The 72,089-nt window shown below is 40.1% G+C and overlaps 1 protein-coding gene across 1 annotated transcript; it reads right to left on the bottom strand.

The window, feature by feature from the left end:
• Positions 1-2,197: 2,197 nt before the first annotated feature.
• Positions 2,198-29,055, bottom strand: LOC104034244 (uncharacterized). Its single transcript, XM_009487186.2, has 8 exons — positions 28,542-29,055; positions 24,870-25,140; positions 21,875-22,022; positions 20,504-20,690; positions 5,148-5,720; positions 3,997-4,267; positions 3,231-3,378; positions 2,198-2,392 (listed from the first exon to the last, which is right to left on the bottom strand). Exons 1-8 carry the CDS (start codon positions 29,053-29,055, stop codon positions 2,198-2,200), a joined length of 2,307 nt encoding a protein of 768 aa, XP_009485461.2.
• Between the last annotated feature and the right edge of the window lie 43,034 nt (positions 29,056-72,089).

Below are 72,089 nucleotides of genomic sequence, written 5' to 3' on the forward strand. Positions count from 1 at the left end.
GTACAAGACTAGTTTTTTTCCTGTTCTCTCCACATCCTCCCCTTCCAGAGAGATTTGGGACAATCCCTCTTCCCACTCCAGGTCCTCCCTGCCACAGCTCAGACCAACCTTCTGGTCTGGAGTGTGAAGTTCCTCAAGTGGAGGACAACTGTGGTGATGTCCCACATCCTGGTAGGTACCTCCCAAGCCCATCCAGCATTCAAAGGTGCCCTGTTTGATACTTTTTCCAGGAGCAGTCACTCCTCACACTCTAGCATGAATACTCCTAGTGCAGCTCTTCTCCTCCAGTTCCTTGCCTCCACTCTCAAAAGCAAAGGCCTGGGAGGTAAATGGGGCAGGAAGTTGCTCCATGTGTTATTTCCAGAAGCCTCTGCTCTGTCCCTTTAGCAACAGGCCAAGAACCTGTTTTTCTGCCACCCCACTCTGATAAAAATCTCACTATCCTACCTTCTAATCAGTATTGGTGCACTGATTTATCAGGGTGGGATCTCACTGGAGCTGCTCTCAACTCTTGTTGAGTTCGTACAGCCACCTCAGAGCAGGCTGCCTCACACCACTGCAAGTTATCAAGTCATCAACTCTGTAAAAGCCGCTGCTTCACACAGAGGTGTGGTATCTCCCAATCCACTGAGTGATAGTATCTTGCCTGAGCAGAAGCAATAGCTCAGGGCTTCCACTGAGTTCTTGCTGCTTGGAGCAAAGGGACTCATACAAGGCAGCAGTCTCCAAGCCCCTCTGAGTCGGAAGCCTAGCCTGCCCATACACCATACCCATGCTACAAGCACTGATGGGTCTCAATAAAGCACCTCTGTGCAGGGTGGACCAAGTCTGGGAGAACAGGTCAGAGGACCAGAGAAATGTCAGCAGTAGGGAGCTTGTTTGTTGATTTGGGGCTTGCATTGCCTTTGCAGTGCTCACAGCACGTTGCCAGGACCACTGTAAGAAATGAGCAATCTACATTCAGCAGCATCATCTTTCCAGAGACAGGGACTAAACTCCACTTGCAAAAAACTTATCCAGGGTTTATATGCAATGGCAGGAGTCAAAGCAGTGCAGTGGGAGAGCCGCTGTCAAAGCAGGAGTCAGTCTCTCCTTGAGGCAGCAGCTGCACGATAAAGGGTTTGTTACAGACTTCAGTAAGGCTGAGCACTGGGCTCCAGTGCTCCACTGCAGTAAGAGTGGGTGATCTGCAGACCCACAATAGCAAGAGAGTGTTTATGTATTTCTTGAAAACAGGTTTTACCCAAGTAGGTACATAAGGAGAGAATGCAAAGAATCACCATCTCCATATGAGAAGAGTTGGACTCATTTAACACCCTTTAAAACATATTTTACAGACATCCTGCTATGTTAATAAGAGTGACTGAAAGTTTTTGTTGATTTTAAAGGATTTATAACAGGATAGGAAGAGACTGGAGACACTGAGAGTCAGTCCTTAAGTGATGGATTTAAATGACAGTGTTTATTTTATTCATCAGCCATAGCAATAATTTATAGATGACATTGTAGCAGGACAATTCTTTGACAGTTTATGCCTAGTGTCACTGTCTCTCAAAGTTTTTTGCTGACCCTGTGGACCGCAAAAAGACACTTACAGTAAGTGCTACAGCAGAATAAGTCTATTGTCTCAGGGATTTTCTCTTTTTTGTCAATATTTTTCTAAGACGTCCTAGGCAAAGAGTTGGAACATGTGAGAAAGAACAGATTGGTTGAGGGTAAACAACAATGACGTAGGCAGCAAAGAGCTCTGTAAGGAAGAAAGGACTCCGTAGGGACTGGCTCAAGTGAACACAGATCATCAGCAAGTCCCGGAGGAGACGTAATTGAATTGCAGGGGACTTGTTACCTGTTGGGATAAAGCTTTTGGTGGGTAACACAGAACCGAAAGCAGTCTGGGCAAAACCACTCAGCAGAGAGAACACACTTGTAAAAATAACAGCAGACTTTACAAAAAACAGTCTTCCAAGGAAAATTTGGAAAATGTGTTAATAACTTGAATTACTCAACTGGGGAAAATGTTACATTTTAAAACTGTCAGTTGCTTGTGGTTTTTTTACAGTTTTTTGCTTATTAGTTTGATAAGGAAATTCCTCATTTACTTCTGAATATCCCTCAATCAGATAGTAGTTAGTAGCACTAACTAGCCCACATGTGCAAATACTATAGCCATTATAACTCATGCCCAATAACTCAGCAATTACTTCTTAGTAGGATGAACAATTTTCCCCATGAAAAGTGTGGTGCCAGTTGCTTTGTCAGAAATCAATATAATGAAGGGTCTGTTGAATTTGATGGTAACAGAAGGGCGGAGAAGTCTGTTAAGGACTATGGCTGTGGCTCCCGAAGCCTCAGTTCCAGCCTCATGAACTTCCAGCAGGGCCTTGTGAATTGCCTGCAGGGAAAAGGAGCAAACACTGTGGTTTATATATGGGACAGCAAGCAGGGGGTGAAGATACATGCTCTTATGGAATATTTAGGAGAAGAAAGGAGTGATAAAACCCAGTGGACCAAATTTTCATGTATGGTAAATCTCCAACAGCCTGCAACAAGAGTGTTTTCCATGTCAGGACTGAACGGGGAGGGCCAAAAATAAAAGCGGACACACTGTAGATACAACCTAACCAGTGCTTAGTAGAGGGGGATAATAACAATCCATGCACTAGGTGGTTTATTTTCTTAGATGGTTTGGACTTCCATTAGCAACACTTTCTCTGTTATTCCAAGGTTAATGGAAGACTGCTATTTAAATGCTAATATATAAATACAGGGGCCACATTTGGCATCTTTACCACATTAAATCGTGACTTAAACTGACATGGTAAAATTCTGCTACTGCAAACTGGAAGGTTCCTGGAAATTTTGAGAATATTAAAAAATCAGGTACTAATCAAAACAAGTATCATAATATATGCCTAATTTATAATTTACTTAACACAATCACATGTAAACAATCATATTCCAGTGCCAAGAAATCATCTAAAATCTCATCCAACTTTTCCATGTACTTAATATCCAGCCCTTTAATAGCAATATTAAAATAGTACAAAGGTGGGACAGCAGACTCTCTCTGTAGAAAAGCACAATTACTAAGCAAGCCCCTACATGTCATTGTGAGTTTTACTTATAACTTCAGTAGGACTAGGAGGGAAAGCAAGTCTTTAAAAAACCCATATATAATTGACCAGAGCAACCAACCACCACCCTGTCACCAGCTCTGTCTGTTCACTTACTTGTGAAACCTGAAGATTACGGCTGCCACTAATTCCGGACAGATCAGCATTACCAGAGAAGACTTCAGTAATGCCCATTTCCTTGAACAGGTTTTTCACATCGTAAGACCCACTAATAGAAATCTTTGGTAACTGCAGATTTAATGTCCTGTTGAACAGAGAAAATGCAACAGCAGTGAAGCATTGCAACCTCATTTCAGCCAGCAGGCTGGATAGTATGCAATTCAGTGACACCTGAAAGCATTATTTTTATTGCTAATTTGTTTGATGGTATCATTTATATTCCCTGAGCAATTTTGGCATCCAGAGAGATGCTCCATCTTGTACCTACATTCTCTCTTTGATTTTGAAAAAAAGGACTAATTTCTTCATTGCCACTCTTTCATCCTCGTGCCTCATACACAGCTAGCAGAGTTTTGTGGCTAGAGGGCTACAGAGAGTAAGCAGACCAACTGTGGAAAGGTTAAAAGAAGGGAACAGGAGGATAAAATCTAAGACACAGTGAAGAAAATTAATTATGCTAGCCAAAAGGTAGCCAAGCAAGTCTTGAGGCAGTTGTTACAATGCTGTGTCTCCTTCTGTCAGGTCAGAGACTCTGCAGTTTCTTATCAATTATGCTCTGCTCTGACTCAGCTTAGGAATCACTTAAAACCCCACTTTTTGAAATCAGCACATTATATCCAGCAGGAGGCAATCTGAAATTAATGCTTTCTCTTAAAAATAATGATGTGTCCTCAAATATAGCAATGCATCTACCTAGAGTTACCTGGTCTCAAGTTTGTTATCCCATTTACAAACAGTTTCCTTGGAGAGAGCAGCTTCCACTTGCTTCATCTTTCCATCATCAGGCAGAATGAGCAATGCTCGTGCAGTGCCCTGGTAAGGCAGCTCTACAACCTCACAAGAGAGGTCCCGGTCATAGTAACTGTTATAGCTACTATCACGCTGCATCATGTTGACTCTAACAGATGCATTTGTGTTCACAAAAAAATCATCCTCATATGTACGCAAAGGATCAAAAGACTTTTCCCAGGCAGCTAATAGGGGAAAAGAGAAGATGTTGCACTCAAACATGTGAAGATCATAAAAAATGGCTGATATACATCAGAGCAACTTCAATGTTAGGACACTGGAGGGCTCTTTATGGGAGAAGAGGATCACTAAATCACTTCAAACTCCTGCATAACACACAATAAAGCATTTTAGCTGTGCAGTAAGTTCAGCGTAGTTAGTGTAAGTCCTGTCTTGCCGAAAAACAACCAAAGGTTGATGAGGACCAATTGAGAAAGTCCTGCTTCTATTGTAGCTATATGTTCCCATCACTTGTGCCTTTTAAGTCATTTAAATTCAACCACTTAAACATTCAGCCACAGGATCTTGTTATGCCTTTCCTGTTAGGCCATTTCTGATGCAAGCTGACTGCACTCAGCCTGCTGAGGAATTCATCAGCAGAATAAAGGATCCTGGCATTGAAGTGGGGCTCCAGAAACACAGGCCCTCAAAATGCTACATCCCAAGTTTTCATGCAGTGTACCTAGTAGATTTATGATAATACTGGGGACCCTGGAAGTGCAAGGATGTCAGTCCACTAAGTTTGACTGGCATATACAGTCAGCATGGAGATCTGGGAAACATCTTTAGTCATTATGTCCTCAGACCAGCGAGACAGCTGTCGATGAGGCAGTCCACCAGAGTGGGACATCTCTGTCCACAGCTTTCAGGCAAACTGGGCCAAAATCAAGCAATCAAAATTTTTCAACAACTGGATACCTTGCTTTTGGCCAAATCTACTTTGAAGGTCCTGCACAGTTTAGCTCTTTCCTAAATAGTCACTCTTCTAATAAATCATCAAGAGTTCCCTAGAATTTTTGTTTTGCAGCAAAATCATCTATTGGAATTTTATGTTAAATATCTTACCTTTAAAATAAATGTAGTTAACAAGAACCAATACACTACTTGCATCAAGATGACCAATTAATTCAGGAATTTTCCCCTTCGTTTTCTCCTTTACATATTTATTGATTTGCTTCTTAGCTTCTTCTGGTTTATGGAAACTGCTAGAATAAAATTCTGCATCATAAAATTGTTTGGTATTTTGTAAAAATGTCTCCTGTGGTTCATACCCAGTAGCTGTAAAAAGGGCATTCCCTATATTTAATGTGATGCTATCAGTACAGTTCAGTACTGCTAAAACTTCATGAAAACTTTCATGTATATCATGTATGCGAGTCTCAGTCAGACCATCAAAGCCCAGTCCTTGAAAAATCTGAGACAGGGTTCTTGACTTAGCACCAACAGCCAGCATGGCAAAGGCAGTGGAGATGCTCATGGGAGAAAAGAAAACATTTTTATCAGCTTCTTTTAATATAGCCTGCTTGTAAAATCTAAATACAAAATCTGCATAGTTAGAGCCTTGCTTGCCACACTTATATGCTAATAAATTTTCTGTTCCGTCGTGCAGATTAGTATTACTGACTTCATGGCACATGTCTTCATGGTGGCAATGGGTTATGGCACAAAGAACAGCAAGGAGTAAACACAGGCACAGGAGATACTTCATCTTCATTTCAAATTATTCTGTCACAAAATAAATAGTCATTAGATGAGCAGATGGTAATGATGAGCTTGGTAGTAAGAAATAATGAATAGTTTGTTAGCATAAATATTATATAGTGCAACTGTAAAGATCTAATGTACATAGGATAAAGTCTCCATGGACACAATGTCAAATGTGATTAATAAACTCAACCAAATTATAAATTAAAATGTCAGGGATAATAAAACCATAATATTCCATTGTAACTGCTCTGAAAAGACAATTCTCTTCTTCATTGGCAATGAAAGTATAGAGCCAAAGTTCATAATAGTCTCTATTAACAGTGGCATTATCTTCCCTGGATCATTGTCTCCTATAGGGTATACCTAAACAAGCAAGTTACCGTGAGGTAAGACATGGTGTGGATTTCAAAGACATTGAATACTCCACAGTACCTGCTCAAATGCAGTTTGGTAAATGAGAGGCAGCTCAATTCTTACTGGAAGTGGGATAAATTCCCTCACTTTCATCAGGGCAGCAGCACACAGACAGATGGCTATCACTGACTCTCCAGTGCTTTTTAAATTCACACCCCTGTTTACTTCATGGTTGCTTACTCATATGTCCAGTCATTTGCCACAGTGCTGGATGAAATTCATCTACAAAAACTTCAAGGCAAAATTCAAGGCAAGAGCCTGGAGCTTACTGTGCCATGGCAGCAGGGCACTCAGAGATGGGCATAGAGACACGTGGGAAGCAGCAGGTTTGCACCAGATAACGAGGTGCATGTTTGGAAAGAAGGGACCCCTCCTTTCGGGTGGCTGCAACTACTGTTTGTAACTTGTTAAATAGTCATTTGCCCCTCACTGTGGGTTAACCTGCGTGGAATGTGTGGCTCCCTCTAGGGACACAGGAAGGACCTGGGTCCAAGAGGAAAAGAGGAGCACAGATCCCATTTAGAAATCAAAGGACACTCAGATTAATCCCCTTGGAGATGACAAGTTTCTTCGTTATGCTTGTTCTCCTAATGCTGACATGATATACTTCACATGACCTCCCGCCCTCCACAGGAGCTGGAACAGTTTACTAAATTCAGTTCCCTGCTATTCTGGGGAGGCATCTCATATAAACCCTCTTCAGAAACGTAACAACCTATCTATGAAAATAAGCATTTTGCCCTCGCAGCTTCTACGTGAAAACATTTCTAGAACTTTTCTACTGTTATGGCTCTCTTATTCTAATTTCCAGCCAACACAGCCTGTTTGTAACCTTCTCTTCCAGGAATGCATTTTCCTATGTCCTGCCAAGGTGAAGTTCTCTTGGTCCTGTATTCATTCCCGAATCTGAAAGATGACTGTATCGACTATCTAAACAAGATTTAGATAGAGTTTCTGAGAGCCGCCCAAGTTCCAGGATTATTGGTGATTAACCAGTTGCTTTATTTTTTTATTGGTATGGTGGTCTCTCTTGTTTTTATAGCAAACGTATACACTAGCTGTGTGTTCTCACATTTGCTAGGATCTGAATACGCTGAGTATGTTTGAAAGCAGACAATGACGACTGCAGTGACCTGCAGTAAGAAGTGGTAATGCTAAATTTTAATTTCTTTAAACCAAAAAATGGAGTATGGCCCTAGATGGGAATATGATTCAACTATTTGCATCTCTTTCAAGCAGAACTCTCCCTCTTCCTCCCAAAAAAACCAAAACAGCCAAAAAACCCCCCTTATGTACTGCAGACAAATGAAGCAGTTGTGTGGTACAGAGGGTGTTTCAAAAGTACTTGTTGTTTAACATTTCATAGACTGTTTTTCTCTAGTTATTTGAGATGTTGCACACTTAAGTGAAAAACAGAATAATTTTTTCTGTCCATGACCACTTCCTGTGTCCAAACAGAGCTTAACCTAAATTTCAAAGAATTTCTGAAGCAAAGAATATGTTTTTTCTGCAGCAAGCATGTATTAGGCATGGCTCTGTTTTTAACCTGTACTATAACAGATCAGTTAAAAATACTTCTCTTAGTATCACAGCTCTCTGCAGAAATATTAAAGAACTACTTCTACCAGAAGCTGGAAAACACTGAATATTGTCATCAAGTTTCCCCCACATACTTCTCCCTTTAGGGATATTAAACACATTAATTTCAACATTTCGAAATTAGAAAATTTCAGCCACAAAAATTTTTTTGTTACCATTTCAAAGCTGAAGAAAGTGGAAAGGCTTTATTAAATCTGGGCTGTATTTTTTATATGCAAATTGGAAATCCAGAAAATAATTCCCTGACAAACCACAGAGTAGTTTGTCTATGGGAAAAAAAGGGGTAATTAAATTTAAATTGTGGCCTTCCACCCACCCCATACACTGACCCTAGTCCTAATTAGAGAGCCTGGCCTTAGCAGTTCAATGGTTGTTTTATACATTAAGTCACCAGAAGAGTTTATAAATTGGACCTGGTTGTTCAGTTACTAGTAGGCTTTATGCTAATTTCACATCACTGTGAAGGCTGTTTCCAACCTAAAGGTGCTTTCATCAGTATTCTGCTTTAACAACTACTCAATAAGTCTCCATGACTTTAAAAGTTATTTTATTCTAATTTCAGGCTAAGCACATTCCCCCAGAACAGCAGGTCCCACTGGTCCCTTGCCTGTTTGCTTGATTAATATTTCATGGCAACATCTGCACATAACCAAGTCACAAGCACACAAATGAAATTAACCTAACATGAAAATTCCACCAACCACAGAAAGCATCATTTGCAAGTCTCTAAGAAAAATGCACATGCAGTACTTACAAAATCAGAAGCCCTGTTGCATTCAGCTGACCATGCTGTTCTCCATGCTATTACTTATACTGCTACATCATCTTCTGCTTAAATGACACTGTTAAACATTAAACAGACCTGATAAAAATTAGAGCCAACCAAAAAAAAGGAGGAAACAGAGCAAATATTGATGAAATAGGGTTTCCAAGGATCATCTCTGCAATTCAGCCAATGGAGCTGACAATCTTCAGCCATTTGAATAGTAGCTGTGACTTTCTGCCTGTTGCCTCTGACCATGTGGAGAAACTTAGGGCAAACATTGTGTAATTAGGACCCTACTGGAAACCAGGAGGTTGTGCCTGGAACCACTGGAAATAGATGCTAACTCTTGGTGCCAGAAGTCAGTCTTTCTGTGCTGTGTTGAAGCACACATAGAGCTGACAGCTACACACCACAGCAGCTCGGCGCTCTTCCAAAGTCCGACCAGAGCCAAAACTTCTTCCTGATCCTCAGCCTGAATATGGACTTTGAACCTTCTCAATCTGACTGTAATTGCATGCCATTGAGAGGATATGTGATAGACATGTTTCCCTGATGGGTTTCCTACTCTGACTGATGTGATCTCTTCATATATCTCAGTTCTGTGTGCATCTGAGTTACTGCCTCAGGCAGGTGGTGGGAATACAAGTAGCAAGCTGTTTTCTCTACTCCCACACATGCACATGCTGCACGTGCGCACCCACTTCTCCTTCTTCTTGTCCCTCTTGCACAAATTTAAATCGTTGGAATGAAAAAAAGTACTGCTTGTTGCTATTAACTTTTCCCAATAGGAATAAAATGCTATTAGATCAAGTTGACTGAATTTTTCCAGTTAGCAACAAAGACTATGATTGAGTGGTGACATGAAATGTTTCACCATTTGTAATGACTCTTTTTCCTTTGTACTTGTTTACTCACATGTGTAATTTTGTCATTACATAGATAAACATGGAGACAGAACATAGATAAACCTTGTCTTGACACTTCCCTTCTTTGTTTTCCTCTTTGTTTCTTTTTTCCCCTTTCCTTTTTACTTGTTCTTTCTAATTCTGGCTGTAAAAGGTCACAAACACAGATTATTTTACTCATGAAAGCCTACGTGAATGACAGTTCATGGTGGTCAAAGACAAACTGTGTTACAAAATGGCTATAAGCCTCTTGTTTTCTTTTTCATTTGTGAGGCCTTGTAATTACTGCTTTGTTTTTAATAATGTTAAACTGCACTTTAACAAGGCATTTCCCTAGCACTTCATTATAGCAGCAGCAATAAGGTGCTACACCAGCTTTAAACTAAAACAATGAACAGATGCACATGTGCCAGGTGTACCACGCACTGCCATGAGCATTTACAGTCCCACCTCTCTACTGACCAGACTTTCAGCTCTAAAACTATGTCATGAAACCACTTTAACCAGATTCATACTGATCAATCATCTACTGAACTAGGTCTTGCTTCTCTACTACTTATTTTTCATAAGAATAAAAGTCCAGAATACTGAAATAACAAAACAGATGTGGTTTATTCCTTCTGATGATTAAAACCATGACAAAGCCTACATTATCGGAGTCTATGTTACTGCTGTGTACTTTACATAGGTCAGTATTTATAACACACCCTAACTCACATTTTGACTTATTTAGAACAAATAGACCCATATATAATATTTCATGCATTTAACAACATTTTGCAAACAGCTTCCTGCCAGTTTGTTTTGTTTTGAACAAGTCATTCTGAAGCAGGTTTGAAGAGATCTTAAATAACCACTGGCTGGTATATTCAATGACAACAGAACCATTCAACTTGTCCAGTGTTTTTGTTATGTTTCTATGCCTTAGGTAAGGGAATTATAGTTTCTCTGTCAACTTAGCAACAATAATAGCTGTTCTGGGATTATGGCTCACAGACACACAGGTTACTTCAAATATCAAAAAATGTTTATCCCTATAGATTGTTATATCATAAGTAACACAAAGATTTTTAAGTGTAAAGTACATAGACTACAAGTATATTGACATAGCAGCAATATGAAGGAAATGGAGTGTGGAATTTGGAAGGGAATGGACATTGCCTTCCCCTCCTTTCCCCCCTGATAGTTCTGAGTTATTAATAGTCTTTGGGAAGGATCAGGCAGTCAGAGTGCAGGCAAAATTGTTAAGATTGAAGATTTATGCATGTCTGATGAACTATGGTTCTTCTAGTCTGGATGAGGTATATAATGAAGAAAAAAGGCCCAATCTGCACACAGTGGTCATGCTGTGCTTTCAGTACTTCTTTGAGAATCTCATCCGCTGTTCTGCCAGGAAGGCAAAATTTGTTAGTTTAGAAAGGGAATGTGAAATGGGGATGAAATACAGTCTGTATATAGTGACAAGAACATTCACAAGGAGGGGGAAGTTCTGCTCACAGAACTGTTTTTCATTTGAATTAGCATCTCTAATAATATGTATGAATTAAGTAGAGAGCAGGGACTAGAATTTTAAAAAAATGTACTATACCAATGGCAATGACTGATAGTAAATACTCATCACAATTTTTCATTTGGAAAACCAATCCCAGTTACAAATTACCTACTAATGTAGCATGTGTGTTACATGTATGGTGCACCACTAACAACTAAACCTCCTACTACTGTTTCAGAATTGTGCAGGTCAACAAATATGACACAGGACCTACAGCAGACTTGAGCCCTCCTGAAAAAGGGGCAGCAGAGTAGGCAGGTTGCTCTAACATTAGAACCCTTTATTTAGACCCCAGAATCTTTCAAAAGAAGGCCTATTTTTCATTATTTCTGTATGTTACAACTTCACCATGGAGTTTCTTTTCAGACTTGAGTGTTTCTGTACTACTAATATTAGTAACAAAATAGCTTTCTGAGATTTTCATATCTGAATGATTTCCAATAGAGGTCTTGTGAAAGAATAGTGTGCATTCCATTTCCTTTTCCTTCTAACCCCCAAAATAGTTGACAAAATAACCATGTTGCAATCTTATTGACTATAAAGATCTCCAAGAATATTTTCTATTGCACAAATACTGTTCAGGATACTGGAATGACTTCAGGATGGGATGTACTGCCTGATGAGAGAACTACTGGGTGGAAAATTCAGGATGGATTGCTAGCTCTGTTGAGCAGCTGAGCTTTGACCTTGGGAACATCATTAACACTGTCTGATGGGCTTCAGTTTTCTCACCTATAAGATAAAAATGACACATCTAACTTCCTCATTGAGATAAAATGACATGAAAATAAAGTTACTTTCAATGGCCTTGAGCATCATTTCAGTTCTTTATTGAGTTTAATGAAGATAGGATCATTTTTTATCAGTTTGATAACATGGCACCTCCCTCAGTAACAGTGATACACAATTTGAAAACCTGTGATCTGCAGGAAGCAGCTTTATACAGCTTCAAAGTGAAATTGGAAATGTCCCTCTGTTGCAAGCTTCCATAAAAGTCCTCCAGACTTTACAGGAAGTGTCTTCTTTCCTGGTGTGCTTAGTACTTGCATCCAAGAGGTGCTAGCTACCTAGGTACATTACAGCTTGGGGAGAGGTGATTAAGCCCATGTAAATTGCAAGTATTAATAATCTACATGCATCACACGACACTGCCCAAGCCAAACCTTTTACCAGAATTTTTTTCTTTTGTGACTAGAAAATGCAAATATCTGTTGCCAGTGCCTACAACACAAGAGTCTTGTTCAGGAAAATAGAGAAGGATAAGATCATTGTGCTCACTAAAAAGTTTTTTTTCACCTTCCAATTTGACCAAAGCACCATGCCAGTAGGGATCATTTCACCTGAACCTCTTCATCTACTGCCAGTCCAGTGTTGTGCATTTAAAATCATACTATTTACCTATGGTAAGGCACCTGAATCCCACTCTGACTGTTTAAACAAAGAAAGGAAGCATGATCATCCTCAGTGGATAACTATAAGCAGAAAGGAAGCTAAGTTTATACAAAGTAAACTCCCACATCCCAGCCCAATGCTGTGTAACTACTGGCCCATCCTTCTTTCCTAATAATGTTCTTGCATTAAAGAAAGAAAGAAATTAATCAATTAATTATGGGTTTCCAACAGCAATATAGTACTTAAATTTGTAATAAACCTGTGTCTATACAACATGAAAATACAGTTAACAAGAACCATCCCAATGAGTAATTCAAGACTTAAGCAACTAACATTATTTTGAGAGCCTTCATTAAAAAGTTCTTCTTCACCTTCCCATTTGTCCCACTGACCCTGCTATCTGGGACCATCTCATCTGAATTGCTTTCTTTACCTCCTCTGTACTCCTGAGCGATACCAAATTGAGTGCCTACCTTTAATCATGCAGCTGACCAAGTAAGGCTGATCAAAGTGGATTGAAGTAAACAGTAATGACATTATTCTGTGACTCAGAAGCTTAGCTGCCGAAGCACACAATATGGATTTTGGCTAATGCTCAAAGAAAGGACCCAGAAAGTTGTCTTGCAAGCCACAGAGGTAATTTACCTTGTTTATTACTCCTTGTCAGTCTCTCTACTCATACAGAACAGCTCTATTGAAAATGAGGGTACAAACACAGGAATCCACCAGAGAACAAACACAGAAGGGAGGCAGATTTCAATTTTATCTTGAATGGATATAGTGTAGATTAAGTTTTGTTCTGGCCAATGCTTTAACTATGTTGGGAGAAGATATAGGCCAACACCACATAGTTTTTAAAAATCCTACTCTAGATCAATACGCAGACAAGTAAAAAAAGTAATTTTTCCACGTAATCAGCCATTACACAAACATCTCAAATTTGTTAATTTTAACAGAAAACTGTTGTAATTGTGACTATTTCAGTACAGATCAAAACTTCCCTACCCCAGACTAGTCAATATCCTGTCTAGTGTTGGCTCCTACATACTGATATCTGCTCTGACATTCTTTTCCTGCATTTCTTCACATCACCCACAGTCACTTGCAGACCACTCTCATCTCCTTGGCACACCATGCCTCTATCCCCTGCTCCTTCCATCCGCTTGGAGAGCAATGGCCAATAGAGCCTGTTGAAGAATCATGGAAGAAGGCATTCCCAAAGGAAGATCCTTCATCAAAAGTCAATCTCTGGGGACCAGGGAAAGCCCAGACTGATTTTCACAGAATACCCAGGTATCTTCTTCCATAGAGAAGCAGAGCATTATGGCACTCCTAGGGCTGGGGTCAGCAAGAACGGGGCTCAGCCGTAGAGAGCAAAAAGGTTAATCAGGTCACAAGAACTTCTAGGTGATGATGTCCTGCTCTCAGGTTCATTGATCAGCCAGTGAGAGTATTCTTTTTTCCTTGATGATGCAACCTTTTTAAATTAATGCCTTTGGTAGAACTTAGGTGGGTGGGGATTATGAAAACCAGTTTGAACTGGTCTCCAGCCTTTGTGAATGCTCCAGCTCTCATACTAATGATGATTGAATTAATCTCTTAACAAACACGTTTGTTTTTCTAATTCGCCTCCACAGTCATAATTACTATAACTCCAAACCTAACACCCAAATATTACAGCACAGATGACACTCAGCATCCCCTGCTCTTCGGAGATCTCTAAACTATTTAGGTCCCTCCTGAGGTAATTTGTGGAGCACAATGGCTAGGATCTCCTCACTGGAAACAGAACCCTGCAAGCTAGGACTAAGCCTAAAAGGATTCACTGTCTCCAAAGGAGGCATTTTTTTACCAGCACATTCTAAACACATTTCCCTTCATAGTTCACTGTAAAACCACTTATGTCTACAACAGCTCCATGGGCACTCAGTTCACAGCCAAAGCTAAGAAGTCCATAAATCCATTGAGCTGGGGGTCCCTACTTCATCTTTGATGGTAGTAGGCTTATAACTGAGCTATAACTTCAGCGTTGTATTACTTACAAACTACTTCACAAATGATTACTTCAACTTTTTTCTGCATCTGAGAAACTTTCCTAGATGGTGCAAGTACACAGATTCTTCCTGTAGCCCTTATTGTCCCCCTTAAAAATCCTTTCTCAGAGAAACTTCTTGTTGTTTGTCGTTGTTTAGCCCCAGCCAGCAACTAAGCACCACACAGCCGCTCGCTCACTCCCCCTTGTCTGCGGGAGCAATTTCCACGTAAGAAAGCAGAGTCAGAGAAATCGGAACATTTTCAGGAATGGGCTGGCTTTGTCAAGATTTTGAAACAGAAATGATGAAAATGTTCCACAGTAACTTTTAATTTATAAGTTGCTATCAATTGATAAACTTTTCTACCATTTACTAATAAAATGGAAGAAAATTTAAAAATTATTTTCAGGCAAATTGTTGAGACTTTAAATTTTTGTCATAACTTGGAATCAGCAAGAATGGGGCTCAACCATAGAGAGCAAAAAGGTTAATCAGGTCACAAGAACTTCTAGGTGATGATGTCCTGCTCTCAGGTTCATTGATCAGCCAGTGAGAGTATTCTATTTTCCTTGATGATGCAACGTTGAAAATTGAACATCTTGAAATGCGAAGATAATACCAATATGGGATTATAGACATTATCTAAAGGCTATTGTAGAAAAAGACTGACTGGAAAGAAAGTAATTGTTCACAATAAAGTTTATATGGAGCATTTATTTCTTCAAGTGGAAAAAAACTTCTGCATCAGTTGTAGGGGACCTGAACAATGAGGAAGTTGTTATTTTGCCACTCAAAGTTTTGTTCTCATTTGCCTTTTTTCATGGACTAAAAATAGATTTGTCACATACTGTGAGGTCATAGATGTAGAGGAAAAACAGTTTAGAACCAGTATACTGAGAGCTAATTCACATTAAAAAAAAACCCAAAATTAAACAGGAAAGTTTGGTGTGAATTTGATGGGAAAACCAGGCTAGTAATGAGATATTCCCATTTAAAAAATTAAATATATACTTGATAGAGAAATAAAAGAACAAACCCCAGAAACATTAAATAAGAGATATGATAGATCTGGTTAGAGTCTTTGTGAAGGTGCACTGATAAATAGCAAGGCATTCATGCAATTGTAAAAAGTATGATCAATGATTGTAAGCAGACCAAACCTGCAAATAAGCATACAAATGTAAATTCACCTACTTCAATCATTCAAAGAAGTGATAAAAAGCCCTTGTAAACTACCCAGAAAACGCACTTCTTTTTTTATGCACCGAGCATGGAGATGACATAATCAATGGCCTATCCAGCATCACAGCAAAATCTCTGTCCTGCCTAACTTAAGAGACCACCATGCCATATATAAAAAAGGGCTTCTTTCCTCATATTCTTTGCTTTGTATTTACTGGCAGAGGTTTTCCTCTGCCATTTTATCAGCCCCTCACTGAGTACCATGAGATCCTTACCCATGAACAAGGTGCGACCATCAGCAAAATACAGAATCATGTCACCTCACAATTCATTAAAGTCCCACATGATCTCTGACTTCTTTGAATAACACATGCCTGAACTTACTGCTTATAAAGGGTCTTCCCTCCCTACTAGCTTAGGCTTTTTTGGAGACCCTTCATTGAGGGATCTTATCTTTTTTCTAAACTATGTGACATATATCAATCAAACCATTGTAATCCACACACATATCAACTCTTTCAAAGAATCCTTTGGTAAAGGATTCTGGCTACTGCCACAGAATAAAATAAAAAAAATGTTTCTATAAATACATAGCAACAAAAGGCTAAGGAGAACCTTCATCCTTTATTGGAGGTGGGGGGAAACATAGTGACAAGGGATGAGGAAAAGGCTGAGGTACTTAATGCCTTCTTTGCCTCAGTCTTTAATAGTCAGACCAGATGTTCTCCAGGCAGACCCCTGAGCTGGAAGATGGGGACAAGGAACAGAATGAAGACCCTATAATCCAAGGGGAAATGGTCAGCAACCTGCTACACCACTTAGACACACACAAGTCTATGGGGCCAGATGGGATCCACCCAAGGGTACCAAGAGAGCTGGCGGAGGTGCTCACCAAGCCACTTTCCATCATTTATCAGCAGTCCTGGCTAAGCGGGGAGGTCCCAGTTGACTGGAGGTTAGCAAATGTGACGCCCATCTACAAGAAGGGCCAGAAGGAGGATCCAGCGAACTACAGGCCTGTCAGCCTGACCTTGGTGCCAAGGAAGGTTATGGAGCAGGTCACCTTGAGCGCCATCACATGGCATGTACAGGACAACCAGGTGATCAGGCCCAGTCAGCATGGGTTTACGAAAGGCAGGTCCTGCCTGACTAACCTGATCTCCTCCTATAACAAGGTGACCCGCTTAATGGATGAGGGAAAGGCTGTTCATGTTGTTTACCTGGACTTCAGCAAAGCCTTTGCCACTATTTCCCACAGCATTCTCCTGGAGAAACTGGCTGCTTATGGCTTGGATGGGTGTACTCTTTGCTGGGTAATAAAACAGCTGGGTGGCCGGTTCCAAAGAGTGGTGGTGAATGGAGTTAAATCTAGTTGGTGGCTGGTCACAAGTGGTGTTCCTCAGGGCTCAGTATTGGGGCCAGTTCTGTTTGATATCTTTATCAATGATCTGGACAAGGGGAGTGAGTGCACCCTCACTAAGTTTGCTGACGACACCAAGCTGGGCGGGCGGGCTGAGGTCAACTGAATGACATTCAACAACGCTGAGTGCCAGGTCCGGCACTTGGGTCACAACGACCCCAAGCAATGCTACAGGCATTGGGAAGAGTGGATGGAAAGCTGCCTGGCAGAAAAGGACGTGGGGGTGTTGGTAGACAGCCAGTTGTACATGAGCCAGCAGTGTGCCCAGGTGGCCAGGAAGGCCAACAGCATCCTGGCTTGTATCAGGAATAGTGTGGCCAGCAGGAGGAGTGAAGTGATTGTCCCCTGTACTTGGCACTGGTGAGGCCACACCTCAAATACTGTGTGCAGTTTTGGGCCCCTCACTACAAGAAAGACATTGAGGTGCTGGAGCATGTCCAGAGAAGGGCAACAAAGTGGTGAAGGGTCTGGAGCACAGGCCTTATGAGGAGCGGCTGAGGGAACTGGGATTGTTTAGTCTGGAGAAGAGGAGGCTGAGGGGAGACCTTATCGCTCTCTACAACTACCTGAAAGGAGGTTGTAGTGAGGTGGATGTCGGTCTCTTTTCCCAGGTAACAAGTGATAGGATGAGAGGAAATGGCCTCAAACTGCATCAGGGGAGGTTTAGATTGGATATTAGGAAAAATTTCTTCATGGAAAGGGTGGTCAAGAATTGGAAGAGGCTGCCCAAGGAAGTGGTTGAGTCCCCATCCCTCGAGGTATTTAAAAGACATGTAGATGTGATGCTTAGGGACATGGTTTATTGGTGGACTTGGAAATGCTATGTTTACAGCTGCACTCGATGATCTTAAAGGTCTTTTCCAACCTAAACGATTCTATGATTTTATGATTCTATGAAAGTCATGTTAGTTCTTCAATATTTTGTGATACTCATCCGTACAACTACAAATTCTACAGTTTCCAAAGTACCAAAGCTGGACTAACTGTTCTGCAATTCACTGCATGCTCACTTGCCTTTTTTTTAAAAACTTATGTCACATTTGTCACTTCTTATCATGCATCACAGTGGAAAGCTTAACATTCTTCTTCCTGAGATAGCTAAGAGCTCTTGCATGCATACTAAACACTCCTGGCAATTTGTTGTTACTTTCGCTTTGATTTTTTTTTGTCCTAAAATCTCTTCTGTTGTTAGTTCAACTTGAAATAGTTGCTCAGGCTCAACCACTGCAAAGGAAGTACATGTGCAATGGACTGAGCTTTTTTGTTTTGCCAGTACCCCCTTGAGCACTTCTTTTACACTTTAAACATCTACTGGCCCCTCAGGCTCTCTGGCAGGTTTCTGATGTCTTTGAAAAAGAATATATTATTATTTGCTATGACTTCTGCAAGTTTTGGTTTTTTTATTTTTTTTTTAATCAAAGTTGTCCTTGTACTAGTACATCTAGTTTTCAGTTTGGGAAATACTAAATTTATTATTCCTTATCACCCGATTTGAATGCCACACAGATGAGTTTTTCTTCACTGTGATTTTAATTTGGAAGTGGGCTCCTCTACAAAAAGCTGCTAGCTTCTAAGCACTTCTCTTGTTTTTCTGTCATAATCTATAAAAATTGTGATCTAGATGGCCCATATTTTTTTTATGGAATAACAGGAACCACAACTCAAAACACATGCCAAGACTGGTAACATAGCTATTAGAGGGAGTCGAGAGAGAGCTTTTAGAAGAGAGATGAGAGACACACATGAAGCTACACACTTGATAGAGTGGAGGCAGCACGCTGTCTATAGCCTTTGAAATAAACATCTTTGCATCAAAGAAATGCCCAACCTTCCCAAAAATTTCTCCTCCTAACAGAGATAACCTACTATGTGCTGTACAGGGATTTACTGCTCAGGCCAAAGGCAGAGGGCTTTCTGAAGCTCATTACTGGCATTACCATGCTGATCTAATGTACGTGAGCAGTATATTTGTAACTGTTTGTTGACACCAGTCAAAAAAACCTGATTGAACAATACTTTAGTCCTAACTCTGAATTACAGAAATAAAATAGCAAAATTAGAAACTTTTTAATGTCAGATTTATTCATTGTTGTTCTTCTACCATAGTACATTTGTCTGCATGTTTCAAGGCTGTACAAAGACTGGTGTTAATGCTTAATACCTATTAATAGACTAACCCATTTTAGTCAATAATTTACCCCTCCTGCAACCAGGGATCAGATATATACCATGAATGTGAGCAAAGAAATAAAATAATGATAGATGTTGTGAAAAATAGAAGAAAAAATTGATATGAAAGTAAACAAGAAAAAATAAATAAGCATGTGGCTTTTAGTATTGTGTATCTTAATAGTGAAAACAGATCTTTATAATATTGTGGCTATACTAACCATGAAGCGGATGAGAAATAGAGTACCAATGTTGTATTACTGGACAGTCTGGGAACAGAAGGGGTTATGTCAAGAGACACGGTAAGTGTCACTGCTGGCGTATAGGTGTTACTGGTAGGGTGCTTGATCCTACAAACAATACTGGAATGGTGCTTACTACCATTGGTGCTCTCCCAGGTCTAGATGGTAATGGTACAGGCACTGGCACCAGGGGAAGATGGCTTATACTTCCTGCTGCTTGGGGGCTTCTAGAAGCTGGTTAAGGTGCAGGCATAGGCTAGAAGTAGTCTTCTGGCTGCTCCAAGCTGTATATCTGATTCACAAAGGTCGTCTCCAGGGCACTGAACTGCAGAGATCTGATCTACCTCTTCTTTTCTTAGACCTTCTAACGCTTGCCCTGGAATGAGTCTGGACTATAAACTCTCACAGAAACAGTAGGCAGGCCAGTATATATCTGCAGGGCAAAAACACACCTTCTTTGTGACCCCTTTGCAGCAGCCTAGCTGGGACGACAGCTGAAAGGCAAGGATGTAATAGACTAACTGGACAACAACGGTACTATGCAAGGTAGTAAGCATTATGCATGTTAAGATCTATGCTAGGTATGAACTTCATGTTGTTACGAAAATGGGCATAAGTAGTAAAGTGCTGGAACTTGTACCCGTTTGTCAGTCAACACAAAAAAATGGTGAGAAGGCAGCTGTGAGGGAAGAAGCAGGCTTACACAACCCTCTCCACCCACATGCTCCTCATCTTCCCTGCTAGAAGATGTATCTATGCTGTCAGTATCACACAGGCCTATTTTGTCCCAGATCTAATGACAGTTCTGCCTGAATGCAACACTCTTTTAAAAAAAATAAAAAAAAAAAAAAAAAAAAAAACAAGGCCCAAACAAACATGCAACTATGACAACTTAAATTGATGAAGAGTCTCATCTACAAAAACCAGTGAATAACATCAGTTAAGAGGTGGAGAGCCCTCTGTAGCCATGCCGTACTCATCAGGTCAAACGCTTGATTTAACAGTGGTGATCAGTGCATACCTAATATGTACATCAACTTAATCTTTTTTCAGAGGGTTCACAATTTTTCCCATGAAGAGGATATTGCTCTCCATAGTTATGACCATTAGGAAGGGCCTGTCAAATGTAATGGTAACTGGAACGGACATAGGCACTATTTCCATGCCTGTGGCAGCTGCTGCTTCGGTGCCAGTCTCATCCACGTTTACCACAGCCTTATGAATAGCCTGTGAAGAAACAGACATGTTACAAGTCAAGGGGGTACAAAACTAGTCGCTTAAATAAGAACTTGAGCTAAAAGTGCCTGAAGAAGTTACTGGTAAGAAACAAGCATCATGCAGACAGGTGTGAGTCCACTGCCCAGACAGCAAAGTTGGAAAAAAAATCAGCAAGCTACATGCAGCATAGTTTTCCTAGCCCCAGAGAGGAAAAGTTCATCCCTGGTGGAGGGGCATGTCCCTGCTAGTGAAAACATTTGCTTTGTTTCTTTTCTTATTCCCTGCTCCCACTTGTGCAGATCTGTTGAGCTAGACTAAAGGTTAAGAGAGCAAGATCATATTTAACTGTCTATTCAAAGTTCGTATAGTTGAAGAATTAACATGCAGATTAGCACAATGAATAGCATCCTGAACTTATGTTTCCCACATTCCTTAATGTCTGGGAAAAAATGGGAGCAAAGGAGAAGGGCCAGAAATGAAGGTCCAGAGCAGAGAAACATGTAAGTTTTACCTTGCAAAATCAAGACATTCACAGACCCTAATTCACAAACTTCCACCTGAGGTCATGAGGGCAGTTGTTCTGTTCATATTAGACAATGACATCTGCACTGATTGTCAGCTTTAAACTAGATTTACTGAAGTATGACTTATCTGTAGCTTTTGCCTGGGCCTGGCAATAAGAGAGTCATTGTTCATAGGCTTGAAGCCAAATGTTTTTAATAACTGAATTTTCCTTTCTCCCAAACAGTTTAAAAGCAAGCAGTGTTTTTTCCTTTCCCCTCCCCTCCATAAAACACAAGCAGTGATGCATCCTACAGCTCCCTACTTGCCCACAGGCAGGCTAAAGAAGGTAGACACAGACAGAAGCAGCAACGTAATGACTGTAACAACACGCTGCAGGAGGGTACCAAGCTGTGGATAGATGATGATTTGGTCATGTCTGTTTTATAAGGTTGCACCATACAGATCAAAAAGGCCTCCTAGATTAAAAAATTATAGACTTGTAACCTGTTCCAACTCAATTGTACTGACAGCGCAAGTAACATGGGCGAAATACTCTGTATGCCAACAGCTGCCTTTTTCATGTGAAGCAAAACCTCTTTACACGAGTTTTGCATCATGAATAGTTGTAAAGAAAGTGATGTAAGTACCAGTAACCATGGGCCCATAGAACAAAAAGCAGTATGACTTACCTGGGAAACTCTATGCTGGGGCTGCCCAGTGATCCCAGACAGGTCAGCCTTATCGGTGAATACATCCATGATGCCCATTTTATATAAAATATTTTTTAGGTTATATGTCCCATAAAGAGTGAATTTCGGAAGATACAGATTTGCTGAGCTGCCAGAAAAGAAGTGCAAGAATATGGTGACGCTTTTGATCAGATATCAGTATAACACAGACTCCCAAGAGACAAACTCATTTTGCTTTCTCCCCAAAGACATTTTGCTTGCAGGCACTCTCTAGCCTACATGGGAGATGTATAGTGGCATTAATTTCGGAAGAAGAAAAGAAGGTTTATAACAATGCTGGAAGTCTGTTTGAAAGGATAGGGTTGTAGGTTGCTAACTCACAGTCTGCAGTAAGCCAACACATGAACAGTGAGATTGACCCAGTGATCATTCAGCACAACAGTACAGCTGTACCTCCCTAAGGATCTTCACCCAACATTTTCAGAAGTTAGTGATATTTTGTGCATTCTCCTGGAAGCACCTTCATCATGCCCCATCACTGAGGATGCAGAGGATTCACCTTGTGAAAAAGTGATTCTTTTAGGTGTCTCAGGCTGGGCACAAAAAATCCAACACATCCAAGTTCACTGGTTACTTTTGGAAAAAAAACAAAAAATGTTGTCCTTGTGTGTTTATCATATAAATCAGGACAGAGAAAACAAAAAGATATACCAAAGGAGCAGGACAATATGTGGTGGTGATTATATGGATGACAAAGTAAAAAACAAAAGCATGTTGACAGAATATAGTTAGTTAATAGATAATTCTTTTTCTATGTCAAGTCTATATCTGATTTATTCATTTTTTTTTTTTGAAAGTGACTAGTTTGCTGCTTTCCATACATTAATCAAAGCTCCATATTTCTGACTCACTTCTTCCTTGCTTTTTCAGTAAGGATCTAACAATTCTTTTTCAAAGGTTAAACCCAACATTTACAGCTAGAAGCAGCATAATGAGACAGAGGTTATTGATAATGCTGGCAGTAGGTACTGTTTCCTGGTGAGAAACCAGGACGACTGTCCAGGTTAGGGAGATGTGGAGCACTTAATGAAGCTGGCCAAAGAGCAAGTTATCCAGTGGACAAGTGGGAAGGAAAGGGCCCATACCTCCAGTGTAGCACAGCATCTAATGCCGAGTCTGGCTGGTACCCAAAAATGAGAGTGCTAGTGGATTGATAACAGGTTGCTGATCCCTTACTTCTGCCTAATTTCTGACTGTGCTGATTGCTGTCTCAAGTGAGGATGCAACTGTCATTGAATCATCTGTCTTGCCATTACATAAAGACACTCATTCACAAGCCCCCACTTGCTTTCAACAAGCAGGAAAGGGAAAGCCGTAGGCATACAGCAACAATGCGACCAGGCAGGAAGCACTGGGATACACTTTCCAGAAGAGAAAGTGATGTTTTCTCCACAGTTCAGCCATTAAATAGGTCTCAGCTGCCTGTACTGCCAATACTTTGGCACAATCCCCTGTTCAGCAGCCAAAAGTAATGAAAAATGTTCCTCATAATGCTTCTGCAATTTGTGTCAACATCAGTTTGCAGACAGAGAAACAGGGAGAAACGTAGCTTGCCCACAGTCCTTAAATCACTCCATATCCTACTCAAACACATCTATTAAGACCTCCCAGACACTCCAAATAATAGCAAAGGCAATCAGTTGCTTTGAAAACTAGAGGAAAAAGGAGTTTGTGTCATTGGTTTGCAGGAGACAACTGTCATGGTGAAAAATGGGGAGCTGCATGAAACAAGCTCGTCTTTGACAGTGATACCTTTTTATACCATAAGATTTACATCTCCCATTCATGGCTTTTAGATAGACTATTCCAGTTTGGGGGAGGTGAGAGAGGATGGAGAGAGGAAATATAAATCCCCTCAATTGTATTTAGTGTCTTTCTTGCTGATTTTAAAGGCAATTGTGTTTCTTTGACAAAAATTATTCATAAGTATCTTGATTCACCATCTTATTTGTCCTATAGTGATTATAAGTCACAAACCACACAGCTGTTCACAGAAGTTTTGAAACTCTGAAGGTGCACAGAGAATTAAATACTTTTTTTCTGTCTTTTTTTTAAATGAAAAAAAATTTAGATTCTTTTGGTAAGATTTAACAGTGTATCAGAGTTAAGAGCATGACACTGGTTTTGGTTTTCTGTATTAGGATGTCATTTTTGTCTTGAGAATTGCATCATCTAAAATACAATTTTCAAATGTGTATGTGTGAAGGTCTCTAACACAACACATCAGATTCATGAATGAACACGAGGGCTTGATTCTGTAAACATGTTGTGCCTAAGCTTGTACATATATTTTCTCCCATCAAAGGCGACTACTATGCATGACACTAAACAGAAGGAGCCTAAACTTGTTTTTAGAAAGCATATAACCTTTCTGCCTTCTAGTCTCAAAGTTGCCTTGAAGCAAGTGCAACTTATTCCAGTTTTGCCTTCCTCAGTCTTCAGAGAGACTGAATATAGCGACTCTGCAATGGGCCAGCCGCTCTATACCCTTATCATGGAGCTTTGCCCTGGCAATTGCCAAATGAAAGTTATTATTTCAGCATTAAATGTGCAAGAGACAAGAAAAAAGGCTGAAGGAAAGTGGTAGGAATTTTCTTGTAAATAGGAGAAGGCAGAAGACCTCCCCCCAAAAAGTGAGAAGAGGTCTTAAGAAGTGGTCTTAAGACAGAAAACCAGGGACTATGGAGAGCTGAAGATGGGAAACAAAATTTGGAAATGGCAAAAGTCCTAAAGCTGTGAAGGGTTTCACTTCATGCAGTACTGAATGTGAAAACACAGGGACACCAGGCTGTCAGATTTCAACTTTGGTCAGTAGGAATTCTTCTGTAGATTAAAACAACTAAAAATAGTAGCACAATTCTGTGTCATAGCCCAGCAGATTGAAACTGTTGTGTCTCCCTGCCTACCGTCTGAATTGAGATCTGCAGAATTTTACCTTTTTGAGACTAATGTCCTCCACCTTGACATACGTTCACAAGACAATCTTTTCTCCAGCTTCCTCATTTTTCCTGGATCAGGCAGAATAAAAAATGCTGAAGCACCTCCTTTGTAATCCATTTGCACCACAGTGGAAGACAGCTGTTCATCATAGCCATGCTTGAACAGGCCCATTCCAAACATCATCGGGACTTCAACAGCCTTGTTCCCATCCACAAAGAATTTGGTCTTTTTAGTGTATTTTGGATCGAAAGGTTTTTCCCATTCAGCTTGAAATATAAGAGACAGAGTTACAGGATATTTTGAGGACATAAAACCATAGGATATATCACCATAGGACACATTCATAGATGACAGAAACTGGTACAGCTGGATTAGCTTCAAAGACAAACCAGTTTGCAATGAGCACTTGATCTTACTGAATACTCAGAATAATTCAATAGCAACACACAGTAGGTACAGCGTGATGTAAAAACTTCCCTCAGATCTTACAGCAGGCTGCAATATCCTTCATTTAGATGATATACCAAGTGTTCTAGTGTGCACTTTTCCTCCGTGACAACAGTTTTAGGGAGCCTATAAAGCCCTCATATGATGCAGCCTTTAAATGAGAGCTCAGAAGAAAGATTCTCTCCTTTCTTTATTCCCACACCGAAACAGACTTGTGAAGGGTGACACGAGGGATAAACTCTCCAGAGAAATGAAGGGATTCAGGTTACTTGCAGAGAGAAGGGTTTTATATGCCTTTTTAGTTGATGGCCAATAAAGTCATGAAGAACTTAACCCTACCAGACTTCTGGGTTAAAATACCAAAACCCACGACAACAGAAACCTTTTGTACTGTCATGCTCACAATATTAAATTTCCAAAGGCTCATTGTTTAGTCATAGTGAAACAAACTGTCTACATTGAAACTCTGAAACTGTCTTATCCTGAGCAGAGAGGAATTTCTAAGCCAAGTTCCAGCTATCCACCTCATCCATTTCAGAGGCTGAGCAGGTTAAAAAAAAAAGGGAAAAAGCTGGGGGGGGGGGGGTGGGGGGTGTTGGGGTTTTTTTTAAAGAAAGGTGTTGCTCTGTAATAAATTTTGCCTTCTAGAACAAAACTAATTTTTTATCAAAATTAGTGGGCAAAAGTAGAGCCACAATGCTAAGTAAAATAAGTGCCATCAAGAAAACCATGAAACTAGATACAACCCCTTTTGATTTCTGTTTTCTATTCAAACAATTATTACTAGGCAGCTTGGTACAAATGAAATAATTATCGTCTGCTATTTCCACCATCTGTGAAATAGGCATAAACAGCACTTATTCAGTATTTGGAAAGAGTGAAATGAGACAGTGCATGTCTTGGGCTCTGAAAATAGAAATTGACAAGTGCCAATACTCTGAAGATGGGAAAAGTTGCTACTTCTATGTTTCTTCATTAACAGTGACTTCTTCTATCACCAGATATATAACAGGCAGGACTTCTGCCTTGATAGGCTTAAGGGGAAAAAAAAAAAGCAGAATGAATCACAGAAACATGAATGACACAAGTCCTGAAACACTCAAACAAACTTTATCTAGTTCTCAACTCAGGGAAAACACCCACTGATTTCAGAAAGAGCTTTGCTTGATTGAAAACTGAGTAGGATGTTAGGATTTAGCACACAAATTAGACAGAGGTGATATTCACTAATCCTTTCCTCCTGTTTCAGAGGAACTCTTATTCCTATGCTCTCCCCTCTATTAGGAGGCTACCTTCTAGGGATGGCACCTTTCTCAAATGCTTCACAGTGTTCAAGTGGAAAAATGACCCTCAAAGTGTGATACTTTGTGGTGACCAGCTTGGCTAGGGCATGATAAGGGACTGGTATACTGCAGTGGAATAGCATGCCCGCTGGCAGAGAGCCAGGAAAATATTGCCAGACTTTTGTCCTTAGGGAAGGACTTCCGCACTATGCTACACCACAAAAAAGGGGGAGGAGAGTCACCAGTACTATGCAAGGAAGGTTGCAATGCACAGAGAGGGGACAAGAGCCTAGAAGTATAGACTGGTTATAGAGGTACCTGAGCTTTAGAGATCCTCTCCAGATTAATCCCAGCCTCTAGATCAGTTAGCATTAACCTACTCTCAATTTCAAGATAAAAATCTTTATTATTGCTATTAATGCTATTCCATATCTATTTTCTTTAAAATTGGTGAGTTAAAACTGAATCTCCACCATCTTTAGAGGAGCTGGGAAATCATTTCAGTAATAAGAATGAACATCTAATTTTAAACAAAACTTATTTTTAGAACATGTAAAAGTTATCTGTAATACAAAGTTATCTTTAATACAAGGTTTCTCAAGCTTTTGTCCCCATTGAGTTACTAAATTTATTGCTCCTTCTTCAAAAAACTTTCAGCAAAAGAAAAATCAACAGCTTTTCTGCCTGTTTTGAAAGATGTGCCTGATGCTAAATAAAAGCCTATCTTGAAAACATTATTTGAGACAAACAAATATGTGTTCAAGAGAATTAAGGAACATCAATCATCTGTATTCCAAACAGCACCGTTTAGCTGTGGCCAAATCTCAGAGATTAACACAAGGCACAGAGACACAGAAGAAAAGCAAAACAAAACAAAAATATGGTTTTGAATTACTTTCAGGGGAAGCCTCATATTAGGGAGGAAAGTGGAAGCATCCAGGTTAACAGTTTTAAAAGAATCACTTTTCTTTTAAAAGACTAGCATTTCTAATATGTCATCTCTGTTTCAATTAAAAAGCTTAATGATATTTTTATCAGATAAATTACAGAATATTATGTTTCTGAGTACAATTGCTTTGTTTTCAGAATATGATAAAATGAGTAAGAGAGAGAAGGTTTGAAAGGCGCAATATCTGTTATTAGACCACTGATCGAGCCTTACAGCCTTGCTCCTCTTCTCATTCGATCAGCAGTCTGAAAAGGTCTGGAAAGATCTGTAGACTGTATTTAAGCAGACTGCACAAGTTAATTAAGAAAAAAAAGCTTATTGTCATTAGGCTTGTATTTGATACTGGTGGGTCCATCTCTTCACTGGAAAATATTAGAATCTGCAAATCAAAATAAAAAAAAGGATGAAAAACTATGCTGCTAGACACATCAGGACTATAGCCATACTGTCAGTAAAGGCACGGTTAGTAAAAAAAAGAAGAACATGAGTGTGAAACTAAAGCTACTGTTACACGTTTAGCTTTTGATACCTGACCATACTCAGTAACAGCAAAACTATTGAGTAAACATATTTTCTTTTAGGTAAGATGCTACGTTTTACTGTAACAGCATTCTTTGAACTTAACTCTTAACTTGCTAAACAAAAAAACAGTTAAAGCGGATTTCAAATTACTTCCTAGCCAACAAAGCATTTAAGAAAGTGCTAGATTGTATAGGACTAGATGCTTTACTGAATAGAGATGCCTTCCTCAACGTATGTTTCAATTAATCTTCAGAAGGAAAGAAATGTGTATATTAAAAGATATAGGACAATTTGCTCTAAATTTTGCTAGGAATTATCATCAGTGTCAAGGAGAATATAGAAGTGAGGACCAAAAGGAAAACAAGATATAAGTCCATCTGGAAAACCATATTGCAAAAAAGGTGATGCCAAGACTGACCTGAGGAAATAATGTATGAAGTAGGAGAATATGATATGTATATCTTACCATTAAAATAAATATAGCTAATAAGGAGAATTTCAGTAAGTGGATCAAGGTTATTTATGAGGTCCTTGATTTTCCCATTGGTTCTTCCTGCTACATATTCGTTGATCTTTATCTGGGCTTGATCAGCCCTCTTGAAGTTCATAGGATAAGCTTCTCCTTCATAGAAGTTTCTGAGATTACTTAAAAATTTATCTTGTGGCTTCAGTCGGTCAAGCACAAACAGGACATTTCCCATATTCAGCTGTAACCCCTCATTCTTTCTGTTTACCATTTGCATGAGTTGACGATAACCTTCATGTATTTCATTTTCAGAAATCTCACGTGGGTTAAAGCTAAGGACCCTAAGAATCTGTGTCAGAGTGTCTGATCTAGCACCCAGAGTCAGCATTGCAAAGGCAGTAGAGATGCTCAAAGGAGAGAAGAAAACATTCCCACTGTTTTCACGAGAAGAAATCTCTTTGTAGAAACAACATGCAAACCGACAAACACTGTTCCCTATAGTCTGCTGCAGCATGTTTTGGTTTTCTTGGCCTCTTTGGTTTTGGTTTTCTTGGCCTCTTTGGTTTTTGTTTCTTACACCTTCGTGATAAGGCTCATAGCAATAACCATTGGAATGAATCCCAACAATTAAAATACACAGGAAAAAAACCTTCTTCATGTTTCTATAACTCTGTAAAAGAAGAAAAGAAAAACTACATTTGGCTTGCAAATCTTTTTACCTTGTACTCAGCAATACATCAATCCTTCACTGTACAGAGCTGGCTTGGTACCAGTGATTCCAAGCCATCTGAATTCAGGGATACCAGCTTTCTATTTCAAGGAAGCAGATGCTGGAAGATTACTCAACCTACTGAAGAAGTTATGAAAGAATAAAAATTAAAGTCAAAGGGGATGAAGTAATACCAAAGACGCCCTCATTAAGGTTAGGCTACAATTCCTTTGAAATTGTTTTGTTTCCAGTGTTCTGTTTTTAATGTGGCTTTAAGTGATAAAAAGCTGTAAGTTAAAAGTACAAGTCTATAGAGCAGAGAGTAAGGGAGCCAGTCAAAGCTAGTCAGTTAAATTTAGCAAGATGAAAAATCAAAGCAGAAGAAAGGCACAATATTCCTCCATTGTGAGAATTAAAATACTACACATTTTTAAACGTGTAAATGTATGGCCAGGCACCATAGAGAAAGTAAATGAACTTGTTAATGAGGAAGTTATGAACATTTGCAGTGATTCCATAAAGCTTGAGCAACTGAGAACCATTACAAAACAAACCTTCCACATAACTAACAAAAGAGAGAAATATGCTTTGAGGAATTAGGAAGTTATCAAGACCCTGGAAATACAGTGTTGCTTATTAAGAAAGGGAAAAATTAGTATGTACACAGAACAGCAAATGGAAACAAGTGTCCCTGCTACATGCAAAGGCATGTCCAGCCCAATGACTGAACCAAATCACCTAAAAAAAAAAAAAAAATTAGAGGAAACTCTAGAACAATCATGGTGTTTATCATCATAAAGATAGCAAAGGGTAATTTTGGCCCAGGAGGCTGTGATGGTAAAATGTGAAGATGAATGAGGGAATTCTGGAGGAGCAAAGATACTAAAAGATACCAATAAAACAGGAAAGCCTTTTCCATAGCAACATGGAAACCATCCATTCCACATCTGTGACAATACTTTTAACTCTAGAAATTCATACTGTACCACACTTGGTTCATCAACTTTTGTCAACAGACAGAAGGAAGTAAATATGTGGAATATCTGGATATCCAGAATATCCTCCTGTAGTATATGATCACTTTACCTACAGAATCTTTTATAAAATAAAGTACTCTCTAGAGGAAAACATAAGGATTTTCAAAGGGGAAAAATAACTTAGGTTTCTGATTTGCAATGAGAAATGGTATTCAGACTCTCATGTCTTGTAAAATCATTGAGTCCTTATCAGTTCCCATCATGGCCCCGCATTTGTGTTCTCCACTTTCCAGCATCTTGGTTCTCCAAAATTCAGTGAACTCAGAATGCTGATCTCTGCTTTAATAATATATGCTATAAATATTCCTTAATTCACACCCTTTGAATATCACAGTTATAGCAATACTACTATCTCTAGAAAGGGCCTGAGCCCCATGGCAAACCACTTTCAGACAGTTTACTTTCATACCTAGAGCACATTTAAATTTGAGCTCTTTGATTTGTTTGTGACTTGCTCCACCATCACTCTTAATCTAACTCTTTTAGCCTTTACTTCTTCACAGTTTCTTTTTTTCCAAACTCTCTAGACACTTTAGAAATCAATCCTTAAGTCCCCAATTCCATTTCATTTCATGCCCTACAGTTGTTGTTATTATCATCCATTTACTTCATTTAACTCAAAAATGTTGAGATGCAGGTTTCCTAAAGAGAGTTATGCTATACAAACATGCCTATCTCACAGAGGATTTATCTTTTTTTATTTAAAAACCCCAAAACATAATAAAACAATACAAAAAAATTTAAAATGCAACTTCAGTATGAACATGGTAATTTCTCAATTAATTATTCAGAAAGTGTTGTTCTGCATATAATTGACAATTTTTCCACAGAAAAAAAAATGCATTACTTACAGTACAGTCAAAAGGGTCCTGTTGTATTCACCAGGTCTGCACAGGTCCTTGCTCAGTTGTTTATGCTGCTGAACACAAAGAAGGGTATCCTCTAGTAAAGGTTAAGATCATCTAAGGGCTGTGACTCACACATTTTAATTTTAGAGATTAGGTAGCGCAAACAATGTTGAAACTAGTTTTACTGGACACCTAACTTTGCTGAATATATGTTTCACACGTGACTTTTTATTATTCATGACTATCTGATCGCCCTGGTTAGATTCAGACCAATTTTCCTCAAACTGAACCTACCATTTCTTAATATCAAACATTCATTCATACATATCTCAGTGGCCCAGATCTACTATTTTATGAACAAGAGACTCATCAGAAGTAGTAACTACAGAGAAATATCTTGAAGATAATTTCCAGTGACAATAGCATTGCTGCCACTAAGGCAGGAGGACAAGGCGCGATGTACTGGGACAATCTGAATTTTTGTGAACTAGCCTACTTGTCTCCTGCATATCCATACCTGGGCTTGATTGTCTCCAGGTGAAGCCAGTGATGATTCTAATAGGTGCAGGGCTTAAAATACTGTTTTGCTACATTAGCAAATGTTGCTGTCAATGTGCCTGACTATCCACTCCCACACGGGGAATCCGCTGGCAGCGAGCTGTGATAGCGACTCCAGGGCCACTTGCATGGCCCTGCACCCGGGTTACAAGGAATGTGGCTGGGATGCCATTGCACACAGGTGATCCCAGTTACAAGCATGGCCTGGGGACAGGGGGCGGAAGCCTAGGAACATGGGTGTTAAATAGAGCAAGTCTTTAGACCAGCTTACTATCTTGTGATCTGGGATGTGGGGAGCAGGCCCCTCTGATCTTGTGCCAAGTTCAGCTGGGTCAGATCAGACAGTCTGGTATCCTGTGCTCAGCTCTACTCGCTTCATTAAACCCCTGTGACTGCTGGGGCAAGCTGGTGGATGCAGAATGACAGAAGCATTGAAGAAGGGAACTCTGGAGACCTTGTAATCCAACCTCTTGCTCAAAGCAGGGTCAGCTACAGTGAGTTGCTCAGGATGGTGTCCAGTTGGGTTTTGACTTCCTCCGATGATGGAGACTCCACAATCTCTCTGGGCAACCTGTTTCAGCGTTTGATGACACTGACACTAAAACAGGTTTTCTGTACACTTAAATGGAACTTCTTGTATTTTAATTTGTGCTCATTGCTCCTTGTCCCGTCACTGGATGCCACTGAGAAGAAGCTATCTCTTTCTTTACTCCTCCCATCAAAACCCAGGTATTGGTAAGATCCCCACAGGCCTTTTCTTCTCTGGGCTACACAGTTCCAGCTCTCTCAGCCTCTTCTCATACATTAGATGCTGCAATCCCTCAGTCACCTTTGTGGCACTTTACTGGAGTCACTCCAGTATGCCCATGTCCTTCTTGCATTGGGGAGCCCAGCACTGGATGCAGCACTCCAGATGCATACACCAGGGATGAGTAGAGAGGATCGCTTGCCTTGACCTGCTGGTGATGTTCTTCTAATGCTGCTCAAGATGTTGGCTGCATTTCCTGCAAAAGCTTACTTCCGGCTCTTGATCAACTTGGTGTCCACCAGGAGCCACAAACATCCAAGAGCAGCATCTTATGTCTGCATTTCTAAAACTAGGATAATATTTTCTCTCATTTTCCCTTCAAAATTTAAGCATTTTCAGGGAGGGACCAACCCTTACTATACACAAAAGAGATGGAGTGCTGATCTCAATGCTATTTCTAAGCACAATTGAAATACTAACCACAACAGTAACTCAGCAACATTTTCTGGGAGGCAAAGATGGAACCAGTGAAAGTTGTTGATGATTACGACCTATCAAGCAATTCAACAGATTGCAAAAAAAAAAACCCCTCTTAAACAAGTTGCTTATGAACTAAAGCTTGAGAAATAGAAGGCTTTGATGCAGTATACTGGACTCACACATAATGTGTTCTTCACACATAGCACTCATCTGAAAGAGTACTTGAGATACAATTTTCACTGCTTCTTGTATAACTAAGAGCCAGGAATCTCACTTAGAGCTAACTTTTAATGATGGGCTGCAGTTTTCATGGTATATAAAAACTGATTTCTGATGAAGGAAGGAAGGAAGCCCAATTAAATACAGACGCCATGCTAATGACAAGGTGACAGATAAATGACTAAGCTAGATTTGAACACACCTAGACCACACCCCAGAACTCTTGCAGGAGAAAGCCTGCTACTGAACATGGAAAAGCCTGCCCTGCAATTGGAAAGAAAGCAGAGAAAATCAGTACAGGATGAATTTATATGAATAATGTGACTCTCTAGACACCATTATTAAAGAAAGTTCAAATTTGTCTTTCATGTCTTTCCAGTGTCAAGCCATGAGAGGAAGCAAGGTAAAGGAGAAGGTAACAGTTCCTGACCCAACTGCATAATTTCTGTATTTGATGGAAAAGCTTCAACAACTATAAACAATCATTTATATCATAACTATAAGCAGAATACTGATTTACAAAGAATTCAGCCATTTTCTTCAATTTTGAAGATTGGGATATTCCAGAGTAACGTTACATGTGTTGAAGGTGTGATATGGATAGTGAACAGGAAACTCCCTCACCTACACTAGGGATTTTTCTAAAAGTTCTCATGGCTCTTAACACAGCTAGCACTGAATTGTTCATATGTGCTTAAGCCCGAGCTGACAAAATTTAGTGTAAATACATCTGCTTTGAGCAAAGAGGTTGAAAGAGGTTTGTTTATGCAAGGTTCCTCCCTTTGCTATATCCAGTAACCACTGGTGGCACAAGCAGGGAATTCTACCATATAAACAAGGCCCCAGAGCCTTCCCTTAACCTGTGCTAAACCACAGATAGCAGGTATATACTTTCAAAGAGATGGAAGAACCTCTTAATTTGTTGTCGCATTGAAACTAAAGCACTTCCTCATAATTATAATTAAAAAGGGAGGCAACAGGGACTGGAAAACAAATTTATATTAAATTGTACTTTTCTGGAGATGGCAGTACTGTCTCCTGAAAATATAACAGGGAAGAGTGTACAGTCTATGTAACCTGTAAGGTGTGATCCATCTGACTTAGGACACCTGTTTCATGGCCTTTTAAAAATTGTTCAGATCTTGAAGAATTTCTCAAAAATTATTGCTCAATAGGTAGAGCACTGTTAGAGATGACCTACAGAGATAGAAAGCACTCCAAGGCATCTCTGTTTAGTTTTCAGACTTTTCACAATCCATTTAGTCCCAGGATTTCCTGCCAGTAAATCCATTACACTACGCAACAAACAGGTTGAAAAATTCACCAAACTACCAATCGTTGGGATAGCTTGGAGTGGGCATCTCCAGAAAGCATACAGCTATACAGTTTCTGGTCCCAAAACTATATGAAGCATTTATCCACCTGGAAGCATCACCATGACAGCATCATTTGGGCTAGAGTCTCACCAGCATGCAGCGTTTGAATCCAATAGAACAGATTTGCCTATATTAAGCTCCTTTTAAAAAATTATAAGGAAAAAACCCCAGACTATTGACAAAAACCACTACCCCCCCCCCCCAAAGGCTTAAGTGTTCTATTCCTTCAATGTCTCATTTTTATTTCCAAAGATCTTTCTCAACCCTCTCCTTCATCACTCAATGGAACAGGCAGCAGCCCACACATCTTATGTCCCCAGCATCCTGGTCAATGGTTCACTTAACTTTCAATCTCCTTCTTCCCCAGAGTCCCCAGATTCAACTTCACCTGAATTCCAGATTCACTTTGCCTACATTCACTCTTCAAGGACCTGTGCTAATCACAAGCAAATCAATGCACTTTACTCTTCCACATTTCCCAGATACACTTAGTGATAACCTTAACTATCACTGGAAGTGCATGCTGTATGTAAAGACATGCAACTCTCCTGTAACACCACTACAAGCTTTTCTTGAATTAGGTCACTCTTCTCAAACCCAGCAGTGTTTTCTCAGAAATGAGAACACCTTTAAGGAAAAGGGCAGAAGTGGCTGTGGCTTGGCAGCTCTCCTCCCTCCTGCCCAGCTCCCTACCGCTCTTTTCCTGGAGAGGCAGTAGGGAAGGATCACACCCAACTTCTCCTGACATCCTTTCATCTGCAGAGAATTCAGCAGAGCCATACAGTATCCCTGAGTCCTCTCTCTCCCTTTTTGGCTGTTCTCGCTTTCCTAGCCAGAAGTAAGGGTGCCAGGAAAGGAGGCGGGAAGAGTAAGGAAGAAATGTTTGATAGGACAGGCTGCCTCTGTACAATACCTCTCCTATCGAGTCAGAGACCAAATCTCACATGCAGCTCTCCCCTGAAACTCAGTGTCCTTCCAGCCCTCTTTTCTCGTGCCCCTTTAAATCCCTCACCCAGTACCACAAGCCCTCCAAGCACCAACACCATTCCGGTCACCACCGCCTCAACTGACTCAGCGCCAAGTCCCCTTCGGCTCCACTGACACCTTTTGCCCTCACCTCCAGCATCTGCTTTAGCCTCAATGTTACACAAAGGGGACAGGGAGAGGGGAGGACAAGTAGTAGGTAGCAGTTTGCCTCAAGAAAGCTGAGGAACCATCACGCTGAAGAACTGGTATTGGTGTCCTGCTCATGGCTTCTCCTCAACACCAGGGAATTGTTTCTCCCATGAAATTAGCTCCCTTCCTCCTCAGCACATCCTTCAGCTAAATATGACTTTCCTGCTACAAAGGAAATCTCCTTTCCTTTTTCTCTTCCCAAGTGGTCTGTGAATCACTGTCCCACACTTAATATCTTTTGCAATTTTAATAGCTTGCCCTTGCCAATTTTCTTTGATCTGCTGAGAAAAATCCACGTAATATTAGTTTCCTCTTAGTTTCAACAACCTCATTGTTTCACAACACTAACACCTTGATAACAGGCACCAAGGTTAGTGGCTTTCTACTGTCAGTCCTTATTACCAGATCTTGACATTTTAAATAAACAAGGAGGCAAAAACACTACAAAGAAGAACCCCCCCCCATATTCAAAATGAGATTCACAGATGACCACAAAGAGAAAAGTCTCAATATTAAATTAATAAACCATACATAGATAACCATCCCAAGAATATCTTGATTCCTTTTTCTTACTTTGTCTCTCCAGGTTTTACTTCCCTTCTGAAAGGCTTTCTCAGCATAAACAAAACTAAAGAATTTTGTGTCCTGCACAGATAATCAGACTAGTGGCAATCCCAAATTATAGTACTCTTCCATGATACTAGAAATATGCACCTGAAAAAAAAGAGTGGTTACTCAGGCACCAGACACTAGCACATTTTTCATCAATAAATCTCAAGGCGCTTCATATCATCAAAGAAACATCAACAGCTGTTTTGTAGAGAACATGCAGACAGCAGCTTACTCCATTAGCACAAACAAGAGAAACCAGGGAAGAGGATGACAGTCATCATAAGAGATCTTTTTTTTTTGGACAAGATCAAGTTCTGACATGTTTGGTTAAATGCTGAGTTATCTGAATACTGTTGAGTACCCATTATCTAAATACTGCGGAAACAGGTGTAAGAATTTAGTTACCAACTATTGCTCATTCAATATATTTGAAGTTGTTTGATCCATTAACATTTCTCATGGGAGCAGGGGGGAAATATGACAGATTAGCCTGAACTGCAGCATAAGGAGCAGGGGGGAAATATGACAGATTAGCCTGAACTGCAGCATAATATTTTCTCAAACTAATTCTGCTAGACATGCAGTGAGACCACAGAGATTACAAACTGAGGAGGGCAAGTAAGAAGCTGCATCTCAGAAAGCAAGAAGTCTGTTATCCATGTATCCATGAAACATGGAAAGGAGACTTTTCACTGTGGGATCAAAAGGAAAATAAAACTAAGAAAAGAGCTGTGAGAAAGTAGGGCTAAAAAGCAAACTTTTCCATTTTGGGAGCTAGCCCTGGAGATTGTTATGCTGTGCAACAGATCACTTGGTGGTCCCAGAACTGGAAGTAAGACAACTGAGTTAGTGATATGATGCTGAAACTGCGCAGGCCTCTAATTATGCTGATGTGTCTGGGCTATTGTTTAAACGTGACAATTGATCTCTGAGCAGCATGTTGCTTACTATATACTCACATCAGCTTATTCAGAACAAACTTAGGTGTCTAGCATGACATCACGTTGCACAAATTGAACACAAACACCAGCTCTCTCATCCAAAAAATCCTTCTGAATGGAGTTCAACACATAGAAAAGCTCAGAGAGAGATTTCTGAATGAACTGTGAATTAGCCCTAGGTAGCAGTTCCAAAATTGCCTTAAGGGAAGTTGTGTGGTCCAGAATTAATCTTGTAGACAGTACCTCACAGGCTCCATCTCTGACATGCATAAGAATCCAGAGTACTACCAAAATGGGAACTTGTCCTGGTTTCAGCTGGGAGTTAATTTTCTTCCTAGTAGCTGGCGTAGTGCTGTGATTTGGATTTAGTTTGAGAATAATGCTGATAGCAACAACTAAAACATCAGTGTGTTAAGCACTGCTTATGCTAGTCAAGGACTTTTCAGCTTCCCATGCTCTGCCAGGTGCACAAGAAGCTGGGAGGGGGCACAGCCAAGACAGTTGATGCAAACTGACCAAAGGGCTATTCCATACCATATGACATGATGTATATGACAGTATATAAGCTGGGGGGAGTTGGCTGGGGGGGCAGCAATCGCTGCTTGGGGACTGTCTGGGTATCGGTCAGCGGGTGGTGAGCAATTGCATTGTGCATCACTTGCTTTGTACATTATAATTATAATAATAATTATTATTATTACTATTATTTTGCCTTCCTTTTCTGTCCTATTAAACTGTCTTTATCTCAACCCATGAATTTTATTTTTTTTTTCCCAATTCTCTCCCCCATCCCACTGGGGAGGGGGAGAGTGAGCGAACAGCTGTGTGATGTTTAGCTGCTTGCTGGATTAAACCACAACAGTCTCCAACCAGGACACATCCTGTTTCAGAGTGCCACACTGCATGACTCCACTGCTTCTGATACCTGACCTAGCTCACCTAAGGCTCCCTCAGAAATCTCTGCAAACATCTGCTTTGCACAGAGTAGACATACTCTGGGAAGTAAGGAAATCTGGCAAGACTAGCCCGTGATACCTCCTGTGACAACCAGCCCAAGGCAATACAAATGTTACAATATGAAAAAAGAAGCAAAAATGTAATTGATTATACAACTTTGGAAAAATTTACAAGCCACAGCAGTTGTATAGCATAGTAAGGTCCTTGTCCTTTCTGACTACTAATTCAAAGGAATTTTTCATAGAAGCACTAGACAACATTGTACCAGGAGATGAATTACTGATAATTAGAAAACAGAGAAGTCATTGCTGATTGTAAATTGGATGGTGCACAGACCCATGTGATGATTAAGATTCTGAAATTGCAACTAAAAAAAAAGCCTTTAGGTAGTGGAAATCACAGAAGTGAAATTCAGAGTTTGCAGCAACAAGCTGATGCGCACTGAGGAAATATGTGAATTAAAGGTATGGATAAATAAATGGAAAGCAGGGTCTGTAAAAATGTGTTATATCCCTTGCTCTCTGGTCTCAGGGCAATGAACACACTGGAAAGGGAAATGAGACAAAACAACCAAGAAAAATCTTGAGAATAACCTTCAGCAAAGCACTCCCTGGAATGCAAATTAGATCTGAGAGGTGACCTCTCAATGGGACACACTTTGGACTTAAATGAACATACTTCTTAACAGGACACACTTCATACTTCAGCAAGAAGCAGCTTTTTCCCTTCTGGAAAGTTGCAGCTGAAGATTTATTCACACTGGTTGGAAAAATAGTATGTATTTTTTTCAAATTATTATTTTGACTCCTGTGAAATAGCCCTATGGTGAAGTAGTACAGCTGTACATATGGTTGTTCTACTGGTCCATTGCACCAACCCATTGTTCAGGAGATACACTCTTTCCAGCTATGCTATTGCAACTATTTGCAGTTGTATTCAGAAGGCTAAACTCCATTATCTCAACTCTGACAGGCTGAAAAGTTAAATTCTGATCTGGACTTTGCACTGTTTAGCAACAAACAAACAAACGAGCAAAATGTGATTTGTCATGTGCAGATATTTAATTTAGCAGAAAACAAACAATCTGAATTCCTTTTTAAGCTACAGCCAAGGGAACTGTAGGCCTGCACAACTCTGAAGAAATGATATTATTTATTTGGGATGATGTGTGCATCCATCATTTCATGATCGTGATGAAAATCACACTTATAAAAGAAATTAATGATCATAATGAGCACATGTTCAGTGGTCTATGGAGATCATCATCCAAGGACAGACATATATGTTGAGGATTAAGCAACACCTCCAAATTTTGAAAGACAGACAAAGGACATAGGACTTGCTGCTCTTCCTGAAAAGGCTTCTGTTATGCAATGTTGACAACAGCCCAAAGAAAATAAGCTCTACAACAATAAACAGTGGGAGCCAATAGTAATGGTATTGGAAGAGGGAGTTACACATCCAGAAGGCAAAGGACCTCAGAGGTGTACTGAACTTGGTTAGTCAGGGTAACTAGTAAACTGGTTCTGGGTGACTGGAACTGTTTGCAATATCATTGCATGGCTAATATGTCTGAGGTCAGAAGAAAAGGTCTAGTGATGAAAATCTTACCTATAATGGTTTAACTCAGTGAACACAGAAAATGTGGGGTGTATCACTGAAGAAGCAATGCGAGTTACAACTGTGGCACTAAATGAAAAGGGAATTGCCTTCATCATAATTGCCATGCAACACACACTGGATGGGTACACCCCAAATGATTCAGCTCAATTGTTCCACAAATGCTTTTTTTTGGCAGCAATCTATGAAAATCTTCAAAAGCTAAATATGCCTTTAAACCTGTTTGGAAGCAGAGAGATTATAACTGCATCGACACTGGTCATGGGAAAGCTGGTTGACTCAGAATGTTCTGTAGAGACGTGATGGCAGATCAGTGGCACAGCACAGCTGCTGTGCTTCCCACTTCACTGCTGGAAGGAGGATTCGGTGTCCTTACTCTGGGCATATCCGTTGCTCCACAAAGAGCATGCCCCTTTTCAGATCCTGCACGCATAGGCACCACCTCATCATGCTGGGCACCTTTCTCTGTCACCTCCTCTATCTGCCAAGCATGTGCCTGAGCCACCCAGCAAATGATCTCTCTGATGGAGTAGCATTTGGGACAAACAGTCTCCACAGAAGAGACTAACATATGTGGATACCAGCAATGTGAATTTGCTAGGAAAAATTCCAAAGCATCACAAGGGGAGAGACATACCTTCTAGAGAAAGAAAACAAAGAGAAAATCAAGTAACTTTGTTTTCCTCAGGCCATAATAAGACTGAAACCTCCCACAGACACGTGTCCCTTCTACCTCCTCAGTCAATGTACAAGCCAGTCATTGAAGAATGTATATATTACAGATCTATGTATGTATGTATTTTAGAAGTTGCTTAATAATGGGCTGTGACATGAAAGGAAAGAAAAAAGCAACAGTTGCTCAAGAGCTCTTAAGAGACACTCTGCAACAGCTACTAAAGCAGAAGGAGCTTTGGCAACAGCAGGTCAGAAAAAATATAAAGGAACTCACATTTCGGACTCATCTGATGGTGGCTGCTGCTTCCTGGAGAGGGCCTCACCCAAGCAAGCTAGTGACAACAGGAGCCCTCCTCCCTGATTTCAGCAGGGTGTGGATCAGGTCCCTGCTGCAGCACCTGCTGTGCTCCACTGGGCTTCCCAACTGTCTGCAGGGCAAACCGCGGACTCACAAATGGTTCACACGATGGCAAAAATGATGTCAAGTCTTTAAGTTTTGCCTCAGCTGTTCACAGCCTGGTACAATCTCAAGACATTATCTCTGAACTCCTGTCAATTTTGCCCATTGCCCAGAGTTTCCTGAACCTACGGGAATTAGAACAGGTTACTGCAAGATAAGCAAGGCTGGGAATTTGTAGGTGCCAGATACTCTCTGATAAGTCCCTGTATGCATGCTCAAATCCTGCAGTAAAAATGCACTAATCTACTTTTCTTTCATGTATGAACAGGTTACCTTTCATTTACTGCAGGGTAACAGTGGTCACTCAAGTGAATATATAAAGGACAGCGTCCAACGAGGCAACTCTCATACTCCAGTGTAAACAATGCAACACAGAAAAAAAGCAGTCAGCAGCTCCTGCTTTTGTTGTGAGATTGGTTTCAGGATTACTGGCTTAGTTCTTACCAGGTCCTTGAGGAAATGGGCTGTATATTACACATAAAAATGTATGACAGTGCTATTTTTCACATCAAGTCATGATTAATTTACATTTCTAAATAACTCCAAGCATTAAAAGACACATTTTGTTCTCCACTCCTGCCAGTTTTAAGGTATTTATCCAATGGGTTTGGAAGCTTAATGGGATTCACTTCATAGATCTTCTAAAAATACCATTCCAGTTTTTACACTCTTCTAAAAGAAAACCTGTGCTTGCCAAAGTACACATTCTCCAGATAGAGCAACCATTGTCAGCAGTCCCTGCAGTTTGGCTCAACATGATAAATGTTGATGGGAAGGCATAAGCTAATATTTTCAGAAATGCCATAATGTTTTCAGAGCCTATGTCCCATTTTCAAAAGTGAATCAAGTTCTAAGGAGTCAGATTTTCAAAGTAATTTAGCATACAAAGAAATCTGAGTTTTCATCAGCATATATGCGGGCTTGTAACCAATTTGAGCACTTTAGAAGCAAATGGCGGTTATTTTTATGTGCACGAACAATTTAAAAAATCCATTCCTTGGAAGCTACAGTTCCAATGCTTTAAAGAATTGGATTCTCAAATATTAAAATAATTTTACTGAGATTTTGCTGTATCTTTTAGAAGTAAAGGAGGCCAAAGTAATAAAAAGAGAAAGGAAATCAGAAATTACAAATACTGTTCTAGTAATTAGATACCCACAGAGCACAGGGTTTAATAATTAACCCATAGATACAGACATTTCAGCACTAACAACTATAGGTATGAATTTAATTGGATTTCTTTTACTGTGTTATATAATTTCACCTCTCCTGCTTGATGAACCAAACAACTTGGCAAGTGATATAAACACATTTTAAGTGAAAACAAAATGAAACCACTGAAAAGGTGAGTGGCAGCAAGTTAGAGTAAATAACAGAAAAATAAGGAAAAAGTTAGAAGAAGGAGAAACAAAAAGGAGCCAAGGGGCTTCTGAAAATCAAGTTAAATGTTAGACACACCTCATACAGTCAGTTTTATATCTATACAAAATAATATCAAACATAGTCATGTTATTTTCTTTTAAAAATTCCAATGCAGAACTTCATAAAAAGAGATTAAAATAAAATAAAAGATCACTTTCTGTTTTAGAGGCAGAAGTCCCTCAAAATCTCTCATTAATGCATGAAGTATAATATTAACTACATTCTTTGTCTTTCTGCAGTAACTGAATAAATCAATGTCTCTAACTTATGTGTAGGAAAACATTTCAGTAAAAAGTCAACATAAAATACTGTTTGGCTAAAAATCTCTTTCCAAAATACTCCTGGTGGACACTTCACCCCACAACGGAGTTTCACAATAACAAATACACTACACTACACACAAATACAAATACACTTTGCCCCTTACTAAGATGATACTGAGCACTGGGTTGGAAGTAATACCATTCTAAGCTCCCTTTCTGTTTGTGTACAACCTTTTGCTATGGTAAATGTATACCACACAAACAAGTTGCCAAGAGATAACACAGATTGTGAAATTACGGTACACTAGCAGCAACTGCTTGGATGCCCATGTGATCTTACCCCCACTGAGTGTAATGTAGTTTGCACCTCAGCGGATGGGTGGCAAAGGCCTTACATGTACCATAAAGAGAAGCCATTGGGTGGAGTAAGTAACATGCTGTAAATCCACACCCCAACTTGCCTCATAGTAATTTGTCCATGCAGGTATCCCTTGGGTTGCCTGGAGATGGATATTCTTTTCCTCTTCAAAGAAAACAAGGAAACAGTACCTGATGAAAGACAAAATGAAATGTTTATGGAAAGTGCTAGATACCCCGCCACTGCAAATAACTGAAAAGTTAAAAGCCGTATGTGAAAATGCAGCTCTAAACAGTGAGTTATTCGAAACATTGTATTATCTTCTGTTCTGTTAAAATTTAAAACAGCTTTTAAATTCTTCTAATAGAAATCCATGGTCTGATTTTCCAAAGTAAATGTTTGATTTTGAAATCTTTGTGAACTCAGATGTCCCTAGCATGGAAAAGAGCTGAGATGCGCAAGGACCGTGGTACTAACTCCCCCAGAAATGAAACAAAATTACACCCTGACTAACCTAGCACTACCCTCTGTAGTAAACTCAGTTTATGATTCTGGAACTCTGTTAACTAGGCAAACTATATAATTTCTCATTTTTGTTATGATTTGTATATATTTTTAATCACATAAATGAGCCAAATACAGAGAGGGTATTTTTTATTTGCTTGGAATTTGGGGGTTTGTTTTTGTTTTTTACTAAACTTCATTAATCTAAAAAAGGCTCTATTTTTCAAACATAGTTGTATATTTAAAAGAAGTATTACAAAATCAGCAGTCATGCACAAAAATGACTATGTTTATCAGTATATATATTCATTTATCTGTGTACTAAACTCACTTTGCAGTTGAACTTAACTGCAGACATGTTTTGTTGGCACAAGTTTTATTCAGTTGATATTTAGTTCTCAAATCATCACTCTTATTCCCATTAATGATGAAAATCCTGTGGCCAGACTTTTGACACTGTGTAGTTCCTCTTTAGATATTTACCCTTGAGACTGCAACTACCTCAGCTAAGTAAGTGTTGCAGGAATCATCTTAAATTTTAAAAGATATTTTTAGGTAGAAAAGAGAGTAGAACCACCAAGCAGAAAATCAAATGGTTTTGAGATGATGTGTTACTACGTTTTATCCACTCTTCTTACTCAATATATATATCTCAGATCAAAGACATACCCTGTATAGTATTATGCCAATTAGTAGCTAACAGGAGAAGGAAGCTAGGGAAAAAAAAAAGTAAGAGGGAGCAGAGAGGGATTAGCAGAAAAGTAAAAGAGTGTTTATTTGAATGCCTGAATCTTCCAGCCCACACAGTCTTAAACTGGCTGACTACATCACTGCCTTCACTTGCTAACTTGACTTTTTTTCCATGCTGATTAGTTTTGTATGTTCCAAGAACTCTCTCTTTTTGAGCTGGAATTTTGTGGCTTGAGAAGCAAACAAATGCCTGGTCATTCAGGAAACTTCATGACGCAACAATGCTCAACACCATAACCACTTTGAACTACATGGAGATCCATAGTATGGAAGTCTAAAGAGAACAAAACCTGCTATGACCTCAACAAAGCTACAATCACCTGCTTTGTGTCAATACAAGGGCATAAAGCAACAAGCACAGAGTCAAGTTCAAGCTTTACAGTTAGACAAGCAATCCCTACATATAGATGAAGGGCTCAGCCGTAACTCCCTCCTGATGCAGGAGTGACAGACACACCCACATCAATGACTGGAGAGAGATTTACTTAAGTGAGGCATGCAGGGCCAGTACAGCAGGATAGGTGCAACAGCACAGTATGCATCCTGCCAGACAAAACTCCATAGCTATTTGAAGAAGTTCCTATTAAACTCTTGCTTCATCCTCAGTACCACCCTGAAGGAAGGAATGTGTTTATGGCACAGGTTAACAGGCCTGCCTACACCCTCGTCATGGGGGAAGGCACGGCCCAAGGAGCATGAAAAGAGGTCAAGCCGCAAGATGAAGCCCGCAACAGAAACAAATGACAAAAATACATGCCAGTATCAACTTCAAAGTAGAAAAAGCAATGTAAGGCACAAACAATATCAGGCCCAAAGATATCATCTGATGCAGCAAATGCCCATAACTTGCCTGTTGGTATTATGGTAACAGCAGGAGTATGTTACATGCTTCCTAACATGTAGAGGAACACAGGACTGCGTGGTTCTCACAAGCAATAACTCCAGACCAATAGGACTCTGGTGGAGACCGATGTGTATCTGGAGAGACGGGGGTGCTACTCCGAAAGAACAGAAAGCAAGACTGTTCAGGTCAGTTCATAACAAGCAAACAGCTGGGGAAGCAGTGCTCCCTCTTCCTGTATGCTCCAATCTCCACCTCCTTTTATAGCATGGTCTTTCCTGACCTCCATCATATACTTCCTCATCACTTCCCTTTTACCATGCGTAACTTCTCACTCTCCCTCAGATTATTCCCTCACATGAGCTTGCTTTGACCACTCCCATTATAAAAACATCCCACCCTGAGCCAACTTGTTTCATTGGTATCGCTCAACTTTCTTTTCATTCTGAAGCTCTTTGAACACAACTTTTATAGTTTCTACCTGTGGCTTCTCTCCTTGTATGGTTCCTTCCCTTTGCAACTGAAGTTGTTTTTACCAGAATATTTAATAATACTTCTGTAGCCAAAAGGTACATCGGTAACCTGTGATTTATGGGAGAGGAGGAGGGGAATCTGTGTACAACTTACACATTCTAGCTGATGTTATACAGTTGTTACAAAACTCTTGAATCATGGAAGGCCTCATTATATGGGGAATCCACCACTTGTTTACAAAGGCTGCATCACATACCTCCCAGACAAAGCACAATAATGGGTTGTTATAACTTTAATGACAACCTATTCAAAGAGCTCTCTCACAATTAGTTGGATGAAGTCTAAAGAAACCAGCCAAATAACTACTTTGCATGAAATGCAGAGCAGAACAAAGGAAACCAGGCCTTCAAGCAAGGAAATCAGAATCAGAGGCTGGATAGAGTGACATTAGTAATGAACAGGAAACTTGGGCAGGAGTGATGGGTTCTGCATAGCTGCAGGAACTTAGCCCTAAATTAATACAAACTAAGCAAAATGCAAGGGACAGGGCATCCAAAGGCTTGATGGTAAAAAATAGTCCCGTTCTCTTTGGATTTCTGTGATTTCCTCTCGTTCTTTTCTGACCTGCTTAATTATTCCTTCAATACGTCTCTCAAAGATGACATCCTGCAATAAAGTCTGGCTGAACATCTGCTCTTGGGCTACTCACCGAACTGACAGTTGAAGTCACAAACACTTGGTCTTTGACTAAACAAATACTTGAGGAATCTAGTCAATGCATCACCCTTCAGTTTTGGGTCTTCAGGCAAACTTGTGCAATGCAGGCCATCCCCACTCTTTGTTAGCCTGTCCCAAATGTACTGTGGTGGGTTGACCATGGCTGGATGCCAGATGCCCACCAAAGCCACTCTATCACTCCCCTTCTCAACTGGACAGGGGAGAGAAAATATAACGAAAAGTTCGTGGGTTGAGATCAGGACAGGGAGAGGTCACTCAGCAAAACAGACTCGACTTGGGGAAAACCGGTTCAATTTATTACCAGTCAAAACTGAGCAGGAAAATGAGAAATAAAACCAAATCTTAAAATACCTTCTCCCCACCCCTCCCTTCCTCCTGGGCTCAACGTCATTCCCAATTTTCTCTACCTCCTTCCCCCTAACGGCACAGGGGGACGGGGAATGGGGGTTGCGGTCAGTTCATCACACGTGTCTGTCTCTCCTTCCTCCTCAAGGGGAGGGCTCCTCACACTCTTGCCCTGCTCCAGCATGGGGTCCCTCCCACGAGAGACAGTCCTCCATGAAGTTGTCCAATATGGGTCCTTCCCACAGGCTACAGTTCTTCACAAACTGCTCCAGCGTGGGTCCCTCCCACGGGGTGCAGTCCTTCAGGAGCAGACTGCTCCAGCGTGGGTCCCCCACGGGGTCACAAGTCCTGCCACCAAACCTGCTCCAGTGTGGGCTCCTCTCTCTCCATGGGGCCACAGGTCCTGCCAGGAGCCTGCTCCAGCGTGGGCTTCCCATGGGGTCATAGCCTCCTTCGGGCACATCCACCTGCTCTGGCATGGGGTCCTCCCTGGGCTGCAGGTGGATATCTGCTCCCCCATGGACCTCCATGAGCTGCAGGGGCACAGCCTGCCTCACCATGGGCTTCACCAGGGGCTGCAGGGGAATCTCTGCTCCAGTGCCTGGAGCACCTCCTCCCCCTCCTTCTCCACTGACCTTGGTGTCTGCAGGGTCATTCCTCTCACATATTCTCACTTCTCACTCCAGCTGCAGTTTTTTGTGTTCCTTTGGTTTTTTCCCCATCTTAAATATGTTATCACAGAAGCGCTATCACTGTTGCTGATTGGCTTGGCCTTGGCCAGTAGCGGGACTGTCTTGGAGCAGACTCGCATTGGCTCTATCAGACATAAGGGAAGCTTCTAGCAGCTTCTCACAGAAACCACCCCTGTAGCTCCCCCCACTAGAAAAACCTTCCACGCAAACCCAATACATGTACATAACTTTCTACTGTGAATTAAGCATACCATTTTCCAAACTCTAAGGGGTTGTACAAGCATTTGTGTTTACAGTCAAACTCCAATGGCACAAGATAGAAGTGCGCTCTTGCACATCATAGTTTTGCTTAACAAGCAAAACCCAGAGGTTACAAATCCTAAGAAAAACTTGCTAAATATAATGCCTCTTCTGCTAATTCTCACTTTCTTTGGGATACCCAGAAAGTCCATCTGTGCTCAGCAAATCTGTTTCATCTTTCTGCAGCGAGCACTTGAGCAGTTCCTCCCCTGGTCAGAACTTGTGAAAAAACAAAGAAAGCAAACAGCTCAATTTTTTTTCTTAAATTCTTTTTTTATTCATATTATCCTTGAATTTGCTTTCTCTTAAGAATCTGCAACTGACATTTTGTAAGGTTAAAGGCAACTCACTATTCTGTCTCTATGATTAGCACTAGTTCTTTAGGGATACAGCATAAGAATGAGGTCAACTAAAGGCTGACACTTCCCTCCCACCTTGTGGCAATCAATATTTTAGGGATTTCCTGAGCCAGAGGTTGCCTCCAGAATTGACTATTCCTTGACAGAAGAAAAGCATATGATCTTTTTCAAACAGTTTCTGAACCCATTTATACTTCTGGCATCCTGTCACAAGGAGTTTCACTATTTATTTCTGTGCTGCAGGAGGAACTATTTCCTTTTGCTTGTTGTAAACCTGGCACCTAGTAATTTACTTGAGCTCCCCTCAGTTCTTGCAGTAGAAAAAATGCAAAGGGAAAGAGATTCTGAGAAATATGGGTTGAGTGGAGGGAATGGGATGGCTTTCAAATTACACTACTGCCTGCCCTCCCACCTACTCAGACCTTCTCCCTCCTGTAAGAGGTTCTACATGAAAGACCTGAACCATGAAAGACATTGTTCATACCTCTTTACTCGTAACAGCTTAAAGAAATTGTCTTTATTGAGACATATTGTCACATAATTTTTAGAACTTCAAGTAGAGTATGTCAACCAAATCTATTAATCTGTGAAACATGATTCACTTATAAATAAACTATGCTGGTTCTTCCCCCATACATCATAATTATTTCTATATCCACTAATTTTATGCTTTATTACAGTGCCTAGTAACTTGCTTGGTATAAAATTTGTACTTGGTGGTGCACATTTCCCTGGATCCTCCCCTATCCAAAACCCTTTAAAGAAGACTAGGATCGCCTTTTGGACAAAGGTGTGGTGATGTTCCTATTTATTTTCCCCAACATTCCTATTTATTTTCTACATCTTCCAGATGACTCAGTGTTCTAAAATCTTTTCCTACAGCATGTTTAAGTAAATTTGTTTTCAGGAAGATTGTTCTCTTGAGAAACCAATTCTCTTTCAGAGGATCTGTTTCACTCTATAGGTCATGTGTTAATATTAACTCTGTCTAACCATCTTCTGTTACTGTGTTTGTGCCATCACCCTTAAGAATTCAACCCCATAGGAATCCAGGGAAATCACAGGAAGATCGTGGTCACCACTAAGCTCAAAATAAAGCTTGTAATCTCAGATACAAACATAGAGAGTTAGTGATGTAAATAAAATAGCTTATCCTGAACTTGCCTGTGACCTTATACTATCAGTCTTTCAATTTCTGATGGGGATTTTATAGAATACTGGCTTTGGTTTTCCTTCTCCTCTGTGCCTCATCCTGGGATTCATACTGAATCTCATGTCTGCCCCTTTTAGCGAAGCTGAAATCTTAGCCTGTCTCTCTGTTATCTCTTCATTGCCTAGATTCTACATCAAGCTCAGTGCAGCAAAAAAAACCCCAAAAAACCTCTTAAATATTCCTCAAAAGGAATTTTCACTACAGCCTACCATGGGCATATCAGAGCAGGGGCAGCTATAGTCTGAAATGTCTGCACAGCCACAAGGACATGATGCTACTGGGAGACATGGAAGCGCACACCAAACCAGCTAAAGCTAACACAGAGATTAAAACTGCCCTAGTCTTTCCTCCCAGGAAATATGTGCCTGGACACCACTACAATCTTGTTTGCTTGAAAGACTCATTGCCTGTTTCTTTTCCTCAGATCTCCTTAAGGTTTTCACTAGCAGTCTAGTTTAAGTCCTGCAGATTTTTTTTTTTTATGTAACATGTCTATATATTGTCTCATATATATATATATATTCCCCCACCTTGACACTGTTTTGAGGGGGTTCCCTATAATTATTGACACAACCATTTAGTTTTTCTTTTTAAAATCTTACTTATACTTACTTATACTTTCCTTTGTTATGGTGCTTCTACGCTAGAGAAGAGAGATTATGTTATTCATACAGTTGTGACGTTCAGTCAGTGAGAACACTGCAAATCACACTAGTCAGTAGGGTCTCACTGCTGCCACTGCTGCTCATTAGTCTGCCTAGGTTCATCTTTCCTCTCTTGTTTAATTAAACTGAAAGTTCCTAGGTACAGTCTTTTGTGTGTATTAGTGATTAGCAAAGTCAAAACCACAACAGTGATGAGATACCACTACACAGTACAAGATGCAAGGCCCAAGGAGCAAATAATTTAGAGCAAGTATGCTAAATACATATGGCACAAGAACCATGTCTGATTTCACTGAAGATAGAAAGGGAAATTAGTGATACCAATATTGCAAGATGGCATCCTTAAACACTCGAAAGCAGCAACAACATCCAGATGAGCAAGCATCTTTGTGATTCATTCCTACCTGCCTGTTGATAAAGAATATTACAGGCAGCTATTCTGATTATCACCTTCTCCGCCAAACATTGGTAAGAATTTCACCCTCACTGAGGCTTGACAGTGAGCAAAGGACATTCAAAGTAACCATGAACATGACAAGCTCTTACACTGCTGCAGTGGACCACCAAAAGACCCTGACTCCTGTGCACTTTCTCCTCCTCTGTGGTTTGCTAAATACTTTGTTTCCTATATTGCATTTTTACTATTTTCCACATTGTGCATGTAGATGGGATGTGGTAATATCCTTGTTCAACACAGTACTATTTGCCCAGTTAGATCTTTCCTGCAGCCCCACGCTTTCCATGCTATTAAAGAAAGTAAACTGAGAGAAGGAACAAGAAGTACACATGGCAAAGCTTGTTTAATACAGGGTCTTATTACATTGAGCTTCATCTCTGTATTCCTTTCAGTTCTTGTTTTTCTAATTCACTGTGGCACCTGCCTAAAATTAGGTTACAACTTCACTGGGTCAGGTATTTTGCACCTCTTTTGCCAAGTGCTTTGTGCAAATTCTGTGCAAATGGTATACATCAATCATCACCATAATACTAATAAATGCAAATTAAATGCTGCTCCAGGAGCTATTCCCTCAGAATAGTAACAGTCAGCATTTATGTAGGACTTCCCCCCCACCCCTCAGACTGCAAATACATTAGTTAATTAATTGAAGCTGAATGACAATGCCATAATTAGCCAAGCCCAGGCTGCTCTTAACAGTGATGGAGCTACCAACATAATGAAGGCATTCATGATTCCAAGAAAGCACCCATTGCCATTTCACTGGATGGAATTAAAATATTGTTTATGCACTGAATGATTTGTCTTATGACAGCATTAAGTCCATGCAGAGCTGTAAGGAACATGGGAAATGAACAGAAAGAGCTGGCATCTTCACTCAGCAGCTGGTGACCACTACATGCGATCTATAGAAACAATGTCTGAACAGTACTGGAAAGTTCAGTTGTTTTAGCCTTTCATAAATGTGGAGACAACACACAGGGATCTACAGACTGACTATTGCATGTAGTATATACATCATATGGATATGAAGTTACAGCCATTAAGGAACCATGCATCATTCAGGATATAGACTGACACTATTGTGTGCTTGGAAGCTTAGAGAAAACAGATGAGTTGTTCCCATTGTGTTAAGAACAGACTACCGATGACTACCTATGCCAGAGAAGTCCTTTCTTTTTCATGTACCCTTTCTCTTAGGCAGTTAGAGGCTAAACAACCAACGAGCTGATGAGTCTAATCACTTTTAAGAAACCAGGCTCTTGAGTTACAAAGCTGATTATGTCAAATCAGGTATATATAGCTGATTGGGCTATATCAAATAGAAATTAATTTAATCATCTACTTAGAGCACCACAGTCTCCAGAAACAATATACTCCATGACAAGAATGTGTATTGTATACTGACAGTATGCTACCTCCTGAAGTGAGTCTATGCCAATGATACATGGGACGTAACTTCTACAAATAAGGAATAATGCAAAAGTTTGGAGAAAACAGGAGTGATGCAGTCCCTGATTTCTTACCAATCCAAATGATACAGCCGGTATTAGGGAATAACATTGTCTTCGGTCATGTACATGTTCCAAGGAAGGTCATGCTACTATGCTACTGCAAAAAAAAGGTTTCATATCCAGAGATTTTTTTTCAGCCTCACAGACAAACCTACTCAGGACTGCCCATGCTCTATCAGCTATGTGCAAACCTCCCAATTACACCAATTTTGCTCAAAAATCTTGATGTGGCAGGCACAGGAATTGTATGTCTGCCCAGTAAAAGTACATGGGTGCACAAGCCATTATAGCAGCTTCTGAGTATCTCTTGCAGCTAGAGTGATCCTCTAGGATGATTAGGAGTCCTGATGCTGTTCTCATTTACCACAGCCTCAGAGAAGCTGTCAACCAAATGTCTCACATGCCTTTTCTTTTCTCCTGATATTTGTTTTTCTCCTCTCCCAGAGAACAGCGAGCTGGAAGCTGCAAGCAAGCAATGAGTGCGATCTCCAGGCTGCTCCTAATACAAAGAAATATCCCCAGGTGTGCAATTTTTCAGGATCCCTACATCTGACCTGTAGTTCTGTAATTTGATCTTTCTTTCCGGTCTTTCAAATAGAAAAACATTCAGAGATTTAAAAAGTCAACGCCTTGCTGTCACTGGCTCCCAAAAATGTAACCTATTCTGTCTAGTATTTTGCCGATTGGCTGTAGAATATGTCATGATATGGGAAAAAAAAGACAATAAACACTGTTAGAGAAAAGGAGTATATTTCATGTAGGTTGAAATCTTGCATCAAATACATCAGGCAATACCACTTGGAAAAGCTTGCAATTCTCAGCATCCCCATTGCTGATATTATCATCAAAAGCCATGAAACACGTCAAGTCTAGTGATAGGAGCTATGCCCGTCACCAGTGAAGCATCATACAGTTATCAAAATCCCAAATCACTGCCATCACCAACTGATGTTTATCCTGGGCACACCAAAACTACTTAAGCAACCAGACCTTCTGAGCTAACCACCATGCACAAAATTAAGTTACATACTTTGCACGCACCTACTGGGGAAAAAAAAAAAAAATCTACTGAATACACCCTGTCTACCAAAGAAAATGAACTGATTGAATATAAACACTATGCACCACAGTTTCATTTATGCATGAAAAATGTTGAAGATTAATCTATTTGCAGTTTGTAATGTATTTGCCTCTCTCTATGCTGGTTCACTCTATTTATCATACTGCTTCACCGCTTCTCTAGCTGTAGGGATAGTAGAAATTCAGCATATCTTGGTGGCAGTTATATTCTATGGACTGTTGAGCGAGTGAGCTGTGCTGGGAGACAGCAGGAAGAAAGATGATCTGTAAGGCAGCTTCAGTGGAAACATTTGCTTTTTTTCCTTGCTCACAGTTCTTTCCTTCAGTAGGAGAAGGTATCTGGCCACTTTCCCAACAACATACCATGTTCCGAAGGTCCCTTTTGCTTCCCAAAGGATGAAAAGAGATGCAACTACGTCCAGCCACTATCAGGTGGAAGGATGATACTTGGCTCCAGCATTGTCAGCTAGGGACTGCTATGATAAGAACAACAGAGCTACATCAGTCTTCATTAGTGCAAAAAGAGATTTCCTATAATCATTTGATGCATGAACATCAAACTATAGGTGATGGAAGAAAGTACGTCAGTGGCCTAGTGAATAAACTGGCCATAATAAACAGAAGCTCAGCAAGCAATCCCATCAAAAAGTAGGCTTTTAAAGAGATGCTGAAGGACAAGAAGTAGGCTCCTCCACTCACTCCATGTGTAATACAGAGTTTTTTGCGAAACCTATATCTGATCTGGCATGAGAATTTAGACCACAACACAAATGCAGAAACAATAATGAAGATGCTTATCAGACATGTAGTTTGATTGCCATTTGGATAACCACACCATCACAGTATGAATGAACTAATCGGAGCTGGTCTGTACATGAGGAATCTTGCTTGTCACCAACAGGTCTCTCAGTTTACTCCTAACAGCCTACTAGTAAGGAGAAACGTGTGGTACCATTGGCAGATAGCTGCGCATCTACTGTTTTTGAAGTTCATGAGAGAAGGGATACACAGGGCACTCTAGAACATTTATACAGCTCTTATCACTGCAATACCTTGCCTTATGGTGCTCACAGTAAAAATTATGTTCTGGATGCTCTGTTCTCCTGCATCTTGCAACAAATGCTGGTACACAGGCACACCCATGCTGCCCACTGTTGCTCAGTTTTGCTTAAGATCTCTTGGTATCTGCCATACAGTATATGTGTGTGTGTGTGTGTGTGTGTACATGTATACATATATATACACACATACTTCCTACAGCGCTTCCTATGAATTCTGCTGAGTATTTCTGTGACATTCCCCTTCTTATTCCCTTCTGGAAACCCTTTTGTTGCATACAGCACAGAAAGGACTTCTGGATATCCTGTTCAACTGGAACCTTTGGGTGGAGCAACACTGTTGGCAGTAGTAGCTCCTGTTTTCTCTCCTCCTTTAGGCGTAGTCCCATCTCTGGTTATCTACAAGGCTTTATCACTGCTATTCCTAAACTCTGGCATTGCTCAGCTGCAGATGACTTACATACATGCCACTGCTGGTTCCTCAGTGTCCTGCTGCATGCTTCTAACCAGAAAGTCAAGCACTGTTTGACCTTGCTTCATCACTTTAGGGGTACTAGGAACCAACGTATTGCTCCCTGGATATACGTGTTGGAGAAGGACAATGCCAGGGAGGAGCCAGCTCTTGAGATACAGAAACTCTCAGTCTGATAGGCACAATCACAGGCAAGCTGGTACCAAGGGACTGAGGTGATCAGAAAATCCAAAAGGCACTTTCTGCACATCTGATTTTACAGGTTCCCTCTCTCCAGGACAGCCTGTTATCTTGTTTCAGTTCCCTGCCTGATGTTCTTCATATCTCAAGCTTCCTCAGCAAGCCCTCCTTCCATCCTCATGCACTGTTCCTCTACTCAGAATCACAGAATTGTTGAGGTCATCTTGTCCAACTGCCCTGCTCAAGCAGGGTCACCTAGAGTAGGTTGCCCAGCAATATGTCCAGATGACTTTTGAATATCTCCAATATATCTCCAGTATCTTCTTTACAGCTACCCTTCAGGTATTTATATACATTGATAAGATACCCCCTGAGTCTTCTCTTCTGCAGGCTGAACAGTCCTAGCTCTCTCAACCTTTCCTCATATGAGAGATGTTCCAGTCCCTTAATCATCTCCATGGCCCTTTGTTGGATGCTGTCCAGTATGTCCACATCCCAGAATTGGACACTGTTCTCCAGGCGTGGCCTCACCAGTGGTGAGTAGAGGGGAAGGACCATCTCCTTTCATCTCCTCTTTCTTTCTCTCCTTCTCTGTTCCACGCACTCCTTCCTATATGATCCATCTTTCTTCTGTTATCTTTGTGTCTATTCTTAAAACTGTTTGTAGAACTAGTATGCTGTTGAACAACTGCCATGCTTTTTGAAGAAAAGCTCCTCACAAACCATGTCACCTATCAGACACAAGAACCTCATATGCAACAAGTGACCTGATTTCAAGTAACCAAATGTTCTTGATGCTAGGCAATAAAAAGTTAACACCGTATTACTATGACCCTCCATCACAACCATCAGTAAAACCAAACAGAAACAAAACCATACTCAGAAGGCATACAGGCTTTTTCACATGAACAACTTCTTCCCCTTTTCCTATGTTTGAAGTTCTTCATTGGCTTTACCAAGCAAGCATTCACTCATTACTGTACTACCACTGCAATAGCACCTAGGAGGGTTCTTAGGCCAAATAACAGGCAATGAAAAAACTGTAGCCCATACCAAAAGGGTTAGAAACAAGATTATGGGAGATGACAGGTGGAGAAGACAAATAAACAAGCAGTAAGACAGCATGTCAGTTGTGCTGCCATTAGTACCAGGCAGAGTGTTATCAATTGCTTAGTCTTACATATATTTTTGGACTAGCAAACTACCTTAAAAAGCACTATATACTGCTTTTGTTATGGGTGAAATATGTAGTACCTGTATTAATTAAAAAGTATTGCACATCAAAAGAACAATATTATTAATCTCTATTAGTTATGTATAGTAAATTTAAGCACAAATCCACAGCATTTATAGCCACAGTCACTACAACATGCATGGAAATTTTCTATCCTAATTCATCCACAGGTCTTCCAAAGGAAGACTGTGATGTAAGAAACAGAGTTTTAAAATGATAAATAGAAAAATGGGTTTAAAAAATCAAATACAATTTAAGATTAGAGAGATTAAGATTAGAACATAATTAGGCAAAATTGTTTATGGAGATTAGACATCAATAACAGACCAGGTGTGTACCTAGCAGCTAAGCTATGCAGAAACATTTTGTGTGCTCACACCATGAGAACATTCAGAGCATGTCTAACACAAGATTTGTTTCACAACTTAAACTTGTGTAGTTTTAAATACACCAGTAGAGCCTTTCAATGCACCTAGCTTGGGCACAATTGTGTAAGAAGCTGTACAGATGAAATATATTTTTGTGCTGCTGTAAGCAAATTCTGATTTGGAATCTACCAGCACAAATTTTACCATTACTTATTTATTTTAAATTATACCTATAACTAGCATAGACCTAAAAATATTACATATAGATTAAACCTTAGAGCGGTAGAGATCATACAAATAAAACTAAATGTTTAAAACAAAATTTCAAGAAAATACTGCATCTGTGAAACCAATTCACTTTCACAAAAGTCTTCAGGTTTCTTTCAGAAAGGCTGTTGACTTTTCATTTTTTCTCTATCCTCCTTTTTTTCTTTCTGCTCACTGAATGCAACAAATGAGTTTTGGGTATTCATCCTTCCTTTTTCTCTTTTTAGGCCAATAGATTTTGAACGTTTTCTCAGTTCGGAAGCTTTAAAAGAAAAACCTAGGGAAAATAGAAACTAATTAAAAAAGGTGTAAGAAAACGTTGCAGAATGAGTGTGATAAAAGTACTACTCCTTCTTACTACCCTGTAGCCTTTCTTAAATCAGAAAAGCTTTTAAAGAATTCTTAAACCTCTTAGAAAGTTCCAGAAGAAGAAAACTAAAATAAAGAGAGGAATAAAGGAAAAAAAGGAAAAGGGAAAAAGGGAAAAGATGGAAAATAAGCTCACATACTTTTGACAATACTCACCTTATTACACTAAGTGACAAAAAGGAAAATACGAAGGAGACAAGATATCAAAATGCAGAGAACTCAAAGTATTTGAAAAAATATTTTGTGAAACAAACTTACAAACTTCCCATTATCTACCATTTTAAAATAGAAACATCTTCTAAATTTACATTTATTTTTCCCCTCCAATGTTTTGATCACATTTATAAACAAATACCTCCTACCAGTGTCTCAGAACGGTGTCCTGTGTTCCTTGTCTCTTCTAGGTAAATGGAGATAACTCTTTTCTAAGTGCTGTTTTCATATAAACCTCTCATTTTGATGGCCCATGAAAGAGAGAAAACATGTAGAAAACAGTACTTGAGTGTAACAGGCCCTGGTGCAGCCCAGGTTTAAAACAAATGACCATGAACAAACAAGCATAGAGTGGCTGCTGTCAGGAGATCCTGGAAAGCCATTTAGCAAGTTGCATCTCTCTCTGTTCCCAGGAAGAGCTCTGGTGGAGTTTCTCTGGTTGGTATTAGCTGGCTGGCTACTCAGGTGTGGAGAATTTCAGACCAGATATTCCATTTTGGATGAAGAAATTGGTATTTACTCTTTGACTTATATTCAAACAATAGCAACAACAAAATAACTTCACTGAAAAATCCCAGACCAGTGGTCTGTGAAAAGCACCCAGTTTGTAATGGCAGAAATCCATCCTGTCATGATCAGATAACCAGCACCTTGATCCTTAAAGTATCTTTACCAAGGTTGTCAATTACAACTACCATAAACCTGACCCAAAAACATGCAGACAGCCTTGAGTTACAAGTCTAGCAGTGCTATAAGATATTCTGCTTCTCCAGATTTGCCCTGTGGCAGAAGCCTGGACAGCAAGTATTCAGAGGCATTAAAGTACAGCTGAGACAGCACTACCTTGAAAGGCAAACTCTTGGTTACTCCTAAGAGTTTTCTAAATAGTATTTGAACTCTCAGGAGGTTCCATTTTTAATCCTTCCTTTTGACTGAAGTGTCAAAAGTGGAACCTCTCCAAAGAGTATCTTAGTACCAATCTGTTCTGGTTTCGGCTGGGATAGAGTTAATTTTCTTCCTAGTAGCAGGCACAGTGCTGTGTTTTGGATTTAGGATGAGAAGAATGTTGATAACACACTGATGTTTTAGTTGTTGCTAAGTACTGCTTATGCTAGTCAAGGACTTTTCAGCTTCCCATGCTCTGCCAGGCGCACAAGAAACTGGGAGGGGGCACAGCCAGGACAGCTGACCCAAACTGACCAAAGGGCTATTCCATACCATATGACATCATGCTCAGTATAGAAACTGGGGGGGGGTTGGCGATAGCTGCTCGGGAACTGTCTGGGTATCTGTCGGCGGGTGGTGAGCAATTGCATTGTGCATCACTTGCTTTGTATATTATTATTATCATTATTATACTGTTACTATTATCATTACTATTTTACTTCATTTCAATTATTAAACTGTTCTTATCTCAACCCAGGAGTGTTTCTCACTCTTACTCCTCCAATTCTCTCCCCCATCCCACCGGGACAGGGGGAGTGAGCGAGCAGCTGCATGGTGCTTAGTTGCTGGCTGAGGCTAAACCACAACACAGTCTCATACCACCCTCCAAAACTTGTTGCCATATTAGTATCCGGGAAAGACCAGAGTTAAGTTCATCATCACTGTAACTCCCTACACTCCTTGAAATATATCCTTGTACTAACTAGACTGCTAATATCCAGATTAACCCCATGAACATAACACTGCACAAAGGGTGCTATGAGCATAACATTAGAGCCAAGGGTGCCATGCCCTTTCATGTGTAAGGTGTGCATAAGCATGAGGAGTGTGTAAAAATGATGTGAGTGCTCAGCAGAAGATTTAAAAGGAAGTTCATACCTAGTCTGGATACCTCAGTCCGAATTTTTGGTCATGTGGAAGGGAATGAAGGTGGTACTTTTAGATATAGTCAGAAATTTTAAGAGTGATATTCATACTCCACAGCAAAAATTAGATGAGTATGCATTTGCCTGGAAAACACCAGAGGCAAGAGGGAATCTTCCAGACCCTGCACAAGTCCATCCCTGCCTACACCCCCGCGCTTAATTCCTCCTATTCTTCATTTCCATTCTTATGCCAGTGCCTCTGGCATCACTGCTTCCTCAGTAACTCCCTCTGCCTCCACTTCCCGCCTGTCCTTGTACACGAAACTCCTTCCAGCTCGTGGACAGGGAAAGGCAGACACCCTCTTTTCATCCTAATCCCTTCTAAAACACACACCGCCTTTTACTGAGCTTGCCAATGCAACCAGAAATGGTGCTACACAACTAATAAAAATAATTATAAAGCTTTGATGATCATCCAGGATGGTTTTTATATGTTTTCTCTCCCCATTTACACAGTAAGTCTCATAAGACTGAATTTAATCTTCTCTGCTTGCTATGAGCATTTAAAAAAAAATAGTCTCATCAATAAAAATATCGAAAGCTGAGCACAGAATGCCTGTTCTCATGTTTAAGCTCAGTCTCGCCCATGCAGGATTTTATGCTGTGCAGACTATGCAGTGTCACAACACTAATTAAATTTGCACAAAATCCTTCACTCCCAAAGAATCACAAGGTGCCTTTAGAGTTTAAAAGCACTGAAATACAAGCTCCAGTTTGTATGAAGGAAAAGCCATTTTCCCATCCTTAAAATCCAGTCACAAAAGTAGCGATGAGGGTGGAGATCTGTCTCGAGATATAAGCAGCCACTGTCTCCTCATACTTTCAGAACGAGCCAGGCAGGAGTCCAAGAAACCTGCCTGCACAGATGCACATCACCTCTGTGACATGAGCATGTGCTAGTGCCATCTAGCAGCTACCCAAGACACCCACGTCACCAACAACAAGCTTTTTTTGCCTCCTTGCTTTTGCAACTCCTAAAACACATCCTGCCTTCCTCTTTTATTTCAGATCTCTTTTTTAATTCAAGGTCCAATCCTCCACACCTGAGCCAAGTCAGAGTCGCCTTGAAAAAGCTGCAAAGCATCAACTCATCAGCTGCAGGCTGTTCTCATTAGTAGCATCCTCACCTCTGTGTTGTCTCTTTTGGGGCTTTTTGAGTCACTTGGGGATGAACACAGCTCCTGAGCACCTCTCCTTTGGCACCTAAGCTCCTCCCAGGACAGTGTTTCGCAGTGACACACAACTGGCAGAGTTCCTAATGCTGCTCCCTCTAGTACTTAAGAATAAAAGAGCTTTTAAGCTGGAATATAACTCAAACCTGACTTTTACATGCTGTTGGCTAAATCCTACTTTCCCCACTGACTTCCTTGGCTGAGGTGTAATGTATTCATTACATACAGAAAAGTTAAAGGAAATGGGAGAAATGCAATTATTTTGCATTTTTTCTTTCTGTTATACAACATGATGTGCCATTTTTCCTGGTAAGGAAACCTCCTCATTTAACAGCTCATAATTGGGTAAATGTCTGTCCAAGTTATATTGACTCACTACAGTTCAAAGGAGATTTTTTGTAATTCTATTTATGAGGGAAGAAAGTGGCAAGAGGTTTTATTTTTTTTTTTACCCCAACAATAATTATCTATTGATCAGACTTCCAGTTAATAAAATAAAAAATTGTTTCAACATCCTGTGTTGTTGTTCCAAGTCCTCCTACAAAAACAGCTTTTTTTTTATCCAATTACTGATGACCTTTTACAGAATAGCTAGATTGAACTGGAATTCCTTTTGTGCTGGATAACAGAATCAAATTAATCCTATAAAGCTGACAAAATCAACTTTCAAACAAGGCCAATTAACATATCCAATTTTTTTCTTTCTTGCATTCTCTCCTGTTGCAAGAAACGTCTTCAGCTAAGTCATAGAGAGGCTGCGGTCTTGTAAGGAAAAATCTACCATCCTTACAAACTCTGAAGCAAATGGGCTGTGATGGTGCCTGCAAGGAATCTACAGTGAAAAGACCTGGTAGAAGAAAAAAGAGGGACAGAGAGAAAATGGGCCATGATTCCCTGGTTGCCAGCAGGGTGGAGGCAACACCTAAGAGGACAGGGAGGTAGCTGGCTGATCTGGGACTGCCTCGTTGCTCCGTAATATGGCCCTGTTTTGTAAAGTAAGGAGCCAATCTGTTCAGTCACCAGGGCTGGGATTCCCAATGAAAAACGTGGCCTCATGGTTGGCAAGGGAGGGGTGGAGGATGAGGCAAGAGTTTTGTCAGAATCACTCCTCCACATCTCAGTGTGGTATGTGCCTTCCAAGATACAGAGCTATCCTCCAAGGTACCAAAGGCCCTGAGCTAAAATCATCCCAGTTAAAAAGAATTGGCAATTTAATGGATGAAACTCTTCACCGAGTGGTATTTAAATAGCTGGAATGAAAAATTTAGTGTGAGATTGTATGCTCCCTCAGAAGAAAAAATGAACTACCCTACTAATGAAGTAAACAAATTCAAATCTGCAGTCTGTGCAAGGCGAAGTGTCTAGAGAAAACAAGGGGATCTGCACTCATGAAATCAGGACCAGATCCAAACCCACTGACTGCCTTGACATTTCTGCTTAGGTCTGAATAGGCCAAAATAGGGTAAAAATCCCTTAAGATGCAGAGTTTAGTGCATTGGCAGATAAATTATTTTAACCAAAAAACCCACTGAGGCAATATAATGCAAAATATGAATGTTACTCTCCTGTTTATAATTTTTGCTGTCATCTAGTTACCAGAAATAGAAGAACTTTATTACAATTTCAATTCATTATTTATTCAATGAATTCTTTATACATGTTCTGAAACCAAATCAAGCTGATTTGTGCCATCTACTGGTAAAGCAAGGCTTTCCAAATCCTAAGTACTCTAAATCTACAACAGAGATAGTTTATTTTAAGTCTGTTTCAGTTTATTATTCATCTTACACAAATGTATTAGATCATTGCAAGCAGTCTCATATATCCCCTGTCTAATAAAGAAGGCTATTCACATTGTCTGAGGATGATCAACAGCATCATACAGGACAAATTAATTCATGGGCAGCTTCAATTAGATTGACATTATTGCGATTCTATTGAAAAATCTCAAAGGCACATTTTTAAATTCATGCAGTAAGCCTGGGTACTAGATAAAACCTATTTCTAAGCTTGCACTATCTTTTTGCTTATGAACTGTAATGTTCATATTGTGACAGCTGCAGACATATTCTTTCACATCTGAGTTACCAGTTTAATTTGGAACCACTATTTTGGATCAAGGTGTTCAAAGCAGAGTCAAGGCTGTGCTGCCCCTTTTGTACAAGGCACTGGTAAGATCTTACACAGGTGTACTGTGGTCAAACCTTGCTATTCATAGTCAAAAAGGCTAAATTCAAACCGTGACCAGCTTGCTCAGAAAAGGGCATCCCTGGAGAATGCAGATGCCCTTACAAGAGAAAAAACCCAAAGGACCTAGCTTGAATAGTGCAGCAGAATGAATAAATGGGACATGCTATCTCCTGCATCAAGGGATTGAAATGAAGGAGAGAGAAGAGTGGTTTTTCAGCTTCAGGACAGTGTTGGCAAAAGAACAAATGGGCGTCAGCTGGCCATGAATATATTTAGGTTGGAAATTAGAAGGCTTCTAACCATCAGAAGAGAGAGGTTCTGTGACAGCAAGCCAAGGGGAGCGGTGGGGGCAAACAACCTAACTAGTTTTAAGATAGATCTTGGTAACTTAATGAAAGGGATTATGAAACATGGATGCCTACAACAGTAGAAAACTGGACTTGATGACCCAGGCAATCCCTTCTGGTCCTCTGTTCCCACATTTCCCAGAATGTTCCTCTGCTTTGACTTCAACATGGTGCCCAATTTCTGACAGCAGTAGATTTAGCTGCCTGTCAGGAGGCTCCAAATTACCAAAGAGTTCTGTCAATCCCAAACCCTCTCATTAGTTGGGATATGATTTGGTAGGAGTGGCCAATTGCCTTTTGTCTCTAAATCCTATGTTGCATTTGTCAGATCTGCCTTCTAAAGCTTTTAAACACAGTTTGCATTCATTTTTATTGTAGGCTGCAGGCAACTGGTGAATTAAAAGTGAATTAAACAAAACCAGCCATTTTTAAGTACAATAGCCAAGGGATCAACTAAGATGTAATTATCTGTCATGTTTAACAAAATCACCACAACACAAAAAAAGGGGGTGGGGAAGTCACTGTAAGTATGATTTGTAACGTAAGTAACTTAGTAAAAGATGATGATTTATTTCTAAATGACCTCATGTTGCTTTTAATTTGGGGTATGCTTCAATACAAATGAGACACTAAAAAGGCTAATAGATCAGAGACATGACCCAGTATCTGCAGACATTGGATAGCTGCTGTTCAACACCAATGACGTGCTGTTTAAAAAGGGACTTAGGGGGACTTGGCTGAGCCCACAGACTTCCAGCAGTAATTCGCAGAAACAGCAAACACTGGATGACCTCTGAATAAAAGAAAAAAGACCTAAGTCTCTCAAACTGAGCACTCAAAATTATAAGCCCCTTTTGAAAATTCAGTTCTAAAGTAAACATACAATTAAGTCTATCAGCTGATACTGTTAAGAACAACCCTCTGCCTTTCTCTCTCTGCTTGCCATTTCACCCTCCCCAGCTGCTGCCGACACAATTTGTTCACAATAAAGTAGCCATGCAGTGCAGTGCAGTGCTCAGGAAGCAATATGGAAGTGTGCATGCCTGCGAATCCATGTACAAAGGGCAGAGGAAACGCGACACGTGCAACTCCCCAGGCACCTTGCTGGAATTCTGCACCTCCTGCTGCCTGCGATTAAGCACACAGCAAAAGGATTTTATGAGGATCCTCTGAGAACCGTTTCATTTTGTTTTCCTGAAGTAGGAAAATGTCAAAGTTCTTGAACTAGTTCATTCAGATGTCCAAGTGAATCATATTTAAATCTGAAAAAGTAGAAAAGCAAGAAAGCCAGCCTAATACACTTTCAAATTATATTTAGCTGATCTTCCCCTTTTTGGAAGGATTTGCTGTTTGGAAACATTTAGCCTGGCTGGACTCTATTCGACAGCCAGAAAATACAGAAAGAACAATCAATCAGGCATCTCACAAAAACATTCCTCTGGTGTGTCCAGCTGTACTTTCCATACAGAGTGGAATAATTTAGAAAGAAGAAAACTGGCTCTAGAGGAGGTCCTTTGTCAGTAACTCTCTATCACATGGATATGTAAACTGACTGCTTACCTGAATAAAGTAAATGGGGTCAAGAAAGTCCCACTGAGCTCAGTGGGAAAACTACTGCAAGCAGAATTTGGATCATAACGTTACCTTTTTGCCCAAAGGTGAATGACCTCCCCACAGCCATCCCAGGGCAACAGAAGGAATGAACACATTAATGCCAACCTGGTCTTAGCCTCTGGGGAACACTCCTGAGAAAGAATGCAGATATATCTTTCTCTTTTTGATTAATTAATTCATCCCTCTATTACACACACTGCAAAAAGCTTCAAAATCTCAGCATTCCTTCCAACTTCCAGCCCTTCAGACTCGACAAATGAGGTGCTGCTGGGAAATATAACGTAGGCAACAACCAGGCTGTAAGAGTGCTCCCAAATGGGTTTTCAAAAAGGTCTTGTAATTCTGCCTGTTTTCCTCCATCAATGCAGGTGTACAGTATGCCATTACCATATAGCCGTTGATTATATACAGTGTGTCCTGAAGCAAGCTCTAAACTTTTCACATTGGGCTATATCATTATCTAAATGGCAGGTAAAAATTTCTACTGGTGTACCATTCCTTCAGATGGCCTCCACAGAAAAATCAGAGCTTACTGCGATTAGTTTGGGTTGCTGACTGGTATTTTAGATAGCATCAATATAAACTGCTGCTTGGCTTTTTTTTTTAGATGATGTCATAGACCAGCTTCTGTCAAAGGTCAACAGAATCTTTAAAAAACCCTTAACACCTTTATTTAGGAATTAATAAAATCTTTTCTCCACCTTGCTCCCTACCTGTCTTAAAAATAAACAAAAAAACAACCGAGTGGGAAACACTGCAGCATGCTCGAAGTTAAATACAAACACATACAAAACTATTTCAAGACTGAGCCTAATAAGTCACATAGTTAAGATTCTGATCTTTCTGATGGCAGCAGGAGCTATGCCACTTCCTTAAACAGGTTCATAATTTCAAGCCTAAGATGTCTGATTCCCATCACTACACCCTGCAACTTTTCTCACTTGCCTGATTGCTGATTCTTCTCTTTTTCCTCCCTGAGGAATTGTTGCTTTCTCTACGAAGCATCTGTAGCATGATTTTTTAATTGAAAATACCTTTGGAGGTGAGATTCTGGAAAATACTTCACCCATTTCATTGTACTTTTCATACTGGATTTTGTGACGTTAACATCCAAGCACTTTATGATGTTGACGTCATTCCTAGCTTAATTTGATTTTTCTTCCACAGCTTAGGTGTCGCTGATACTGGGTGGTTTTCTTGGTCTTTGGTACTACAGTAACCTAGAAGACTGAGCGTGCCATTTGCAAAATGGGTTGTGCCAGCGATGCTTGCATGTGTGTAGATCTTACGATTTGCAAAATCAATAAAAGAAACATACAGCTGTGTGATCTCCCTGTATTTTGAATGCAATAATTTTAACTTAAGCCAGGGTAATTGCTAGTTAATACATATTTAAACCATTAGTTTCACTCCCGCGCTATGATCACAGTAACAGCAGCTTCCCACTTTATAACTTGCTTGCTTTTTTTACTTCCGTGGAATTGCAAAAGCTGGCAAAAGTGCGTGGGTTTTTTTTTCTTTTTGGTTGTGAAAGAAACTCAAGAAGTTGCATTCTACAGTTTTCTGATGTCTCAGATGATAACTTTGCATTTCTTTATTCCACTACTAAATCAGTTTTTACCACTAATTCAATAACATTGGTTTTCACTTCAGATATTAAGAACCTGTAATCTTGGGGTGTGGGCAAAGGATCAAAAGCAATTGGGTTATCCCAGTTTAACAACTTACCACTCGGCTATGCTACCTGATCTTGTGCTCCTAACCCTTTGCATATGTGAGGAAAAACATGGTAGCTTAAATCTCATCAACAGCAATTCTGGATACTTGCTTTTGCAGCTCTTTGCCTTAAACACAAAACAAAACACAGATTCTGGAAAATCACAAACAGAGAGCATAGACCACACAGAGAATGCTGCAATGATAAAAACAGGCTAAACTATTCGGCATTGGAAATATAGCAGGATATTCCTACAGAGAGCACCCACTTCTTTCCAGGAGACACAAACTTCCTAACACAAGGGAAGCTCTCTTCCATGTGACACGTGTTCTGACTCTTCGCCACCATAGTTTTGAATGCATCCACAGTCTTGTTTCAGAAAGAAAAAAAACCATTTTGGTGCCCAAGTGCTGAGCACAACGTAGATGCTAATGTACTTATGAACATTATGAAATACCCACTACATAATGTCAGTATTCCAGCAGGGTATTTTGAAGCTAGTTTCATGGGCAAACCCCTCTTTCAGCATTTACTTAATTTAGACAATGTCAGAACATTTCTGCATGCAGAGAGGAAAAACTCTAAATAACAGCTCCACAGATACAGGTTAAAAATTTCCTTGAACATACTCCATCTAACAGGGACAGTCTGTACTTGTGAGTACATGAAGCAGCTGGTTTATGTATATGTGAAGCAACAGTGACTGTGAGTGAGTGGAAGTCAAATGAATTCCTGTCAATAAGAGGTTTGCTTGATGGCAACTCCTATGCATTTAATTTGGACCTGAAAGCTATGAAATTCCGTAGCTTTGCATGGTCTCAAGCCGTGATTTAAATGGGCAGAAACCCAGCTGGAGTGTGGAGATGTGATGAGTCTGTTCACCACATGGAGCATCAGAACTTGACAAAGCGAGGGCCCCACTTCCAAATTCATATTGATTCAAATAATTGCATTGGGTTGAATCAACCTACTGAAGAGGTGAGTCAAAACTTCCGGATTAGGCTCCACATAATAAATTTCCAGTAATTTGGCTTGGCAAACACTGCTGATCTCTAGCCAAATACACAACCAGCACCAATTCATTGGGGGAAAAAAAAAAGCTTGAGATTCCTAATTACTCGGAGAAAGTGTTTTTATGTGAGGATCGCAGATTTACACAATGTTCAGTCAGCACCAAAGTAGAAAGCACTTGTACTGTAACGCGTAGAGTGGTGTGCTGAGCTGCAGCCACCTCCCCTATAGCCACAGTATCTGCACAGTGTTTGCAATCACCAGTTCAAAGCACATAAGGGCCCACAGAACTCCTGTCTAGACAGGCTGCAAAAACAGATACAGCTGGCAGCTTGATGACTGGGTTCTCTTCAGCAGGTTTCACCACTAGAGAAATCTTGCTGCTGCACACTTCTGCTGCATAATAAGGAACGAAACTTAGCACCTCACAAAAGCATACTCATTTTGAGTAAAAATACTTCAGTGATAATGCTGAGATCCTCATTCAGGCCAGCAAAAAATCAGTGGTGAGGAAGATAAAATGGGAATGCAAAGCTTACCTGGGAGACTAACTGCTCCAAATTCAGGAATTTTATTGACAGCATCACATTAAACAACATCGCATTACACAGTGACTTTCTTGAAGTTATACATTGATGGATGGAAAATATGACAGATTGCTTTTTGCCTGCAACAGATCTAAAACTCACAAAAAGCTGATGGAGAACTGTCTTTGTTTCTACTAGGTGCATGTGACAAGTCAACAGCAGGAATATATGAACTGTAAAAATGCTGGCATGGCATTATTTGCCTTCACTTACCTTGAAATCTATGTTTGAAAGGTGCAGTAATTTCCATCCAAACACCTGATTTTAAGGAAAGCTGTTTTTTTCCATTTATTTCCTGTTTTCTCCCATATGTACATGCATTTTGAGACCACACATGGTCCCTTTTTCCAGCATACGGACAAAATGGAAAGAAGGTAGAAACGCTTCCATCTACTGCTAATGATACATTAAATCTGACAATACTCAATGGGACTTTGGGGCAAAATTCCACTTACAGTTTCACCCAAGAAGCTACTTTTACCTTCAGAGAAGTTATGGAAATATAACTCAGAGCAAACATTGCCCACAGGTTAGCAGTGAAATTCTATTTGGGGGAGTCCTTTCCTCAGCATTCAAGACCTCCTTATGGTTTCTGGAAGAACTTGTATGGTACAGTTGTTAGACAATGACACAGAAAGTACCTGCCATGGTGGAAAACACAGTATAGCAGGTTTTTTATGAGAGTGTTTGTCAGTATGCTATGGTCAACAGAGACTATGCAAAATTTGTTACCTGTCATCCTCATTTTCTTTATTCTTAAAAATCTAGTGGCAGAAAACAGAAGGAACACTGCTCTGCCCAGAGAGAAATTTATTCCAGCAATCAGGAACTCCTGCCTAATACAGATTTTGTGCCTCCACAGCATTTCCACCTTCCCTTATATATAACTTAGGGTAATTTCCATTAAGTCATGGAAATGTTTTGAGGTATAATTCATATGCATTTCTAAGGAGCAGACAGCCATGGAGAGACTGTTTTGTGTAATGACAAATAACAGCACAGCGCAGAGCGGTGGCTGCCAGCAGGAAATGTAAGTTGACAGACTTGTACAAATGGCAGCACTTAAAAGAGGTGGCCAGTTAGTTTTGCATTTGCATTCCCTGTCCCAGGAAGGGGAGAGCAAAGTGTCTCCTGAGAAAGGGTATGAAATGCAACTGCTCACATCATGCTAGACAGGTGCAGGGCCATCAGGCTCAATTCTGTCTACACTGGCCAGACAGAAAGAATATCTCTTGGCATGCCTGGTGTACCTCCTCTAGTCATCACTAGCTACGCTAATAGTCATGGGGAACATCTGGCTTGAAGTACAAGAAAAGGTGAAGGTCTGAGACCATACTGAGGTCTCAACCGAGTACCCAAAAGCAGCCAGCATCTAGCCCATCTTTTTCATATATCCTAACCAAGCAAGAAAGGGGCACAGGACATGAATTCCAGAGAACACAGAGCTTTTATGGATGCACAATGAAAAGATGGTGTACAAGTGAAAAATGGAAGGGCAAAGGACAGCATGGATTTCTGGCATGTAAAATTTTTCTTTCAACTGTAGGTGGATCTATATGCAGTGAGAGATTATGTGGGGTTTGGAACCAAATAGATAAATATAAAGCAAATGAGCATTTGCACAACTGAAAGGTAGGTCATGATAAATTGCTTTCAGAGAAATATGTAGATCAGAAGCCCATCAGCAGCCTCCCTGCATCAGAGATCCAGAGGCTACTTAGTAGCTGCCAACAAAATGGTTGGTGGGAGCTTGCCAAAGAGAGCCACATGCTGTTGCTGGAAAAAATCTTTCACAACTGAGCTTGGCATACATGTCTGGGACTGCCAGGGAGCAAGAGAGACTAGCTAAACTGCACACTTTGCATTGACCACAATTAGTATGAATGCACTTAAAATTAGGAATGCGAACACAAGCTACCAGCAGCCCTGCACTTCATCTGTATGCACCTCTGTCTGTAGTTCAAGCACTGTCAGGGTAACACCCAAGGAAATGAACTGAGAGATATACAGCAAACTATAACTCAAGCCAAGAAGCTAGGTGACACAACAGTGCCAGATCCCCATCCTCCCTCTTTTGAGAAACATATGGTCTATGTTTCAGCTGGGAACTGGCAAATATTGTAAGGACATGCAATTGTTGCTGTGCAAGAACAGAACATTTTCTCTGCTGGTATCCAAAGAGGACACTGACTCAGACTTTGAGCCTCTGGTCATCACAGGCTTCCACAGACACAGCTGTATTTTCAGAGGTGGGCGCATGTCAGCCATCATCCAGACACCCAAGCCTCATTCTTAGTGAAGGGGCAGCCAGAGTACAGATGTCAGTAGGGGTTCCAGCCATGGACAGAGAAACACTTTTTTGTTATTATGAGATTGGCATGAAGAGTTAATTCTAGGCGTTTGAAAGCTTGCTTTTGACTGATATATAAATAATCTCCTGAACTATGCAATAGTTTGAAATAACCCATTTTTAAATGTCTGAAATACCAAAAACATTTTACATCCCTCAGTTTTATTCCTTTGATACTATTTGAAAGAACTGTCTCCCTAGCTGACACAGGTAATATTCCTGTAGCAGCTTCTCTGTTCTCATTCCCTAACACGGGTGGAAATAAGCGTATCCAAAATACTTTTCAAATAAGCAACACAATAGCTTCAGTTATAATGAAGGCTTCTGTCCCCTGGCTACAGAGGTTTAATGGGTATCATATGATACAGATACTGCTCTAGACTTAAAATCCTTGAGATACATGTAGTCAATCATAGGTCATTTGAATGGAAGAACAGAATACTGTAGATTAGGTCATTGGGGAAAAAAATCAAAAGAAAGACCACCCACGTGAGGTGTATATACAACATTTTCAAATGAACTTGATAAAACAATCTTTTTGGCTCTGTCTCACAAGCAAAACAAATTGAAAATCTAACAGGACATTCCACTTCTTACACTTGCCATTATCCTTTGCATACTGAAAAGCTAGAATATGGTACTTTTTCTGCCTAGACAGAACAACTTCCACTATTACTAAGAGGAAACAGTCATTTCAGGTTCCCATCTCAAGAACATCAATCTCCAAAACCTTTCTCCAAAACAAATTATTCATGCATGACAGTCAATCAGCAGTACCCATTTTTCTTACCGAATGTTCCAGACGTGACTTCCAGGTCCCAGCTACCCTCTTCCTGTTGGAAAGAGCTAAAGTCTCTTTTACCTTTTGGAAAGAAATTGCTTCAGAATAGATTAGTAAATTCTGGAAATCATCTCAAAAGAGTCCTGACTGTTCTTTCCTGGTTCTTTTGACTGTACTCACAAGGAGTGCCAAGTCCTCACTCAGAAATAGCTAAAGAACACTCTCAAAGAGGGCCATAAACAATCGTTCCAGGAACCGTATGAGTACAAATCCAAGTATATTATAATACTTCAAAATAATGAAATTATTGTCATTCGTCTTTACTCATTTTCTCACTTAAAGACCTGCATAACAATCAAGATTCAGGGGGTTCCTGGCCTTAAGCTTGGATGTCTTTACAAACCAGCTTCATTTCAGCTGATTTCTATTACCAGTTATTTTAAATGATTACCATGAAATGAAGTGCCAAATGGATACCAGAAGACACTTGAGTACAATTATATACCTAATAATCCACATGCTTTACTAAGCTTGCTGAAGGTTGGAAAGTAGATACGAAAATGAGCCCATATTTTTCCTTTCAAAGTTTCCAGGGCCTTTTTTCTTCTAACTGAGCAGATATTACCACTAGAATATTTCTACTGTAATATTTGATATAAAGGAGGACAGATATACAAGAAATAGTGGAATTTGGTTAAAACCACAAATGGTAAAGGCCAGTCACAGTACAATAGGCAATGGCTTCTAGTCATCATCGTACTGAAGGAAGCATTCACATTGATGACCTCACTCTGAATTAAAATAACCAGCTCTACGAAACGCAACTTTGCATTCTGTTAAACATGCTGTTCTCATCTGGAGCATTCTAGGATGACTTAATTGCCTGGCTGAGGAATTCAGTGTGATGTTTCCCAGACCCATGCAAAGGGACTTTCTCCCCCATAAGCACTTCTATGGCTGAACTGCAAAAATCAAGCAAAGACCCTTCTCAGCAAAGTGCTTGCATACCTGCTCTAGTACTACTGATACTAGTAGGACCTAACTTCCTGCTTATACGTTTGCCTTTGGTCTAAGCTTGAAAGATTTTAAAATAAGCACAAGAATGGAACTCAGAGAGAAAAAACAAAACTTTGCGTCAATGATTACAGATCTTTAAATCCTTAAAAAGCAAAAGATAAGAGTGGTAATAACTGCATTTTTCATCTTTAAAGCATCTCATAGTGCCAACATTTTTAGCCGCTGAAACATCAGGTACAGCAGACAAAAACAGTATCATTGATATTTTGCACTTAATATAGAAGAGAGAGCTGAAAGTAATTTGAGTAACTATTTTAGCAAACCATGACTAGAATTCAG

Source organism: Pelecanus crispus, chromosome 6, assembly GCF_030463565.1.
Source record: "Pelecanus crispus isolate bPelCri1 chromosome 6, bPelCri1.pri, whole genome shotgun sequence".
NCBI lineage: Eukaryota > Metazoa > Chordata > Aves > Pelecaniformes > Pelecanidae > Pelecanus > Pelecanus crispus.

What these genes read in the sequence shown, in the direction of transcription:
- LOC104034244 (XM_009487186.2), bottom strand. Translation starts at nt 29,055, where the DNA reads ATGCTGCAGCAGACTATAGGGAACAGTGTTTGTCGGTTTGCATGTTGT. An exon ending in TAGCTATATTTATTTTAATG is followed by an intron (nt 25,141 to 28,541) that starts GTAAGATATACA and finishes TTATATTTCAAG; the next exon opens with CTGAATGGGAAAAACCTTTC. An exon ending in GATAACAAACTTGAGACCAG is followed by an intron (nt 3,379 to 3,996) that starts GTAACTCTAGGT and finishes TCTGTTCAACAG; the next exon opens with GACATTAAATCTGCAGTTAC.